General features: G+C 47.4%; 2 long non-coding RNA genes across 3 annotated transcripts; both read left to right on the top strand.

Moving 5' to 3' along the window:
* The first annotated feature begins 5,332 nt into the window (after positions 1–5,332).
* Positions 5,333–10,291, top strand: LOC109283729 (uncharacterized). Its single transcript, XR_009461353.1, has 3 exons — positions 5,333–5,440; positions 7,349–7,500; positions 10,191–10,291. It is a non-coding gene; the product is annotated as an uncharacterized LOC109283729 (long non-coding RNA).
* A 20,585-nt stretch (positions 10,292–30,876) lies between these two features.
* LOC109283728 (uncharacterized) lies at positions 30,877–49,548 on the top strand. Of its 2 annotated transcripts, none has more exons than XR_002090999.2 (4): positions 30,877–32,520; positions 32,744–32,918; positions 33,828–33,977; positions 46,990–49,548. It is a non-coding gene; the product is annotated as an uncharacterized LOC109283728 (long non-coding RNA). The 2 variants fall into 2 exon arrangements; XR_009461879.1 differs by lacking the exon at positions 46,990–49,548 and adding an exon at positions 40,246–43,224.
* Positions 49,549–72,089: the final 22,541 nt, after the last annotated feature.

Here is a 72,089-nt window from a genome sequence, read left to right as displayed (position 1 = left end):
TATTAGCACAGTTTTTGCCACGAGACACTACTGCGCAGTAATATTAGGCTACTGGACAGTCAGTGTCTTGTGTAGATTCGCCCACTGACATAAAGTTGCTCAACAAACCTGAGTGGTATACCAACAATGTACAGAACAAACTTGCACTGCCCCGATAGACTCTATAAATAAGGGACTGGTCTAGATTAGTGAAAGTGAATATATTACTGTAAGAATTAAAAGACTATGGAACTAATAGTGTTATTCCTACAATAGCCTAAACACATGTTCGTAGAGCAATAAACACTTTAGATTGCAGTTTTCTATATACTGGTTAGTGGGCATGTATACATGAGACACTATGTCACAATAGCAATGCACTATGGTAACGTAGTGTCGACAGGCACAAACTGTGATGACACTGCTACATTGCCTTAGTAACATGCTCCCTCGTTATAGTGCATTGGTATGGTGATGTAGCAGCTAAAAATAACTGTGTGCTGCTTGTATGGCGCAGCAATGGCTGTTACTGTGCCATCATTTAGTACTTCCAAAAAGAAGTACTAATGACAGTAACAACTGCACCATGGGGCCATATGTAGATGCGCCCAGTATCATTGAGTAGGAGAGAATCCAGGGGATCACATCATATGTTTAATTATTACCAATTTACTTTATGAAACAAAGAACTCAGAGACAGAAAAGACCTCCTAAACTACCTGCATGAATGCATTACAAGATTCTGTCATAGCCCTGTCGTGGTAAACACATGCAGCAAAATTTAGGTCAGCAGAAGCTTGGTTTATTAGAGAATGCATTCTGGACAGACTTATACACAATTGGAGAATTGTGAAGAGGTCTGACCCCATACAACAGGTGAGGCGAGTTTATATAGAAAATATGACATCATAAGTATAGCAACGACCTATACCAATCAGCATTTGCCATGACTTTGTTAGTAATGTGCATGTCTTCAATTTATTTTTGTTAGCATCAATTTAACTTTGTTAGCAGATTTTAAGGGTCTTCTGATTTGTAACCTCAGGGGTTACTTCCCTTTTTGGGCTGACTCAGCAGGCTGGTTTGTGGTTACTTTTGTGCTAAGTTTTTGTTTTTTACTAGACTAGGACAGGATGGTCTGTCTGTGTTAGTCTGGCAGTTTCGGGTCATGTCCTTTTGACTTTTTCATAGCCTAAGCTGAATATATGTTTTGCACTTTTACACATAATGGAGATTCAACTCCATTTTTCCCTTCTTCCACAGCCCTGACAAACTTTCAGTTTAATCAGTAAATAGCCAATGGTGTTTTACTGTAGCATCAACTGCTGTGACCCTCAGAGGCAACTAAACAGAATTTCATTTTATGTATACATTTAAACAGAGGGGAAATTAATGGAAAAGGAAGGTGGAATGGCAGAATAGTAAAATCAACCATTGCAGTGACCTCGTAGTTCTCACTTAGCAATATATTCCTTACAGACACGTTTTTTAATCAAACGACATCATCTATTACAATCCACTAGAACAAAGTCCACAGATTCAGCTCTCCAGAAATGAGTGGACAGGAAGTGATTTGTATGGACCCGAAACCTCAAAGTACATCAATGCAGCAGATGAGAGAAAAACCAAGGAACTCCCAGAGCAAAGGTACCCCATGGGTGTTAACAAGATGTTAAGTTTTACTCTTTTACTGCCGCCATTCAAAGCTCCTCCCCTAACTTTCTTTAGGATCTTTGAAAACTCTTGGCGCTCTGGTGTAGTGCCCAAAGACTGGAAGAAGGCCAATGTGGTGCCTATCTTCAAGAAAGGGAGGAAAGTGGATCCAGCTAACTATAGGCCCATTAGCCTGACTTCTATCCTGGGGAAGATCTTAGAAAAGTTTATTAAAGAGGCCATCCTTAATGGACTGGCCGATGCCAACATCTTAAGGGATAGCCAGCACGGGTTTGTTGTGGGTAGGTCTTGCTTGACCAATCTCATTTCCTTCTACGACCAGGTGACCTATCACCTGGACAAGGGAGATGAGATTGATGTCATATATCTTGACTTCAAAAAAGCTTTCGATCTGGTTTCCCATGATCACCTCTTGAAGAAACTGGCCAATTGTCGCCTTGGGTCCTCCACAATCCACTGGCTGGAAAATTGGCTCCGGGGTCGGACCTAGAGGGTAGTAACTGATGGAAGTCACTCATCGTGGTGTCCTGTGACCAGTGGGGTCCCCCAAGGCTCTGTCCTTGGACCCATACTGTTCAACATCTTCATTAATGATGTGGACACTGGAGTCAGAAGCAGACTGGCCAAGTTCGCTGATGATACCAAACTTTGGGGAAAAGCATCCACACCAGAAGACAGGCGGGTGATCCAGGCTGACCTGGACAGGCTCAGCAAGTGGGCAGAATAGAATCTGATGGTGTTCAACACCGATAAATGCAAGGTTCTCCGCCTTGGGAAGAAAAACCCACAGCATCCTTATAGGCTCGGCACTGCTATGTTGGCTAGCACTATGGAAGAAAGAGACTTGGGAGTCATCATTGACCACAAGATGAACATGAGCCTGCAGTGCGATGCTGCGGCTAGTAAAGCGACCAAAACGCTGGCTTGCATGCATAGATGCTTCTCAAGCAAATCCCGGGACGTCATTCTCCCCTTGTACTCGGCCTTGGTGAGGCCGCAGCTGGAGTACTGCGTCCAGTTTTGGGCTCCACAATTCAAAAAGAATGTGGAGAAGCTTGAGAGAGTCCAGAGAAGAGCCACGCGCATGATCAGAGGTCAGGGAAGCAGACCCTATGATGACAGGCTGAGAGCCCTGGGGCTCTTTAGCCTGGAAAAGCACAGGCTCAGGGGTGATCTGATGGCCACCTATAAGTTTATCACGGGTGACCACCAGCATCTGGGGGAACGTTTGTTCACCAGAGTGCCCCAAGGGATGACGACTAGGTCGAATGGTCATAAACTACGACAAGACCGTTTCAGGCTGGACATAAGGAAGAATTTCTTTACTGTCCGAGACCCCAAGGTCTTGAACAGCCTGCCACCGGAGGTGGTTCAAGCACCTACATTGAACACCTTCAAGAGCAAACTGGATGCTTATCTTGCTGGGATCCTATGACCCCAGCTGACTTCCTGCCCTTTGGGCAGGGGGCTGGACTCGATGATCTTCCCAGGTCCCTTCCAGCCCTAATGTCTATGAAATCTATGAAACTATTGACTCTGTTCAGATTTTTGGAGCAGAAAAATAAAGATGTTCATTCCCCTGCTATCTTGCTCAATGCTGCTGAGAAAGCAGCAGGGACCAAATCAGGATGGATAGTCATAGAAATTATAAAGAAGCAGACCTGAAAGGGACCTCCAGAGGTCATCTAGTCCAACCCTCTGCCTGAGGGTTCCAAACCATTCTATACACAGAGGTCTGAAAATAGGACTCAGCCCTAGTGGTCACACTCTCAGTTAGGTGCTGCCCAGAGAGACTCGGCTCTGACACAGATATTTTGCCCATCTCCGTGTTCATTTTCTTCTCCTTAGCATCTCCTGCACCACCTTCTCCCTGGAAGACCATTGCTGTGCTACTGGGGATCCTCTGCCTGCTTTTAGTGGGAGCTGCAAGGGCTTTGTCTGCCAAATGTAGGTATTGGAGGAGAGTCTCCAGAAGCCTGATTCTCCCAAACATTAATTTGGTTGTATATAATTTCAATCCACCATGTTCACAATCATGTAAAACTGGCATAAGTCAGCTACCTGACCATTGTGAGTCTTCTGAAATAACCACTCTTCTAAAAACTCCATTTCGTTTCACAGTATTGGTAGACCTATGTATACAGAGTATGCCATTGCTTGGCAATAGTATGTAATCTATCATTATAAATGGCCTCTGTGCCAGGGGACTGGCAGCTTGCCAATTTAACACCCATATTCAAAAAAGACTCCAAAAATGATCCTAGGAACTACAGACCAGGAAGTCTCTCTTCCATCCCCAGCAAGTTGGTAGACTCTATAATAAAGAACAGAATCAGTAGTCACATGGGCAAATATAATATGCTGATGAAGAGTCAACATAGTTTTTTTACAGAGAAATCCTGCTTTACCATACTGCTGAAGTTCTTTGAGGGTGTTAATAAGCGTGTGGAAAAGAGAGATCCACTTGACATAATATATTTGGACTTTCAAAAAGCTTTGACAAAATCCCTCACCACAGGCTTTTTTAAAAATGACGTTTTCATGGACTGAGATCTGGTTAAAAGATAGGAACCAAAGGACAGGGCTAAATGGTCACTTTTCAGGATGGAGGGCAGTCAAATTGGGCCAACAGAGATCTGTGCTTGGCTCTATTTTCATTAACCAATCAATCAATTTTCTGTGCTTGGCTCAATCTTTGCTTGCTTGGCTCACAACATTTTCATCAATGATCTAGATATATGTGTGCACAGTGAAATCTCTAAGTTTGTGAATGATACAAAATTATTCTGGGTAGTCAAATCCCAAGCTGACAGAAAAGAAATGCAGGAAGATATCACCAACCTAACTGATTGGGCAAAAAAATGCCAGATGAACATCAGCGTCAACAAGTGCAAGGTAATGCACCTGGGGAAAAGTAACCTTAACTATACATACATAATCCTGGATTCTGAACTAGCGGTTATGGCTCAGCAAAGAGGCCTTGGAGTCAGGTAGCACAGGAATCAGTCACAAGCAGGCTGCAGCATTAAGGGTGGGTGAGAGGGACACCCACCCCAGGCACCAACTTAGTAGGAGCATCGGAATAGTCTCCCTACCTCTGCAGGGACTGCGCACCAGCAGCTTACCCATGCCAAAAATTGCAAAACAGTCCCCAGCTGCTGCTGCTTTAAGAACAACAGTTGGGGCTGACGGAGTGTCCCACTCAGATTCTCCTGCTCCATCCTTTGCCTGGAAGCTCATTGCAGGAATTCTGGTGATCTTCTGCCTAATACTACTGGGAACAGCAGTAGTCTTAGTTTTCCTATGTGAGCATTCTGCAGGAATAAGAGTAAGGGCCCTTACCCATGTATGAATCCATTTTAGTGTCAATGTCCATTCACTAACATTGTACTAATGTACGGACGTGGTAAATCAGGCTATAACAATTTTATAACTTTTTTATAAATATTCCAGGAAGGTTTTTCCATTCAGATTAAGGAGTAAGAGTTAACATTTCTGAACTTGTGAAAGGAACACTGGAAAAATATAACAAAAGCAATCACTGTTAAAAATCAATTTTGCAAGGATATAGAGCAATACCATGATTCCAGCTCAGTTTTCTTCACGTGCAAAATGTATTTCAACTTGTTTTATTTTAATTGTCACAAACCACTGTCCTGTTATTTGTGAATACAAGTTTTCCAGGATTCCAACCCACATGGAAGCCAGGGAAACTGTACCCATCAGGAAAGCTCTACCTTGCACCAGAAAATAACTGGATATCAAAAAACATACACCACCACCAGAGGTAAATATTTTTGTGGAATTTGATGTCTCTCTTGCTTGACTCCCTCCTGGTTCTTTAAAAAAATTATATACAAAATTTCTAATAGCATCAGTGTATCTCATAATATTGCCAGCCGCATGCCGCCCGCCAGCCCAGCAGCAGTGGGGGCACAACTCGACAATGCTGCCACTCCCGGTGCTGCCAGGCAGGCAGGGAGTGCCTCTCCATGGTGTCATGGCATTCCCAGGGGGAGGGCAGCAGGGTGGGGAGCCCCAAGGCTGCAGCAGGCAATTTACATCCACCCCTGCCCCAAACACAGATTTGGGGAGGCATGTGCCCCCCCTACCCTTCTGGGGGTGCATGCAGTGCCGAGGAGCCACCCCCCTCATACCCTCTGGATGAGCCACCTGCACCTCCATCCTGCTCCATGCCCTGGCCCCATGCATCACCCTGGCTAGGCAGTGCTCCCAGCCCCTGCCCCACTCCCTTCCTCACAGTGGGGGCCTCAATCTGTCCCCCATTCCTCCCCCCCCCCCACAGACTTACCTGCAGGGAGTAGCTCTCAACGCTGCCCGGCTGTATTCCCGGCCATGTGCGTGTGTGCGGGCACACGTGCACATGGAGCTCCCTGCAGCCCCAAATAGCCCCTTGCAGACTGGAATGCTGTCAGCCTACAAGGGGAAACATGCCTTTTCTCTACTGATCTGTGCATGACTCTGCAAATCCAAGACAAATGCTGCCCCGGAGTCATGCAGCCCAGGACCAGGACTTGAGGTTCCAATTCTGGCACTGTCCCACCCAATTAGGTGGTCACCCTGCATCTGATCCTCTCTCACTTACTGCTTCCTCAAAGGTTTAAGCAAGAAAATATACAACCTTTGTTCATTTTACTCAGCTACTCTGCACCAAGTAGGAAAGGATGTATTAGAGCTCCCCACACCTGTCTTGTGCTGCTGCTTCTATGTGGGGACCAAGATGGGAAACAAATTAAAGAATAGCACATGGAGACCTTTACTTAGTGTCATCACATCACAATATTAGCTCAGAAGACAGGGATTTACCTGAAAGTCAGTGAATAGCCATGTTGCCCACCTCAGCAGGACAACTAAATAACAGCTGGATAAAATTCAAATAATAAAAAATACCATAGGGAGCAAAAATATAATTAACTAATTACAAATTTGCCTAACAGATACAAGGCCAGATTATTTTCTATGCATCAGGTATCTAAGTGGATTTAAGCACTAAGCACAATTCTGTTTCGCACTGTCCTTGTCCCTATAAGTCCTTGCAAGCATTTGCTTCTGTAACACACTGTTGTCTTACTCATAAGACTGCACAACAAAAAGACAGCAAGAAGGAGTGTGATCCAAGCTGTAGCGCAATTGGGGTGGGTGAGACAGACACCCAACCAAGGCACCAAGTTAGAAGGAGAACTGGAATTCCCCCCCTACCCCAGGAGGCTATGTACTCCAGCAGCTGACTCATGCCAGGAATTCCAAAACAGTCTTCAGCTGCTGCTTTAAGAGCAACAGCAGGGGCAGATAGAGTGCATGGCTGTGCCATAAGCAGCAGCTCAGCCAGAGACTGTTCAGGAGTTGCCAGCATGGGTAAGACTGGTGCTCCCTGCACCCATGCACCCTGCAGCTCTTGGAATCGCATGTGTCTTCCACCTCTCCACAATCTTGGAACCTGCACACGTTCCCTGGGTCTCGCTCATGGAACCATGCACCCCAACAGGGTTTGTCCCAGGCGTGAACTCTGCTTGTTGTGCACTGCAGGCGTGTCAAATTGTATACAATTTAACACATGGGACACATGTACAAGCCATGAAATAACACCTGTCCTAGCCATCTGGGATTCTGTTGCTCACATTAGCACAGAGAAATAAAATATCTCAAAATATGATACATGTGTTTTCTTTTCAAGGGGATAAAACCAGTTCATGTCCAGAGAAATGGGAACCACATGGACACTTCTGTTACCTCTTCACTAATGACTGGAAATCCTGGCAAGAGAGTAAAGATTATTGTACTTCTTTGGACTCCAAACTCCTTGACATCAAAAATAAGGAAGAACTGGTGAGCACTTTGCCTTTGCTCCCCAGAACTGGCCTCAGTTTGTGGCTGGGGCTGCAGTGCAAAGGTTTGGCAATGCCCTCTTTCAGGATGTAGCCAGATTCCACCCACCGTGGTGGCAGCAGATCAGGAATAGCTCACCCAAGGACTGGGAGTGGGTTAGCAGCGTGGTTCTTTGGGTGAATCCCAATAGCATAGATTCCTTTTCCATAGCCTGCATGTGAACATGGGGAAAAATCTTTATGTTTTTCCTTCCTAAGGTCTAAGGAAATCAGTTACTGGTTCCCTCCAAACCTACTGTTCAGTTTTCTGGGGTTTGGTACCCTCTATTGGTGGTTTCAAGGTTCTCTGGGAAGAAAACTACTATTAATAAAAGGGCCAAATATTGTCCCTTCTCTTATGGCTTTTCATACCACAGCAAACTTGGCAAGAAATTCTTCACCTAGGAATGGCCCAAAAAAGGATGTTCCTGCACATTAGAATAAATTAGCCAGGCTCTAAAGGGTAGCAAACTCTTTGCAACCAATTCACAAATGTAGTTCTCATGTTCAGCAGTAGAGATAGATCTGATGTCAGATTATTGCTTCATCAGTTCAAACCTTAAACTCCTCCTCATTACATTTTTCTGTTTAAATATCTGTCACTATGCTAAGAGGTTTCCTCTCAAAATAACAAAAAATATAGCACATACTGAATTTTAACATAAAAACTATATTAAGATTTCCAAATCAAGCATTCAAAAGTCAAGAAATACCAGAATGATGGTCTCAACAACCTTTATTCTCTGTTGCCTGAGAGTACACAGTATGGTACAGATGTTATCTCTATGATCACATTCCATTTTTTGCCAACTGCCCTCCTTCACTGTGCACAGTGAATGGCATTCATTTGATGAACAGCTATACAGTATTTGTTTTATCTTGAGTTATCAATAGATGGCATCATGTCTTCTTACTGGACACTGTTGAAACCCTGCTCTGAAGGTCAGTTTAAAAAATATAGTATGGCCACATATACCTGACCTCAGTTCATCAGAGCAACAATAAAATGCAGTCAGACACAAGCACATGGGTTAAGAGAGTGCATCTAAATCAGGCCAGGTTATTCAACATCGACAGGCTGACACCCTCATGTGCCTTGAACTCAGTTCATCCCTTACTTCAGCGGGACAATAATAAATGCAGTTAGACACACATACGCACACGCTAACAGAGTACGTCTGGGCAGGTTGGGTCCGATCAACGCTTTCAGTTGATACCCTCATCCACCTCAAAACTCGGCACGTCCCAATATCTTGTCACAATAGTCCTAGTAGTAACTCTCTTGATGAGCAGACCCCACCGGAGTTTTGGGCATTACACGGATCTTTGGCTTAGGTAAAAGAAGCGTCGCTGCAGGGCAAATGGGGAGGTCAAGGGGAAGGTTCAGAGAGAGAATATAGCAATCAGCTTGACCATAAAAGTTATTTATTGCCAGGTATATGAACTTATGATGATACCAGTAGTAACAGCCATCCAAGAGAGACAAATAAAACAGTTATATTATTACATAGTTTCAATTAGGTATTTGGGGAAGTCTAGCTCAAGTTTGATCAACAAGTCAGATTTAGAAAGCTGTGCCTGAAGTAAGAAAGCAAAAGTCAGGTTCCTGGAGTCAGAGAGAGAGTTGGGGTCTTGCCACTCAGTGAAGCTTGAACCAGTCGAAGTTCCCAGGTGTTTGCTGGAGCTTGCAGACAGACAGATTCCTACCACGGTTGACGAAGGGATTCCAGGCAGAAAAGGAGTGGAATTGGTGCAGCTTTTGGATCCAAGCACCAGGAAGGAAACTTGAGCTTGGGTAGGGGTTTTTGTAGAGAACTAGCAATTGCTCAAGGGAGAACATTAGGTTTGTTTATGGGTAAAGGATGGCTCATATGCTGGAAAATAGGAACTGATCACTCCTGGCCATGGGTGGCATTACTCTGAGGGAGCTCACAATACAGACAAGCAGATTCAGTATTTTGGGTACCAATAAATGAGTCATTACTAAAATTGGTCTGATAACTGCTGAGCTGGGTGTGTGCAGATGTGGGTTGATTAGCATTTGGAGCAGGGATCCCCCATCATGCAATGCTCCCCTGCTTCTCTGGTCCCAGAGTCAGTGTGGTTCTTGCCTTGGAATCTCTGTTCTCCATCCTGAATGCTAATGGAGGTGCTTTCCTGTCCCATCTCCCATGTAAATGAGTTGTCATCTGGTTCCATCTCTGATGCAAATAAGATCAAGGGAGTTGCTTCACTGTTATCATACTTGTCTGGAGGGGTTTAGGTGCATTTCCCACTGCATCTTCATTGTCTTTTGTAAGTCCTTCCTCTAATCAGTTCTTGTTCAGGCGGAGGGGAGTGAGGCTGCGTACTGTGCTAGGGTTCCCCAAGAACACAGAGATGACAGATAACAACCCAAGAAAGAATACCTCATATCTCTGGACAACAAATCCTGCCTCTCACTCAGAAGAAGCAGTGACAGGATCTGAAGGTAACCCCAGGCAGTGCCCTAATTTGGAAAGATGAGTTGAAGTTGAACTAAGAGGAGAAAAAAAACTAAGTTTCAACAGAAACACTCCTTAGCCACAGTGGGCTTCTAGATACACACACTAGTGGAAGAAAGGGTTCAAAGGGCAGGGTGAGCTGAACTGAATTGGCTTTATTCCCATTCAGGAGTTCTTCAAATCAGTATTACATGTTCCCCACTGGATTGGACTATCTCGTCAGGCAGGCAATGAGTCCTGGCTGTGGGAGGATGGCACAGCTCTCTTCAAAGACCTGTAAGTCCCTTGTGTCATGAGGAAGGATTTGCTTTTATTTGAGCTACTAGTGCACTTTCCACAAACAGTGGGTTGAATAATGGTGCTTCATGTCATAGCCCTCTGATGAGAAATGTGCAGATACATGGCCCTAAACAGCAATAGAGAGAGAGTCTACCACAGGGAAGAGATGGGCCAGGGAAGAGAGAGGATCCTTTCTATATACCCCAGTGGGGAAAGGCACATGAGATTTCCTCCAGCCAGGAGGCGCACTTTGCTGTATCTGGTGTCCCTCCCATAGTAGTTTTTAGTATTTTTCCTTCTATTATTCCTTAGTGCTAGACAAGGGAAGGAAAGTGCAATCTCTGGTCTGTGAAAGGGGGGGAGCAAGGCACATTGAGAGGGTTGTTGGGAAGGAGCCATGGGCAAGCAGAGCCAGGGGTTCTGCAGGTCACGAATGTTTTGTTGTAAATAGATGCTGGCAGAGCTGTGACAGAGATAGATGATCCACTCTCTCGAAGTGTTGCCAGCGCTTGAACCTAAGCTTCATGAACAATAGATTAATTCACAAACTGCTTTAGACATGACATACTGTATACTTCAAATGCCAGCCCAGCAGCTTATCCCATAAGGAGCACCACTGCTGAGGACTGGAGGTGGGACTGGCAGGCAATATATGTTTCTCTCCATCTTAGGTTTGTAGTGGTCCAAGAGAATACCTCAGGGTGCTGTGTGCTTCTCTCTAAAGTAGAAACCAAATGCGTTTCTTGTGAGGAACCGTACTCCTGGATTTGCAAGAAGGAGGCTGTGCATCCAGAACCTGCTGCTCTGGCAGAAGGAAGGAAGAAAAGCCACTAGAATATATTCCTGCTCCATTCCAAGTCCTGCCCACATACACAGCTTCAAGGTCCTCCCTGCCACCAGTTTAACCTTCACTGCTACTGCCAGTGCCAGTTGCTCCAAAATACTTAGCTGTGGCCATGGGAAAGACCGATTTCACATTTTGGCTGAAGCTGCACAGAAATTTATCTCTGCCACCCGCAGCAGTGTTGAGAGTGAACGGCTGTTCAGTGCAGCTTCACATGTTGTGGATGAAAAGAGGAACCCACTGATGTGCAGAACAGCAGAAATGTTGCTTTTTGTCAAGCTAAACCTTCCACTCACCCACTTGGTATGCCAAAGCTGTGAGTAAGAAATGAGGAGGCTGTGAATGTAAGTTTTTTTTTACTCTACCAATATGGTAAGTAAATTATTATTATTATTATTATTACAGTGGCTACTACAAACTGTACCTCAACATTTTTTGTTTTGTAATTTTTACATCTTGATCTGCATTTCACATGGGTTTATTTTGAAGCCAAAATTGTTATAATTATGCCATTTTTTCTGACTTTGTTGGGGTGATTTTTATAAAACAAATTGAATATTGAGTTTTTTAATGACTTTGCTGTCAAATGAATCATTATGTAAGTGTATAAAGTTTATACTGCAAACTACTCTTTTAAAAGTAAAAGTTTTAAAGTTAATATGTGTTTGTTTTTATCTTGCTACAAAATGTTTCTTGAAGCAGGAATGCAAAAAATCTTTATGTATGTGTGTGCACTATAAATGCAAAACAAGCAATACAAAAGTTTTATTTATGTCAGTACTTTAAAATGCTTTGCACTGTTACTAAATATCAGTTATCATATCGGCATCAGCCAATATGGTTGGTTAATCATCGGCTATCGGTATTGGCCAAGAAAATCTTTATCAGTGCACCCCTAGAGGCTGAGGCCAGAGCAGAGATTGCAAAAGGAAATGCTCGACCAGGTCATCTTGGAACAGTTTAAGTGACCTTGAGGATGGAACTCAAAATGGGGTGAAGGAGACACCAAACCACCACACTCAAGGAAGTGGTCCGGCTAGTGGACGTGTTTGCCCAGGCCAAAGAATGGCTCCACAGAGACCACAGCTCTTGAGGCTTACCAAGTTCTGGAAGCAGAGATGGAATTGAAGGATGAAGGTGAGCCCATGAAGGGGTCAGGCATAACAGGCTAACAGAAGTTTGTTACAATTGTGGGAGGCTGGGACAGTACACCACGGTGTGCTCAAAGGAAGTAAGGGAGTGGGCACCATCCCCAGAATACTGAAGGGAGAGAAAAGGGGTGAAGATTCAACAGTAGAATGAATGGATTGCAGCTATGGGAGAGAAGGCTTATGAGCCATAAGCAGTCTCCCTTCTCAATTAATATCTAATGGGAACTATACCACGTGGCAGGCACCAGACAGGAGGTGAACTTTGCACAAAACAAGCTCCAGGTCAGGAAGAAAGAGTAGGGTGGCACCTGTCCTGGGACAGTGCATTGGCCAGGAACCTCACTGAGGCCCTGCAGGAGTGAAGATACCCATGACAAGCCTGAGGAATGGGTCATGGGTATAGGGAGACCAAAGGTCCAGGAGGGGCCTTTGGAGGGACTGACAGGCATATAGACTCATGCCCGGCACAGGCACTCTCATCTCAGTGGAGAGGAAGTAAAAGAGTAAAGATTGAAAGAACCATGGCAGAGACAGAGACCATAGAGGGACTAAAGCATGAGGTGTTCAGCTGGCAGCTGTACTCAGATGAGGTGGGAAAAAGAGGGGGCCGACTCCAATGGGAGCGAAACATAGAAAAATTCAAATGTGAACAAATGTAGCTGCTCTGGTGCAACACCTGCAAGCCAAGAAGAAAGAAAGGAGATCTAAAGAAGTTAGAGGATTCATTGCAACGTTGTCAGAAAGACCTACAGCACTCAAGAAGCTCATCACCACTGAAGCAGAAAATAGGTGAGAATGGAAAAAGAAGCTGCACACACAGCAGAAAAAAATGATGGCCTTGACTTTGGGGTCAGTAGAGATTTGCATGGCACAGACAGCTGAGATGCTGGACCTTGTCCAACAGACAGAAGACCAGTGATGCACCATAGAGGTCTTAGAGAGGTGACTGGACTGTCAGGAGGTCCTTGCATGTAGAACTGGAGAATTAGCAACTCAAATATTTCCAACTGGAGGGGGAGGCATAAATGTGGCAATAGGAATTCACCAAGGCACAAGCCCGGTTAGAAGTGACGACAAAGATAATAATGGCAGAAATAGAAAAAGTAAATAAGCAGCAGCAAAGGATTAATGAGCTTTGGCACAAGATGCCCTCCCTGGAGAGAGAGGTGAAATGTAGGACAGAGAAGTGTGATGTGCTGAGGGCCAAACTGCAAAGTATGGAAGCCAAAAACATACAGCTCAAGAGATATAGTTCATGGAGACCCTTCAAGAAGCAGAAGAGGTAAGAGAGGCAGGTAAGTGTGTGGAAACAAACCAACTGCAGTGCCTCATCCAGAATAAGACAGATTAAGTCATGTTACTTGAAAGAAGGCAAGCGACTAAGAGACAGATTAGACCAACCAATCGTACAGACCACCAATGTCCATGAGAACAAGGTGTTACAGACACAGTGCAAACAATATCAAGCCCAGCTTGCAGAAACAAAACAGAGGCTGCAAAACTTACAGGGGAACATGGAAAAAGAAGAGCAGAGCAGGGAGACAAGGTTAGCCGTAGTCAAAGAAGAACTGCGAAAAGCACAAAGCGAGGTGTTGACACCTGGCTCCTGGTCTTGTCTCCTATGGTATGACCTACTGATAAAGATGCCACACATACATCTAGAGGTTTGAAAGCTCTGGAATCACTGAACTATCAAACTTAATGATGCCATGACCTACTTCTCTTGATAGAAGCACTGAATTTGTTAGTGTTACATAAAAACACTTCTTTGGCATGAAATGTTGCAGTGTATAACTCCACCCTTTTATAGTGAAGTGCCAAGTACCCTTTGTGGGGAAAGGTATAGAAATCTTCACTGGGGAGAATACAGGAAGCTAAAGAAGCAGCTCCACTGTGCTGTTGGCCCAGAGCTAGTAATTGACAGTCTGCCACCTTGTGGTGAGCACATATGAGAGAGTTCTGTTGTTTTCTATTATGTCTGTTATTCTATCCTATGAACGTATATAGTCCATTTGTAACTAGTTAATTGGTGTATTTATTGTTTCTGCCTTTTTAATATAGTCTGCTCACTGAATTATAATTGACACTGGCCTATTTATTTATATTGGCACTGTGGGTGGGGCTGGGCCGCAGGTCAATACCCAATGGTATCGAGCCTTACAAGTCCACAATTTTATTCCCCAGTTCGTTTTGAGGAGGCCTAACAACCCTCTGCTTTAATTAATATTGAAGACCCCTCCCAGGATTCTACAAAAGTACAGTCTCTGGAAGAAATGATAGAGACTCTGACACAGGAACTGTAATAGACAGGCCAACTAAATGGCAGTGATACCCCGTGGTGGCTATGTGGCCCCTGCCTGGCTTCATCACCAATGTAGCTCTCCCTTGATTGCTAGCCTGACACGCCTTGTTCTTACTGAGATTATGGAAGTGGGGCTGTGTGAAGGAGTGAAAGAGGGTCTGGAGGAAAGCTCAGTAATGACTGGAGACTTCCCCTCAACCTCACAGGGATGGCGACAATGACAGAGCAACAGGGAAGATGAGAGCCCTGTTTTGTGATATCTTGCTTCCTCTGGATTGGGGGACACTCTAGAGCTGGTCGGATATTCGGAGGTCCAGCGCGAGCGGTGAGAGAGAATGGAGTGGCACAGAATTGCCAGATGGAGGTGCGCTCCAGGGAGAACATGGTTAGCAACAACACCAGGGCTGGAAAGGAGAGGAGCTCATCAATCAGGGAGCTCGGAGGAGTGCCTGGCACCTCAGGCCACAGCATGGGGGAAATGGCAGCAACGGAGAGTCCAGAGATGCACGCGTGGAGCCAGGTAGCCTGCAGGACAATTTATCACTGAATGCACTGAAATAACCTTTTGTTGTCTTTTCTCTAGGCCAAGGGGAAGGGTTTTCCCGCTGCTGGGAGTGACCTGAGGGCTTCATTAGAAGGACTGATAGAGAAGTTAACAAGCCTTATTGATTTACTTTGAAGTTTCGACTGATTAGTGATTACCTTAACTGATTTGCTGAAATGACTCCTGGAGAGTGAATTGTCTTTTTAATTTTGCCTAAGGTACAGCTCCGGAGTTGATGAGCTTTAACTGGGTCACTTAAGAGAACAAAGGAAGAACAAATTGATGTGATTGATGTATGGAGTTGGGCTGTTGGAGACACCCACTTTTGGGGAACTTATTGACACTACTGCTGGGTTGCTTGTAGGAGGACTGCCCAAATTTGTTAGGCACATTTTATTTATTTGAGGAACTCACTGATAACTGATTATTTGCTAGACTGCCTGGAGCTCATGGGCAGTGGATTTACCTGGTGAACTGTCAAAGAACCAAGGCTACCAGGAAGTACTCAGATTGATTCATTGATGGACTACCAGGGAAATTGAGCGAGTTTCTATGTGCCCCTGAGAAGCCAGTGGGCTGAACCAGCTTGAATTAATTTAAGATGATTGGGGTATACCTGGGTAAAGCACTGATTGTGGAAGCTGAGTTATTCCTGCTCTAGTTTTTCCCCATTATGCTAACTGCAGTGCACAGTGGTCTCCTGAGCAACAGACCATCCAGCAGCTATCAGAAAGAGTGGATGTGGTATGGGTGGGGTCAGAGGGAAAGGAGGAGGCCCACAAAGGGAAATTGGCCTGGGTGAGCACAGAGGATTATTGCTTGGCCTACAATCCAGCTCCCGATAAAAAAATGTTCATCAAGGCGTGGCAGGTGAGAACCGGACACCCCAGACAGAGTGATTATAAGACACTTCTGACTTCCTCACAGTTTATTCCTCCAAGGCTTCAGGCCAGCGGGGCCAATGGCTATACAGCATCCCCACTTGACAGGCTGGACACAGGATCTAGAGTGAGCCTAAGTCCAACCAAATCATCAATGGGTTCCTCCCAGACCCTGCTAATCTCAATCCAGTCCTTACACTCAGTGGGCCCTCTCAGCCTGTCTGTACCCTGCAGGGCACTTGCAGCCTTAAGGGCAAATTTTGTGGCTCTGTTCCTCCTTTACACAATGCCCCAAGTCTCATGGGTCTTAGCACTTTTGATGTTTCTTCCACCTGATACGCCTTTCCTTTAGCCCCTTTCAAGACTCTCGGACACTCTGGGTCACGCCGCCCTCTCCTCTGGGCCAGGGGTGGCCAACTGGTGGCTCTGGAGCCACATACGGCTCTTCAGAAATTAATATGCATCTCCTTGAATCTTTGCACAAGGACACAGTGACCAGCTTCCATAACCATTATGCCACATCATATGATGTGACTGCTTGCAGTGAGCACATTACTTAGTCTGGACTTGGAAGTGGGAAGGTAAACGGTTTGTGCTGCTGTAGAAATTTTTATCAAAAATTTTTTGATAACCATCTAACAATGGAAGGCAATTGCAATTGGAAATGAAAATACACAGATGAAAATTGAGGCTTCCAACAGAAGTGGGAGAATAAGTACTTTTTCGTTGAACGTAATGGTAAGGCCATGTGTTCTTTGCCAGACGTGTATCTCTCAGTTCAAATCTTCAAACTTGCAACATCATTTCACTTCGAGCCATGCACATATGGATCAAGAATTTCCACAAGGTTCTGAACTCTGCACTTTAACCTTCATACGTTCCTACCCCAGACACCTATTTTGTGCAGTATCTTAAGGTTAATTAATTCTAAAAAAAATTATTTTTAGGACATTGTCACTGGCACCACAGTGCACAATATCCTCAAAGAACAGCCAGTTTATATAAATGATTTGCTCTCTGTGGAAGAAAAACTGCCCAGGGTAACACGTTACCCCAGGTGTGAATGTATTTTTCCATACTGGGTAACAACTTACCCCAAGCCCATGTTAATGCATTGGGGTAACTTGTTACCCCAATTCAATTTCTGTATAAATGACAGGCCAAGACCTGTTTGGCCACTTTGGGTAGATGCATCTGAAAGCTCAGCATTCATTCATACTTCATTCATGTCCCCTTCAGGCATGGGCAACCGGTGCCTCCTGAATCGGGGGGGACACCAGATCACCCACGAGGGGAAGTGGGGAGGGGGAGGAGTCCCCCAGGCAGCTGACCGCTGAGCCAGCAGTGAAACTGGAAGTGCACTTCTGCTGGCACTTCCGATCTCGTGGCTGGTGCTTCCATGGGGCACACGGCCAATCTCAGGGGGTGCACGTGCACCTGTGTGCACCCCCTACGCGTCGCCAATGACTTCAGGTATCCATGGTAACTACTGGATGGCCATCCTCCACTCTGCTTTTGCAGAAGATGTGGTAATCCCTTTTGCTAACCACTTTGTTTGCAGGATACAAGGTCATCAAAACATCCTGCCCTTTGCCAAAAAACAAAACAAAAAAACCCTTTATTACACCCAGATCCACCTCTGCTCTCTTTTCTCATGGCAAATCTCTGCTTCACCTGCCCCTTTCATAACTTACAAACTAATTTGCCCTGACTTTGTTGGAAGTGACCACAAGGAGTAAAGGGACAGTAGAGAAGAAATAGAACAACATCATACTGCAATACAACATACACTATGGAGTTCCCTTCAATGGTAAGGGCTTGACACCCCCATGCCCCTTTTATCTGCTCTCAATAAGCCCCCGCATGTGTGGTTTCCAAACTGCATCCACCCATATTTGGCTTGCCTGCAAAGGGTAGTTGCTAGTTTCTGGTTTCTGTGTCCAGGAGGAGAGGGTGCTACCTGTGCTGCCATAGGGCAGGGCAGAATTGCTTCTGTGACAGCGTACGTGGACAGGCTTGTCTTTGATTTTTATTTATATGCATTCAGCAGTAATCAATTTCTTTCTGCAGTCCAAGATGAGAAGGCAGCACATATTCAGGGCTGAAGCCTATCTTGCACAGGTAACCGGGGATGACAGTGGTGAAATCTTTTCCCAAGGCAGTGAGGATGCTGACTTTGTTTCCAGACATAGGAGACTGTTCAGAGCAAGAAGACCATGTGTCTGTGGAAGCTTCCACCAGCTCAGATGATGAAGGTTGTTGCCGTAGGCAAAAATGATGCCAACACTTACAATGGGAAAGGGAAGTGGACCAGCCTGGGGCTGCCACAGAAGATCGAGGAGAGCTACAGCACCATGTAGAGCAGTAACACTGCCACCACCCCCAGAAAACATTGCAAATGGTGACAACTTTAGAGGAAGGAATGGCAGAGTGTGGGGAAAAAGTCCACAGCTAATATATCATCGGAGAACAGCGAAGGACAAAGTTCATGAAAGTGCTGGTTCAACAAGAGAAAGTAATAAAGACACAGTGGTGGAAACGTTCCACCTGTTTCTCTTACAAGATATCCTGACTGTTACCATAAGAGAAACAAACAGAGGGGCAGAAAGAAGATTCAGGGAGTGGAATGATAGCCATCCTGAAAATAGAAAGGAACGGAAAAAACTGGACAAAACAGAGCTGAAAGCCTACACTGGAGTTGTGGGAGCAACATGGTGGCATGGAAACAAGGACATCTGGTATGAGTTTAAAACGATTCTGTAAAATCACCAGCTACCTGAGATTTGACAACAAACTGACACACGAGGAAAGGAAAGCTTGCTGCCTTCAGAGATATTTGGACACAATTCGTGAAGCAGCTCGAGAAATGGTATATTCCAGAAATACACCTGACGGTTGATAAGCAGCTCATTGTGTTCAGGGGGTAGCTGTCCCTTCAGAGAGTGTATGCCCAGCAAGCCTGTCAAACACAGCTTGAATATTGGTGGTGCTGTGATGCAGCAACATCATTCCCCCTGTCTGGAGACATCTACTTGGGCAAGTAACCAGAAGCTCCACTCCAAGGTAATCTTGGTACCCAGGTTGTTGAACAGCTGGTTCATCCCTGTATGGCAGGGCACTGTTGGTGTCTGCCACTTTAAGGGCTGAGCCAGGCAGCCAGCAGATGCTTGATTGCAGCCGACATTTTAGATCTCTGGCCGCCTATATAAACAGAGCAGTTCGCTGCTGGCAGGCAGGCAGTAATATTGTCTGGCTGCAAGGCTGAATGCAACATCCTGGAGGTAAGGGCAGGAGCTTAAGGGGATGTTTTGGAGGCTCCTTGTCCTGGGAATGACCTAAAACTGCACCCTGATGGGGATGGGTGCCCTGGTGGAACTTTCAGTGGTGTGGGAGCCCCCAGGAAATGCCAGGTCAGTTACCACCCCAGTGAAAGGCGGGTTGGGGCACCTTAATAACTCCAGCTCCCGCAACCGGGTGGGTTACCCCATTGTAAGGCCAAGAAAGTGGACCCAGATTAGAGAATGGGTGCGATAGAGGCTCAAAGGCCTGACTTGGAACACCCTCGACTGGTCAATACTGGGGCCAGGGCCAGAATGGTCAAAAGGGTCAGGGGCCCACTGTGAGGAATGCCCAGAGCTGAGGACCTGAGGTTTCCGACTGGTCCTGGAGGTGAGGCCAGGGCCTGTGTGTCCAAAGGAACCGGGGGGACCATGCCCAAGAGGGGGAAGAGTTCAAGGAGCCAGGCAGCTCTGAATGAGGGCGGAGTAGGCTGCTTGACTGGAGGGATCCGGTTGGGGTCTGGATTGGAGGATTCTGGGGCCCAGTGTGGGGCCGGTGATGTTAAGAACTGTGGATGCCATCTATGCCTAATTAAGATCACAATTATATATCATCAAGGTATGGCAGAAGAGGAGGTGGGTGGTTGGCCCAGAAACAGATGGGCGGGCCATTGGTAGACGGCCCTGAGAAAGCCCCCTGTTACACCCTGGTACAAGATGGGAAGGAATATTGTGGTTGAAAATTTCATCACAAGTACTGACCTGGCAGAAAAACTGCTACAGCAAGACTTGACCTATGTGGTTATGATTTGGAAAAACAAGGCTGATATTCCAAACAAAATGCAAGCAAATCGAAGAAGGGAAACTTTTTCATCCATTTTTGCTTTTGATGGGGAACTCACCCTAGTTTCCTATGTTCCAAGGAAGTCCAAAGTTGTGCTGTTGCTGTCAAGCATGCACCACGACCTGTCAGTGGGTGGAGAGCAAAGAAAGCCTGACATCATCCATGACTACAATAAAAGCAAAGGTGAGGTCGATAACCTGGACCACTTAGTCCATATGACCACCTGCAGATGGAAAATCAACAGGTGGCCAATGATACTATTTTTCAATATGCTGGATGTGGCTGCTATTGCCAGCCTCATCATTCGGCTAGGCCACAATGCAAACTGTAAGCAAAGATCACATTTAAGAAGATGGCACTTTTTTGTTGCAGGAGCTTGGTGAACAGTTGATTGATGGACAAATAAAACAAAGAATGATGGATACATGTAATCTGTCTAAGTCTGTCAAGTCTGGTATGACTGCCCTAAATTACAAACTGCCACAATTCACCCCAGTAGAAACTACTGCAAGCATGAGTGGACCCACAGTCTCCTGCCCTCACCCCAGTGCCCCTCACTCCCAAGCCACAGTCCCCCAGCCCTGCTGCTGCCCCTCACTCCCAACCCACTGACTCCAGACCAGCCAGTGCTCTTCGCTCACCAAACTGCAGTACCACACTTACTTTGCTATGGAGGCAAGAAAGAGCTAGACTTCATTTAGTTCATATCAGAGTATCTCCTGATATGCAACAAGCAACTGGGAGCTGGCCTGCAAGGCTCTCTCTCCCACTCCTTGTTGGAGAAGAGCCCTGGCTCAAGATGCTGTTTGGAGGGTAAACTACTGTCAGAGGAACCTTTGAAACAGCTCAGATGGACCATTTCAACAGCAGACATCACTATTGCCATTGAAATCACTCCAAGCAATCTGATTCTTTTATCACCCAGGGATTCTTCCAGGGGTTCTGAAGTTGATGGTGCTTGTTGGTCCTGACCTGAGCATCCACACAAGGCAAAAGGCCAAAATTAGCTTCTTAAAACAGCCCCCAGATGTTGATATTTGTTGGGGTGTTTTGTGCAAGCAAATGAGTTAATTTCAGGCAGAAACAGGTCCCAGGCACATACAGTTAGTTTGTAGGTGTGTGCACATGGGTTGGCAAGTGGCTGTGGTGTGTTCGGGTTGGTTGGTGTCTACACACAGATAATAGTGTCAATTTTCACCCTGAGCAGGGGCATAGGGATGTGCTCATTTCTTGGGGTCGCCTTGAGGCAGCAGTGTCTAAATACTAGCCCCTTTAATGAAGGAATTTCTAAGATGGCAGCAAATTTCCAAACTGTTAGAGGGAGTGGTTTAGATTGTGCGGGCTGAATGGACAGAATGAGAAAGGGGCCCTTGTTCTTGTTATCTTCCCTGCAGGTGCTGGACATCCTAGGCACCATTTTTATCTGGATGCCAACAATCCAGCAAAGTTCTACAAGAGGTTTCCCGCTGGATAGTGTCTCTGTCCTTGCCTGCTTTCACCTAGAGGCAATGACCAGCAGGCTTCTCAGAAATCCTCTGCAGATGGACAGATACTTGCCACTCCCTACCTCTTGTCCTTGGTGACACACACAGATCCCACAGCCTGACAAAGCCTACAGAGCTTCAAGTCATCTAAAGATCCTTTTGGATGACTTGGTAATACTCAATGTCTGAGTGTGTTTGTGTGGGAAATGCCAGGCTTGTGCCTAACGATATTGGCAGAGGACATCACTGCAACCGAGCCCCATCCTAGACCAGCAGAGCCTTTGGCCTTTGCTTCAATATCCTAGGGCGCTTGTCCACGTTACTTTTCCTGTTGCCATGTTACACTTTTCCTGTGTCCATGTGACAAAGATCACCATTAAGCCACCAAACCATGTTTGGAGATCCAAGTTCTCAGCTGATTTTATCGTTTTTGTGGGGGGGGTGGGGTTTGTGGTAATTTAAAACACCTCCTACATGTTTTATTTTTAGCTCCTGAATTTCTTCCACAAGGGTTTATTGTTTTAAATTTCCGGTGTGTATCTGACTTATACCCAAAAACGTGATTTTCCCTGCTTTGCAATAATTTCAACAGCCGGTGCCACTGGGGTCACTCATAAATCAATGGAAATTCATCGAATTTCTCTTGCAATGATTCAGCTGCATGCCAGGTGCTAATCTTGCAAATTCTTACTGATTGTTTTACCAGTTATTTGAGATTAATGAAAAATTAAATTAAAAAAAAAAAGGTTCCACCTTTTTGCATGCACTTCGCTTCTGGCTGTCCTTTTCCCCGCTGCCACTGCCGCTTATCAGAGCTGGGCAGCCTCATCCTCTTCCATTCCAATCGGCACCCCCAACTTTTTATCCTGCTCCTGCCCAGAGTTGCGGGGACCCTGACTCCTGTTTTCCCCCCACCGCTTTGCCAGCGCCACTATCAGCTGGCTTATCTCCCCCCTCTGCCACTTATCATAGCCGGCCAGCCTCAGTCTCTGCCATTCCACCTGGCCCCACAACTTTTTATCCTGCTCCTGCCACCAACCCCAAGCCTCTTCCACCCCTCTTCACATTTTTTCAGTTCCTCCAAGCACATAGAAGCCCGTATTGTATAGATCCAAAAACTTTTAATAACGTAAGTTAACTTAAATTTTAGCAAACGGATACTTTAATTTAATTACATACTTTAGCTTTAAGAAACAAATAAAGGAAGAAAGAGTTAGCCCATTCAAAAATTCAACTCAAAATCACTGTCTTTTTCCAAGCTACCCCACCATCCGTGAACGTATCACTGTCCTGCACTCTTCTTTGTTCCTGAAGCACAGGTGTCTGCAGCATTTCCACTGGTGCCATTCTGGGAAGGTGGCTGTGCTGCAACATGTACACAGTAATGTGTACCACAATTTGGGGGTTGGGTAGGAAAGGACACTGAGTGGGTTCCTGTGCCTGATATAAACAGTGATGCATTGGGCAGTGCAAAGGCATCTTGGAGCTTTCTGGCTTCCTGCTGTGCCCTGTATGTAAATAATACTACATTATGTAGGGTGTTTCTCTTAATGTCTTTGTAAAGGGCCAATGGCTGGTGATCTACTTGATAAGTGCCCTCAGCCGCAAGACACTAGCCTTGGTCATGCTGGCCTCAAGCTGGCTGTCATCAGCTTTGGGATTCATATTATGGGGTGACTCCCTGTAATACCCCACCCAGCATCACAAAAGATTTTCACTGAGCTTCTTCCCTTCTCCCTTTGTGGCTCTCTTGTTCTTCAATAATGGTAGGTAAGGCTTAAAAAAAGTTAAAAATTCAAGTTTTGGCTGTGGTGCTCAACCCACCCTGCAAAGAGACATTTGTATCATTAAAGATCTTTAAAAGCCTCCTTCCTCTTTGTTTGTGTATATAATTCAGGACTGGGCACAGTGTATTATTGAAGATTTAGTCATGTGTGCTGTGTAATTCCCTTTGGTGTTAACCAGCTAGCTTTGTCAAGCACACTGTGCTGGGTTTGTGATGCCTTGTCATGGTGCAGCCATTGCGCTGCCTATCCGTGGCATGCAAGATTTGGGGAACTGTCTGGGTGCCTTGGTGGGAGAACGCACAGGCATTTCTGGTGTTAGAGCATGGGAGTTGGATTGCTACTGCAAATTTCGTACTCTTTGGAGTCTGTAACATAGTTTGATTTAAAGTGTAATTTCAACCTTTACTTGTATGGAAAATAAAAATACAGGACACTTTCCAAAGTCCTTTCTGATATTTTATTTCTATCACAGTTTTTAAAAAAATTCCTAAAGTAGATAGAGAAGACAGACAGACAGATTGTGAACCTAACCTGATTCACACAGCTCCCACCCACCCTGGTAGATTGAAGTGCAATCAGCTTTGAGAATACTGGGGTTGCAGTACATGAGGGAGAAGCACACCAATACAGGGGGTCATAGAGCATCCCATCACCCCTCTTGTATACACTCTTGCTTTAGTCACGAGAACCTGCTCCCCCTTCTTGCACCCTCCCCAGCTCACATCAGCATCCTCTTACTCATCATCCCTGAAGCGACTTGGGGCTCTCCTCTTGTTGCTAAAGGAAGCATGACTCTCCTTTGCAAGAAATTGGAGAGTTTTTGGGGTGGCCTATTGTCAGTGCTGCTCATAGTACTTCGGCAATTGTGAAACTCTCTTAGAACTCCTGTCTGAACCTTTGATCCATCCGCAAAATGAGATCAACTTAAATTCCTTGAATGACATCAACTTGAATTGAATTCCTTAAAACATTGCGCCATGTCATTATTTGTGCTTCTCATAACCTCCAAATTGGCTTCCTCACTCCTCTTTAACACATTGAACACATCTTTAATTTCGGATGTCATTTCTACACTGGATGTAGCTATGTTTTTGGACGCTTCTGTCAGTAGCTGAAGAATATTTTTCTTAGCTTCTCTTCGATTTTTTCAATAATTACACTGACTTTGAGCATTAATACCTGCTCTTGAAGATGAAGGATTGACTGTGCACAGATAAAAAGAAAGCTCTCATGAGGTCTTTGGCTACTATTAAGCATTTGTTTCTAAAGAACAATGAGTCATTCTTAAAATATTTTAACAGGACAGTCACTACAAGAATTGCAAATGACAGCTCACTATCTAGCACCCAACCATCTTATTAAGTCTGTACCCCAGAAATATTCTGCCTAGTCTCAAGACATCCAGTTCCCACCTGCCTGTACCTTACAGCCCTCCACCTGAAAAAAGACATAACACCATCTACCCACCAGGGAGTAGGTTAGATTCGTTTAAGGGGAACCATGTCCCCCACCCCTGCTCTTGTCCCGCACGCAGATCTGGGGGCATATGGAGCCCGGAAGAGCCCGGTTCAGCCCCTCAGCCCACATGGGGTGCATGTACAAGCAAGAACCGTGCCCCCCATGCTGCGGAACCCCAGGGGGGTATGGGGCACAGCACAGCTTGTCCCCATTGACCCCAGCCCCTGCTGCAGTGGCTCCGCTGGGGGTGAAAGCCTGGAGCTCTGCACCTCAGTGAAATGGCTCCTGCCCTGCAGGCCCGTGTGAACTGCCCAGGTGCAGCGCCCACCACAGAGAGCGGGACCGTGCTCTCCCTGCTGTACCTCCCCAGGGACAGCTCCCAGCCCACAGGGTGCAGCTGGCAGCTGTCTGTTCCAGAAACCTGTGAGCTAAAAACTGTGTGTGAATCAGTAAAAAAAGATGAACTTAAATAAAATAATCTGCAAATTTATAGTGAAAATTTGTAAAAACCTAAAATGCAGAACACTACCAATACCACTGCTGTTACTTACAAATCACCGTTAGCGAGGATTGCGTGGTCTCTGTCTCAGGACTCAGTTGTTGCCTCCCTGACACAGTACTCGCTTTGGAACCTGATGACTCCTGCAACACAAGGATGGTTGAGTCAGAGTCCTCTTCCTCATCATGAACGGGAGAGTTATTTCTGTCCTGCAGCTGCTAAACTTCTTGTGTGCCTGGTACCAAAACGTGTGGCTTAACCTGAGTAGAGGGGGAGCTCATTTTGTTGGTCTGTGACTGAGTTTCTTCTTGAGGAGCCTGATTGCGTGGAACTTGCAAAGTAGCTGTAGTTTGACAAGTACTTTGGCGCCGGGAAGTTTCTGGTTCCTTGTCATGCAAACTGCTTGTCCCTACTGGGTCACGCAAGCCTCTGAAGCGTCTCTTTTAATGATAATAGACAGCTCGTCATAAAATGGAATTGTTCTACATGAGGCACCGGACTGAGAATTATTGTCTGTTACATGATCGAAAGCCACACATTAAGGCCTTCATCTTACTGTGACACTGTTTCAGTCGCGTTTGATGCCAACTTGCTCTAATTTTTCAGCAATAGAGATGTACACAGGTTTATTCCTGTGGTTTTCCAGTTGTGTCAACACCTTCCCTTCACCCCAAATTTCAATCAGTGCCTCAGCTTCTGCATAAGTCCAGTTTGGTCCCTGTCCTTGCGAAAGATCCATCATGTCTTCAAAAATTTGACTTTTCTTGCTCCCCTCCATGGCCAACAAAATGTAAATCAGAGCAAATGATACACTCTAGATTCTGTTGCTAGGACCTGTTCTCTGGGTATGTCTGAGGACCTGAGATGTGTGAGCCTTTTATCAAGAGAGGCATAAAAGAAGTGTGATTTATGCAATCGCCAGACATTTGAGGCAGTTCTTCACTTTTGACAGTCTAGCCCATGGCATTCAGAAGCATACTCACACAACTATTGTGCAGGACATTCTTGAAACTGTTGGCTGATCACTTCAGGGGAGAAAGCGCAAAACTGTTAGAATGGATCAATGAAACACATTTCCTTTAGATGTGTGGGCAAAAACAAATCCTTTATGAGAAGTTTCTACAGGGTAATCAGGGTCCTTACTGTGGGGGGATGGAGGGGGTGGGGGCAGTGGACCATAAGTGCTTTTTTAGGCACAGAGTATAGAGATTGAATAGTCCATGTGCTTGAAGGGAAATTGTGGAATGGCATGGAAATAATTTTTCCAGGCAAAGACATTGGCAGGCTATACCTATCCATGACTTGATCTTGGGAACTGAGAAGCACTCTCTCATGTATGGGTCATGTATGGTTTGGTCTGGAGTGTTAAAGCACAGAGGCTATTATTTGTTCTAATGTGGTAACATTTCAGCTCTTTTCAAACAAAACAGGAAACCTGTGGTTGCAGGGAGCACTTGGTTTCTGTAGCTCTGGCTTGTCCAACATATGGCCCGTGGGCTGTGATGCGGCCCGCCAAGCCGTTTTTTGAGGCCCAAGGTGCTGCGATGGGAAATGAAAGTAAACACTGTTTACTTTCGTTCCCACCCCTTGTCCCTCCCCCAGCTCCTCAGCAGCTTCCTAACGGCTGCTGAAGGGCTAGGGAAGGGACAAGGTTCCCACACACAGCCCACAGAGAGCAGTGCCCCACAGTGGGGCCTGGGCACACATGCACTCCCTGGTGCCCGGATGACTTACCAGGCATCCTTGAAAGCAGGCAGAGGCAGTGGCGTGGGGCCAGGGCTCAGCAGTGGAGCCACGTGGAGCTGAGGCAGGAGAGGGGGGCGATGCAGGCATGGGCTGCCGCTGAGGCAGTGAGGCGGATGGCAGCAGAGCAGAGGGCACCTTTCCCATACATCCTGGGGAGGCTGAGGCCAGGAGGACGAGGAGGATGCTTGACTGGGGCTCCAGCACGTGGCAGCGGCTCTCTCCGCCCCGCTCCGCGTCTGGCTGCAGCTGTGGTCATCCCCAGCTGAGCCGCGCCGGGGTGAGGGTGTGCAGGAAGGAGCAAGCGTCTGGGCTGGAACAGAAGGCTACTGCCAGCTCTTGTCACCTGATTCCCAGGATGAGCAACCACTATGCAGTAAGGAAGTGGCAGCAGCAGCATGCAGGAGTTTTCTTTCCCCGTCAGCTCTGCCATACTTGATTCCTTGCCTGCACTGCGCTTCCCCCCTCTCCCCTTCCCCAGTCACCTGCTAGAGAGCTCCCTGCCGCCTGATTTACCTGCTGGCACATGCTCCTGTGTCCTCCGCGCGGACTTGAGAGAGAAGTGAGGGGGAGAGGGGGAGATTCACATCCCCAACCCCCCTGCTCATTCTCAGGAGGAATAAAAAAAAAAATAGCCACAGCAGCACTGGAAGTTCTTTGCATCATCAGCCCGGCTGGTGCTGCTGCTGTCTGCTCGCTACTGTTCCCAAGAAGCAGGGCAAGGGCACATGGGAGGGAGGCAGCTACACTTCTCCCCGCTAACCAGCAGGTAAAAATCTTTGTAAAAATACTGTCCAGTGTTTGGATTATGTTTGCTTCTGTTTCTCTTTGTGAGGGATTGGGGGGTTCAACTTGTTACTACTTGTTAAAGACGTGTTACTAACAAGTTATTAATGCAATAAAAGTAAATCTTGAAGATTATTCTTAAAAATGCCCATATTTTGTTGCTTTGATTAGTTTCCACTCTGGCTGATATCTTTTCCACATTTGATCTGTCGACTTGCATTATGCTTCTTTCATTCATTGAGAAGTGAGTAGAAGCGAAAGTATTTATTTTAGTCAAGTGTTTGGTATTATTTCATTGTTGCTTTCATATTGTTTTTATTTTTTATTTTAAGCCACATTTCCAGACCCATTTCATTTTCACTTCCTGCAACTTCATTGGTGTCAAAGGTCATAGAATCATAGAAGTAGGGTCAGAAGGGACCTTGTAGATCTTCAGGTCCAACCCCCTGCCTGGGCAGGAAGAAAACTGGGCTCAAGTGACCCCAGCCAGGTAGGCATCAAGCCTCTTCTTAAAGACCCCCAGGGTAGAAGCCAGCACCACTTCCCTTGGAAGTTGGTTCCAGATCCTAGCCGCCCTGACTGTGAAGTAGTTCTTACGGATGTCTAATCTAAACCTACTCTCCAACAACTTGTGGCTGTTATTCCTTCTTATCCCAGGGGGCACTATGGGAAACAAGGTCTCCACCAAACCCTTCTGGTCCCCCCTAGTGAGTTTATACACGGTCACCAGGTCCCCAAATACAATGGCCCCTTTCCACTGCATGACGACTTTCTCCTTGCTAGCTCACTCACTCTAAGTCACCCCAGCTGTGACTTGAACTCAGATCTCCTACATGGTAGGCAGAAACACTGCCACGCAGCCACCAGTGTTGAGATCATGTGACATCACTTCCTGATGTGATACCGCTTCCTGTGAGGTCTTTGAATATGGATCGCCGGCCGACTGGGTAACAAAATGTTCATGATCTGGCTCTGCATTCAAAAAGGTTGGACACCCCTGCTGTAGCTATTGACATGTAAATAACCTGAGTGGTTTCATGCTAATCTAGGGAAGTGACATTTGCAGGCTTTTGAGCAAGAGGTAACTCAACAAGACAAAATCTTGGCATGTCCTGCTTGCTAAAGACAATATCTTCCTTGAATCCTGAGGGACTCAGGAGAAAGCAGAGGTTAATCTTGAAGGCTGTCAAACATTCACATTGCATATGTATGGTTCTACTGAAGGGCTTCAGCAACCTGATGTACCTCTGGTCTGGTCTTTTAAAACTCCTGATGACCAACTTCACATGTTTGCCATGAAGAGGATGCTGTTAATTAAAGTGGGGATGCTGCTCTTGTGTGGTAACAAACAAAAAGTGTGGTTTCCAAGAGTATAGCTGCTTCCTGGCCATACATTAACAGCAAGCCTCATCAGATATGGGCACACGAAAGCAGCTCGGACTGGTAGGAAAGAGTAGTCATGTCAACATAGAATGATGACCAGTGGCTGAAAACATTTAGAATGAGCAAGGAGATGTTCTTCCACACTGTTAGCTTGCTGAAACCACACATCCAGCATCAGAGAACTATCAACAGAAGCCCATCAGCCCAGAGAACCGTGTTGCCATGGCCAGGATGAAACTGGCCACTCCAACAAGCCTGCGCCATGTTGCAAATCAGTTCGGCATAGCTCCCTGCACTGCTGGGAAGGCAATTGGTGAAGTATGCCACCCACTACAGGAGTTGGCAGCAAACAAATTCATATGCTTAAGTAACCGCCGCGAGGTGGGGAAGGATAATGGAAAATGGGCTTCCTGAACTGTGTGGGAGCACTTGACTGCACACACATTCCCATCCTAAACAGGTCCCAAGACAACCATTCTTTCATAAACAAAAAGGGGCTTCCTTCTGTGATTCTGTAAGCCGTTGTGCACCACCAACACAGATTTACAAACATTTACGCAGGATGGGCAGGAAGTGCCCACAATGCTTATGTTTTGAAACTCACCACTTCCTGGGATAATGGACAAATGCCAATATGCCCCAGGACTGGAGAAGGTTGTCATATGGGGTGTTTCAGTGGCCCCCATACTTGCTGACATGGCTTACTCGCTCCTGCCCTGGCTCATGAAGCTGTATGCGGTCAAGTGAGTAACCCACAGAAATTCCTGTTTAACAAGCAGCTAAGCAAGTACCACATGAATGCGGAGTGTGCATTTGCGTGCTTGAAGCCCGCTGGAGATCACTCAACTACAGGCTAAAGTTGATGCTGATAACTTTACCCCTTTCATAGTGGCAGCATGAATCTTGCGTAATATCTGTGAACCACCCACGTTGGTTCCCAGCTTTGCAAAAATTCCTTACTGTTTGACACGATACAAATGAAAGAAGACATGGGATTCTTTCTGTTATACATACAAATTTATGTAGTACTGCTTCCATTGAGGCTTTAGATATACCATGAGTGAGTTATATTTTTATAAGTCCAAGCACTGACAGTTACGTTTTTTACGTACATTTTTTTTACATAAACTGTTGGAAAGAGACATCAGCTCAATAAAGCAGCAGCAATGAGTACATAGTACATAGGAGCTAGAAAAGAGTGTGGGAAGAGGATAGATGAAGGTGACTCCTTCTTCAACCTATATTTCAGAAGTAAGGTACAATTGCAGCCTAGCAAGTAGAGGGCAAGCAAGCCAGACATTCCTGGTGGGAGAGAGATAAGTGTGAGCCAGCTGAAAAACTTTTTTTTATTTGTGAAGAGAATAATATTGTATCACAAAGTTTATTTCAAAACTGTTCAATCCTGTATGTAATTTTGGTTTTGATTTTTAGGGAAGCCCTTTTTTTGGATTTAACACACACACAAAAAAAGCTGCTCTCTGCAGTGAGAACTGAACATTTTTAGCACCCACTTTTTCCCAGCATGAAGCAGGCTGCTCTGTGTGTGGGAGGGTGGGTGGGTTAAAAGGGAATGTCTCATAATGTGAGGAATTTGAACCTGATCCCGGGGGGAGGGTTCGGATCAAGATGGAGGAACCCCGTGCTGTGGTATCATTAAAGGTCTGTTCTATTCCTTGTTCATAGTTGTCGTTGTTCATTGCAGAACCTAAACTACTGGTGTAAGAAATGGTGAATGGGGAAGATTGGATTGATCTGCTTGAAGATAAGGAAAGCGAAAGGTTTCAGAAATGTCTCCATGAAGATAAAAACCTTGTTCATGTTGCCCATGACCTGATCCAGAAACTCTCCCCAAACACCAGCAATGTCCATGCCATATTCTTCAAAAACTGTCTTCAAAGACAAGCAAGTTCTCCATGCGGGGTCAAACAGATGTTGCAAAAGAGGGACAACTCAGTGGCTCTGCTGTAGCTCACATGGAAATCAAAGGGTGCAGCACTTGAGCATCCACATCACAGCAGGATGGGTTGAGGTGCAGGTGAACTCTCGTGAGGAGTTACTTTCAAGGGCAGTAAAGTAGTCATGTCAGAGCCTCCAAAGAGGAATACTACAGCAAATTCATAAGGGGCACTTAGGTATTGAGAAATGCAAGAAGTGAGCAAGAGAGGTGATGTATTGGCCAAGGATCAATCAGGACATTGGTAACAGAGTTAAAACCTGTTTCACCTGCTTGAAATTCAGACCGTACCAGCAGGCCAAAGCACTAAAGCCTCACCCTGTTCCACACAGGGCCTATGAGAAAGTGGGCACTGATCTATTTATGCGGAACTCCAGAGTGTATTTACTAGTTACTGATTATTACTCCTTGTATCCGGAAATCTGTACACTGCAATGTACCAGCCGACACTCAGCGATAGCTTGCTTGAAGGCCATATTTGCAAGGCATGGAATTCTAGATGAAGTATTCAGCAATAATGGGCCCCAGTTCTCCAGTGCAGTTTAGGCAATTTGCCATGGACTTGGATTTTTGTCACAGCAAGTCAAGTCCAAATTATCCCCAATCAAATGACATTGCAGAATGATCACTTCAGATGGTGAAAAACCTAATGAAAAAAGCATTGGACAGTGGAGGTGATTTATATAAAGCACTACTGGCTTATAGTAGCACACCTACCTGTAAGAGGTCGGTGGTGTGCTGCCTGGAGCCAAGTTGTCTCTCTGCTGGAATAGTAGCGTTCTGTCCCTTCGAAAGATCGCCTAACATGCCGTGTTAGAGAGAGAGGTGCCAAAACACTTTTGGGAAACAAAAAGGGTCGGTTAAAGGCTTAAGAGGTCGGCTTATCTTCATAGGGCTCCACCATCCCCATCCCCTGCCCTAACCACACCAGATGTTCCGGGTGTGTTGTTGCTCACCTGTAGTACTGAGGATCCGGTCTCACTCATATGGACCCCTTTGCCAAGGATCCCCCTCTGAAGTTAGCTGCTTTCCCCGTTCTTCCCTGTACAGGTCCCAAGACAGCCACTTCTTAGTTCTAATCCCACCCATATCTTCAGGCTCAGGATGGATTTACCCCCTCCTTGGGTGTAATCTCATATGTGTCTCTGTTCTCCTCTAGGTTCCTGAAGCGGTTACCTTCAACCCTCAGGACTGGAATCACTGACAGAGCAGTCTTCTCCATCTCTTCACTGGCTCTCGCCAACAGAGCAGCCTCTTCTATCTCTTTGCTGGCTTTCATCAGGTAACACAGGGGGCAGGGGTTTTCCTCCAAGCCCCAGGGTTGGTTCCCTTTCTCCTTGGTCCTCACAGTCTTCTTTCTCTTCACCTTGTCGCCCCCTTCTCCGGTCCAACCCCAGATGCTCCCTCAGTGTCCCCTTTAATTTCTTTCCTGGCTGGCTGGGTCCCCCATGGCAGCGTCCAATTTTCTGCTTTCCTGACTTAGCTGTTTTCCTTTAACTTTTCAGCGCAGCTTTTTTTCTCTTTTTTGGCCACGCCGTTCTCCCGATCTGAAGCTTGAACCCTAGCAGCTGGGTTTGCTGCGACAACCTTTGATCTGCCGCAGCCCAGCTGGTTCCCTAATTAGTCAGCGCGTGGCGTCTTTCTTGCCCTGTCTCATCATGGTTTCCTCGGCGTCTCTAGGTAAGTTTCTTTCCTTTACTTTATTCTTCGCGTTCTTGTGGCAGGGTGCTTCAGCCACCTTGTCACAACACCTCTGGACAACGGCTGGTCTCCAGCATGGTTGTTAATGGCGCGGCGAATACAGTCAAATTTTCACATTATTAATACCTTATTGGAAAATCCTAACACTGTAGCCATAAGGAGAATCAGAAAAAGAAACAGAAATGCTACTTTGATACAAGAGGTCGTGAGCTTTCACTCCTGAAGCCAGGTGATAGAGTTTGTCTAAAGAATTACTTGTCAAGAGCATGGGACCAGCAGGGTATGGTGAAACTGGTAGTGTACCCATCGTTTTATCCAATTCAGACAGATCAACGGGGCATGCTTCGACATAATCGATGATGTTAGGCCCCAGCTCAAGTCTGGGTTCGTGCCCGGTATGCAAAGGCCAATAAAGATACCAGGGGTGAAAGTATAAAAAAGATTTATTGCTAGCAATAAAAGGTGCAAGCGGAATAATTTCACAAGACAAGCACAAGCACATTCAATACTGAGCCCCTTATATACCAGAGGTTGAATCTTCATAAGCATCCTTGTTTGCTAATTGGTTATAAAGGAGTGACGCAAGGAGTTCTTTACTGAGCATGTCTCTATACCTGTGTTTTAGCTATGTATCTCATTAACGTACATATGTGTTCCATTAGCATATATCTTCCCCGCCTTGGGGTGTGATTTTTAGTATTATAATGAGCCCTTTGTTCCAGTACCTCTGATTCTGTTTTTTTGTTTTCAAGCTTCCTCTATCTAAGACTGTCTGCTCCTTATCATTGCAGATGGGCATTCGACACATAACATTCACTTTTGCTTCGGCTTTGCATAGTAGTTTCTAGGTCAAACCTTACAATGAGACCTAATTGTGCTTCCACTTAGCTCTCGGACATCAGCAGAAGATATGGTCTTGGATCAGTCTCAGTTAACTGTTCCTCCTCATCATCCTCAGAAGGTGAAGATACTAATGATGCAACAGAGAGCCCCCAAAACCCTAATGAGGAGCAGATACCCCAGGGATCCAGGAGACAGGTGAATGATATGCCTGGTTCTAACCAGACAAGCCTTCCCATGTCCAACTGTAAGCCACTGTCTTTTTGACCTATGGGTGACCCTGTGGCCTGTGGACAGTAAAATGACAGTGGGCTGTGTGATATAATAGTGGGCTGTGTAGAATAATAGTGCGCCGTGTAAAAACCAGAGTGCCATGCACAGAATCACCTAAGTGCCATGTGCAGACCAGATATAAAAATGAATTTTCGCCTCTGAAGCGGTGAGTGCCTGGGAGGGAGTGAGAGGGTGTGGATGCATGTTTCTGGTTGACCTAGTGTGCCTGAAAAGTAGAGAAAGGGAGAGAAAAGATTGAATGGAGAGAGTTGGGTGTGTGCAACTTCCAAACTTCACGACCATTTCCCTGTCATCCGACACTGAGCTCGTTTTCTCACTTCATCTCAAAAGACTAAATTATCCACACACTGTGTCAGTAGATTCCTTGAGCTTGGTCTTGGAATTGTTTTATCTTGTCCCCAGTAGTACCAGTTCACAGTCCCCGAGGTAAATATAGCCCCTCCTTCCCTTTTATTGTTACATGTTTGTGTGTGTCTTAATGTACCTTTGTAGTTAATAGTGTAAATAGTAAGAAGTAGGGTATTGTTTTAGAATAGTAAGTTGTTCAAATAGTACATTAGATTTTACAGTTCACCAGTTGTTCTATTGTTATACTTATAAAAAAAGTTATTGTTCATTTCATTTTCAATTTGTTGTGGAAACACACGCAGCATACTTTTGGGTCAGGTCAGCAGAAGCTTTTATTCAAATGAAACTACAGCTGTAGGGGGGACTCTAAAGTGACATGGATTTCCTAAGCACTTGGAAGGGGTTTCCCCCCAAGAGCAAAATCAGGAGGCTTATATACTTTTTAACAGTCGCTTACAACTTACATGATCATATAGTGGAGTTTGCTAGGAAAAGCAGTTACAAACAAACATTAGCTCATACTGCTTTGCTGTTATCAGGATGGGAACCATGGGGGAGGCGAGGTTAGTTAACAAACCTCCTTTTTGCACCTGGAAATCAGAGTTGTACATACTTTTTGCTATCTTTAAGGCCGCGGTGAGCAAAGCAGTTGCAGAGGAGTTACAAAGAACAAACACTTTCCCTTATCTGTTCTACTATACAGAGCCAGCAATTCTCCACAAAGTGGTTATGTCATCTTATAACTCGTATGATCAAAGTTGAAGGCATTTATTTTTTCTGATTCTACAAATTCATGTTTGAGGGGTTTGTTGAGTAGTTATATCTGGTTTCCTCACAGAGTAATCTGGGCATCTTGATGATAGATGCTGGAAGCTTGGATTACACTCTTTAGTCCTCACTCACTGTATCCCTTAACTGGCTGGTGGGACATATTTGCATAAATTATCGCTGTCTCTGATTACCTGCTGTGTTCCAGCCAACACAACAGGAGAGCACCACATGCTGAGGCTTTTCCTTGCAGTGTTCTGCAGGATTCTGCTGTGGCAGTGGTTACTTTACTGCTGCAGGGCTGGCTGGTGGGAAGGACCGCATTGGATCTCATAGACACACTGATTTATTTTAGTTGATGTGTGACCTTATCCTTGAGGAGCCAATGCTCCTGAAGTCAGTGCTTTATGTCCTACAATGAGACAGGGACTCCAACAACATATTTCACCAGGTGGCAGCCAGAGCACTGTGCAAAATGGTGTATGGTGCACCTTAGCAGGTAAGGTTGAAATGCACCTGCACTCTCTAGAATGCAGCTCAACTGTAGAAACCAAACAACGAGGCAGGGCAGAAAGGGTGTGCAAGATCCTGCAGTATATCCAGTTTTGCTCTCTCACCCCCCTTGTGGTGTTTCTGTAGGCAGTGGGGTGTGATTAGCGTAACCGTGGTGCACAAGTGGGTGTCTTGTGCCTCACGGGCATATGGGGAATGTAGTCAGGGGGGTTGATCAGATGAAGTCCTGAATGGGTCTGTGAATGGGAAAGCCTAGAGGTGAGAAGCATAAGCGCTGATCAGTGTGTAACATCTTCTGTTAGTACAGCTGAAAAAACACTGGAAAGTGCTCCTGGACATACTGTTTCCAGTATCATGTATGCCTTCCAATCACCAGCTCATGCTGGAGGGCATGAACGCATTGGCCCAAGTCCTGAATTGCCTGAGGAAAGATGGTCTTCAATGTGAGCACGCAAGTCAGGGCATTCTTTGACCGTGGGAGTGAACAGAACTCCCCGCCCCCGATTCCAATGCTTTTCATCCAGCAAGGTGGGAGATACATTTGCTTCCTTTGTTCCAGTCCAAACTGGAAGATTTTAAGTTATGCAAAAGAGATGGTTTTCAAAAGGAAAAGTGAATGAAAAGAATAGGATGACAGATGGCCCCCTGGAGACAAGGAGGGACTCTCAGGAGACCAGGTGAGGCTGCAGCTGGGGTCATGGGGCTCTGTAGGATTCTAGAGCTGTTCTCAGCTGCTTTGATTCTCCCGAATCAGAAGCGGAGCTGGCAGAGACAAGTAATCACTGTGGATGGGGGATTTGGTTGAGTTTGGATTCAGAATCAGAGCCCCCAGTGAGACTGTGTTCAGGGAACGAGGCCTGCTGTTGTTCCCTAAGTTATGCTGAGTGACCTGAGTCCCAGGCAGCCCACTTGGAGCAGGAACCATCAGAGGCCAGCTCCTTGGCAGACCACTTGGGAGGCTGGAAACCAAAAGCTCCTGTGATGAGCTGTACCTGGTCCATGAGAGAGAGGTTTGCTCATGACCACACTGAGGTTTCATGGCCACAGGAGGATGATGCTCTTCAGTCATTGGTTTCCTCCTTCTTTGGCATTCTGAAGGGCTCTGTCAAGAGAAGTTGAAAAAGCTGTTTCAGGATCCAGGTGAGGCAGAGCTGGGCAACACTGCTGCTTCATCTGTAGGACCCTAATGCTCAGGTTGCCAAAGTAAGAACCAGTGACACTGATTTCCTCAGCCCCATCAGGTCTCCTCAGTCCAGCCCCTGCAGCAACCATCCCCTTCCTGCTGAGGCTACTGCATCCAGGCACCTCATTCAGCTCAGGGCTACCTCCCAGGTCCAGGGCAGGTTGTGCATCTGATCTCCTGCACATCCAGGGAATCTCCCTGCATGGCCTTTCTGAGGGGGAGAAGGATGCTGCCTGCAGCAGGTGCCATATGCAAAGCAGAAGCCCTCCTTTTGCCTACAGCCACTCCTCTTTATCCAGTGCCAGTCACCTCCTGGCCAGGCTCTCCTGTTCCTGGGCTGGAAAGCAGCCCTGGATCAAGAGGCAGCTCTTGGCCTCTGCACTGGAGTCAGCAAGGAATACAGGCCTGGCATGCCCCTGTTCTTCAGGAGTGCAGAACCTTGGGACTCTGTTCACCTTACACAGGCCTAAATAGGGTGCAGGCAGCCCTAAATTGGCATCTTCATGGATCAGGATGGCTGAACCTAGACCAGCTGTTCAGAGACCTCTGCAGGAACTTGAGTGAGTTTGAGTGGCAGGAGGTGATAGAGCACAAGGCTCTTTATAGGACGAAGGGAAGGAACTGGGAGATAGTGTAAATAACTGGAAAGGTCTGATCCAGGACCATGAGGCATGGGACAAACCAAGATTGCTCCTTCTAATCCCCTGGTGCTCCCATTTCCTCCTGATCAGTACCAGCATGTGGTATGTCTCACCAGAGAACCTACATACCCTTGGGTCCCTCCAGGCCAAAGAAAGACCTGCCCTCTTGGAAGGTCTTTGCTATGCAGCTGGGAGCTACTTGGGCAGAGAACCAGATGGTGGTTGCCAAGTTCATCAGTGAGAGAGGATGCCTGGTGCCCTTTTCATCCTTCCCCTAAGAGAAATGACAAAATCTTGCTGAAAAGGATCAGGCCATTAATCAACCTTGCCTCAGGTTCCCCAGAGAGGATCTGGAAAACATGATGTTTTCAACTTTGTAAAGCTGGTGTTGAGAGGGATTCAACCGCTGGATAGTGCAGCTGGGGATCCTGACAGGGAAGCTGTGTGCTGTGATTCAATTGTCCTGAGCAATGGAGACATGGCTGGGATGTGATCACCCAGCACGGCTCAGGATTGTTTAGTGTTACTGCATGAGAAAGTCAGATGGGAAAGGGCAGGGGCTTCCTGGGGCTCTGAGTGAAACACCCTGGTCATGTGAACAGCACTGTCAGAGTTCCCTGCACCAACTTATCAAGCCCATCTCAAAACTCCTTGGGCTTCTCTTCCTCTTGGGAATGAGGCTGGACCTCCCCTGCATGTGGCACCTACTGCTGGAGTTCCTGCCACCCCAGTTTGTCAGGGAAGGCAAGGTCGCTGTTCTGCTTGCCCCTGAGCTCAGGGTGCAGAGAGGATCCCAGTGTCCTCTGTGTCCTAGTCCAGCTCAGGAAGAGAGACAGGTTTCTGCGATTTACCAGAGATCTTTGGATCTGCCTGTCTGTAGACTGCCCTTTTCTTCCTGGCTCCCAGCCCTTTACGCAGACTATGAGACCAGATTGAGAACATGTCAACCATAACCACCTGTGATGGCAAATGCAGCACAGGGAAGACAAAGACCTGCCTCTGGGCTGGGTTCTTGTGGCCTAACCATGGGAAACTGATCTGTTCTCCCTATTGCGTGTTTAAGCATCACTGTGGAATATGCCAACTCAGGGAGCACTAAATGGATGAATGTTGTCCACCTGCTCAGCTGTAAGTCAGGAATCCAACCCCTGCATTTCCCTTCTGGAGTTTCATAGTTGGTAGGGTAGGAAGGGACCTAAGCAGATCATCAGGTCTGATCCCCTGCCATGGGCAGAAAAGGATGCTGGGGTCAAATGACCCTAGCTAGCTGTCTATCTAGCTTCCTTTTGAAGACCCCCAGGGTAGGGGCGAGCACCACTTCCCTTGAAAGTTGATTCTAGCTCCTAGCGGCCCTGACTGAAGTAGCGCCTCCTGACTAGTCTAAATCTACCCTCTGCCAGCTTGTGACCGTTATTTCTAGTCACTCCTGGTAGTGCTCGGGGGAACAGGGACTCCCCCAACGCCTGCTGGTCCCCCCTGACTAGTTTGTAATAGGCCACTAGACCTCCCCTCAGTCTTCTCTTGTGAAGGCTGAACAGGTTCAGGTCCCTTAGCCTCTCTTTGTAGGGCCTGCCTTGCTGCCCTCTGATCATGTGGGTGGCCCTCCTCTGGAGCCTCTCAATGCTGTCCACATCCCTCCTGAAGTGCAGTGCCCAGATCTGGACGCAGTACTCCAACTGCGGCCTGACCAGTGTCTCATAGAGGGGGAGGATCACCTCCTTGGACCTTCTTGAGATGCATCTGTGGATGCATAATAAAGTGCGGTTGGCCTTCCTGACCGTGTCCCCACACTGTCGGCCCATGTTCATTTTGGCATCAATAATGATTCCAAGATCCTTTTCTACTTCTGCACTGACAAGAAAGGAGTTCCCCAGCCTGTAGGTATGCTGCTGGTTCTTCCTCCCTTTTTTGAAAATGGGGACCACATTGGCAAAAGGACTTGAGCTGAGAAGCTGCAGAGACTGACCCCTTCTCATTCTCCAGAGCCCAGTTCACCAACTCTGACCTGAGAATTGTCTAAGAGAACCTTGCCTGGGAGTAAGCAGCTCACATTCCCCATGAGCAGCTAGGTGCAGAAGGGAGGAGCTGAATCCGTGTATCTTCTGCCTGTCCTTCCCAGGCCAGCCCCAGCCACAGCTGCCCAGGTTCTGGCCTCCCTTGGCTTTCTGTGGACCTTCAGGTTGAGTAAAGTTGTAGCCACTGGGTGCCTCTTCAAGCTCCTCTTGAGCAGCCTGTTGTCTGTTAGGTCTCCTTCATCAGGTGCAAACCACCATGAGCCAGGCCTTTTCCACACCAGATCTGAGTGCCCAGTCACGTCCCCTTGGCAATGTCAGTTCTTATGCTTGTTTCCTGGTGAGGAAGGCAGAATCTTGTCACCGGAAGCTGTTGAGAATCTCAACCAGAGAATGAGGCCCAGGTGTGAAGCGAAGGTGGGCAGTGCACAACAGATGCTCCCATCATCTTGTCACCCGTGTCTCAAACAACCACAGACTTGTGGTGTCTCTGGGTCCCAAGCTGCAGAAACTCTCCCACAGACATGGCTGTGGCTCCTCCACTTCCTGCATTCCTAGCTGAGGGGAAATGCTGATTCTGCTGGGCACTAGCCATCTTTGCTGCTCATGGAGGCAGGATGACCTAGTTCTGGTGTTGCCAGCCTGTGAGACCAGTGGCCCCTAAGGTGGGAGTGTCTATTCATTAATGCCTCCCTTTCTCCTTCCAGCTCTGCAGATGCAGGACCTGTATCTGGCTGTGCAGCTCATGGCCACTCAAGTCACTAAGGATATTTCAACAAGCCTTGGGGAAGCCATTGTAGAAAGGAGATGACAGCTGCAGGTGTACCCTGTCCCCTATTCTTTCTGCATTTTGTGTTGGGTGCCTGAGGCTGTGCACAACGAGAGAGAGAGAGAGAGAGAGAGAGAATAAACCATGTTCTGTGCTCCTCTGGTTGCTGTTGCGTCTCTCCTCCCAAAAGCAGCAGAGAGGAGGGTGAAGTGTGCATCTGCTTGGTTTGGACTTTATAGTCAGGTTTGGGTATCTTGTGTTTTGGTGGGGTGTGTGGGCGCTGCTACAGAGGGGACAGGTTTTACCACATGTTAACCAGGAAGTGGGCCTCTCCCAGGCACACAGGCTAAGACAATCAGGCTAGGTACAAGGGCACTGACAGAAGTGATGTTTTGTTGTGCAACTGGCCACTGAAAGCAGTCTAAAGCCATGCACTGACAGCAGTGCACAGCCGCAGACTCTTTAAAAAGGGTCCGATTGTGTGACATACGAACACAAGAAAGTGAAATACAACGTCCTAGGTTCCTGGGAGCTTCTCAAGTCAAAGCACTACAGACACAGGCCATTTCTTGAAAGTTTTGCTGTCAGTGCCTGTCAGCTTTCACCTGTTAATACTACTATGTTACTTAAGCATATGCACACTTCCCCGCTTCTCTGGTACCCACATTCTCATTTTAAGCAGTTGTATCAGTGGAAGATGATGATCATGGGTGGGTTTCTAGCTGCTGCCATTTCTATGTTGCTGGACCACATCCATGTTGGCACTTTGCTAGTGACATATGGTGGCTGAGGACTTGTGTCTCTTAGGGAAGCGGATTTATTAAAGCAACAGAAAGGCTGCGCTTTGCCAGGCTATGCCAAATGTGCATGCACTGATGCATGTAAATTGGTGGAGAAGAAAAGGCAGCTTCTGTTGCCAAAACTTTGTAGAACAAGCCCTGAAAAAGTAAGCTTTGCATCTCATTTTCACATAGCAGTGAAGTGCATTCTGTGTAATCTCATATCATATGAGGTTACTCATTGCTGCATGCTGACTTGAAGTTCTGCGTTTCTTGGCCAATCAGAATCAAATCAAGCAGAAGAAGCAGAACTGAGACCCCAGGGACGGCCATGACACCCCCTCGGTGGCCAAGTGCCTGTTGTCCCACTCTGGCTCCTTGGGGTACCCTCCCATTTTACTGTGCCTGCCAAAGCTTGATGTAACTAATAATACTTAGGGAGACTGCCTCAGGGCCCCAAAGTGAGCCTTAGTCTCTCAGCTATTTATTGTCTCAAGTGCCTAGCTGGCATCCATCTTACTCCTCCGACTCGTGGCCCTTTGGCCCTATCTGCCTTAGGGCACAAGCCACCTTAGGGCCCATAATTATTGCCTTTGTCCTCCCCTGCAACCACCCCATGCCTTGCAGATGTTATTCTGACCACATTCTGGACCTTCCTGTAGGAGCCTTTGCCTTCCTGGCTTTAGGCCACTGTTATTCTGGCTGCAAGCCCACCTGTTCCAGTTTAATTTTTTTGGCCTCAGCCCTCTCTGTATCTCGGTCTGGCCTCATTCTGCTCCAACTCTCAGTCTCTGGGCCCTTAGCTCAGGCAAGGCTGTTCTCAGGTTAACTCAGACCCCTGACAACCCTGGTCCACGGCAGGGCTGCTCATAGCCTAACCCAGGCCTCTGGCATCCCCAACCTCAGGCAAGGCTGCTCCCACTTTGCTGGCCCCTGGCACTTTAACTGGGCTCTGCCCCCTCAGTCTCTGACTCTCTGGGGCTGCTATCTCCAGCCTCTGGCCCCATGCTGTCACAGTGACACCGCTACTGGTGTCTCCATGGAAGCTGGCCACAGTGACACAGGCAGGGGCTGCTGGCAATTAGAGTCTAGCCACCAGCCAGATCCACCATTTTGCCCACCCTTGCTCCAAACACTAGGTTTATATGCCTCTAAGCACTGCTCCTTCTAGTCAGGTGGCTCCTCAGTTACCTGCAGGTTTTTCTCCTTTGCTTAATGGCCAGCCCACCCTCTGCTGCAGCCCAAATAGGGTTGCCAACTCTGTCTGAATCTCTTCTGAAATGTTTCATCACATGATGCAGTGACATTAATGACTGATCTGCTGTACTGTACTCAGGAAGGCAAAAGCACATTGCTATTAGATTTTAAAAACACACTGTCCTACTGTATAAACTGGATTCAACATTTAATATTTATGTTAATGAATGCCCTATCATTTAGCTCCCGGGTGACTCTCGGTAGTCTCCTGGAGAGTATATCTAACTCCTGGAGACTCCAGGGCAATCCTGGAGGGTTGGCAACCCTCAGCCCCACACAGCAAGCTTGCTGCAGTGCAGCTAGCTTTTTGCTCAGCTGCCTGCCTATCCAGGAAGGCTAGCCCCAGGGGCCATTGGCTCCCCGTTCCAGTAGACCACTTGTTTTGGCTTTTTTTTGGGTGATGGCGAGGGATTGGTATTTTCTCTGGGCATGCTATGCAAGGCAGTTATGTTTCAGACCCAGGCCTTGGTGATTCCATATGAATAATGTATGTTAGGGGTATCAAAGATACAGCCCAATGCTGCCACTGAGTCTGGCTCTGGCCTGCCAAAAGTCCCAGTCTGGATCTGACCCAGAGAGCTTGATGAATTTGATACTCCTGTTTATACAAGTACTACAGATGGTCTTTGTGCTAAATGGTAAAAATAAAGGTAGTTGGGAAGTTGCTTTTATTTCCATTACATAAACAAACAAAAAAGTTGTGTTGCTGTCATTTTTTCTCTCTTCCCAAATTTTAGGGGTTTCATTAGAGAAAGATCTGAAAACTCAAGGTTGTTAATGATTTAAAAGTTACTTTTGTTTTTTTCAGCCAAAAAAGTTACTGGGGAAAAGTAAGGCAAGTGGTATACCTCTGGCAACTGAGAGTTCCTGGGATCAAAGTGCATATACTCTATTAATTTTGGTGACTAAGATGAATATAGCTTGTTCTTGCAGCCACACGGCTGAGGGCAAGTGAAACTCAGAGGCAACCGAACCCTAAGCATCTGGGCTTGGGCCTGCATATAGGATGCCTGCCAAAGGATCTGGAAGCATCTGAAGCCCCAGGAGTAGGTGGAGGTTGCTTGCTGGTAGTACGGCCATACGATTCTTGAATGACTGATGGATTTGGAATTGATTTGGCTGATTTGACTTGGGGACATGAAAACATTTCCTTAAAAAAAAATCAAAAAAAAATCCACCCAGCACCAACTAATCTCCCTAATCTTCTCCCAGTACTCAGTGGGTTTCCTACAAAACCTGGGATATATTTTCTAAGTTTTCTACTTCAGCTGTTCAGAATGCTGATCAGAAATACAACAGGGATGGCCCCTGCACATGCAGGCACCGATCGTCTATATTTTCTGCCACCAGCCTGATAGTAAACTAGATATCCTAAATCCATGCAGACTTTCTTATTGCATCTCTTAATTCCTTTGTTCATGACTAATTCAGTCTTTCTTTACAGAGGTGTAGGCTGGAGTGGTGTTGGTGTCAGGACACAGGCAGACAAGGCACACTTGGGTAAATCCAGTATCTTTTATTAGACCAACTCAGATAGTTAGAAAAAAATCTTCTTAGCAAGCATTTGGGTTTAAATACCCTTGGTCAGGCTGAGGAAGCACTGCAGTTGGATTGGGTGGAAGGAATAGTGAAGACCTAGAGGCTGGCACGAAAGCCATTTGGTGAAGATGGAAATTGAGGAATCAGCAGGCAAGAGACAGGCTGGTGGGGAAGATTTTAGGAATATCCTTTGTTTAGGAACATGAAGGCATCCTAGAGGAACTAAATGAGAAAACACAAGACTGGAGGTCTGGAAGGGACTGACTGCTGAGGCCCCCTATTAAATATGGCTGACTTCTTAGAAGAAATATTTGCTTTGCCTACCAAGCCAAAAAAGAAAAAAAGAAGGTATGTTAGGCTTTCCCCTTGCTGTCCAGTAATCCATTTCAAGTTTGAAGCCAGCAGGAAGTCCCTAACCTGTGCCAGCCTGACATCACACCCACGGAAGTCCCCACGCGCCCACACACTTGCGGGCGGGCTCCAAGCCCCGCCCCCTCCACTCGCGTTTGCACTCGGCACTCCTGCGCGCCCCCAGACGCAGAGAGCCCGGCGCCTCAGGACAGCGGAGGCCGCGCAGGCGCAGTGCGAGCGGCGTCCCGCAGCCCTGCCCGCCTGCGACCATCCAAGCGCTTGGGGAATGAAGCAGACCCGTCCCGGGACGCTACAGCCTCCGGGGCACGAGCGCAAACCCGGCAGTCCGAGACCCGAGCTACAGTAACTAAAGCGCCGGTAGTGCCTTATGCAGGCAACGCCGCACTTCAAAATAGCGCTGAGACACTCATCCCCCGCTTGGCGCCGGCGTTGCCGCCATTTTGTAGCGCTGGGGCTTCGGGACTGGCCGGTGTGGCGGCAGCATGCGCGGGGCTGCCCTGACTCCTGAAGAGAAAACATGACCTTGCGTGGGTGCCGTAGAGGCGGTATCGGAGTCACGCTCAGCTCGGAAGAGCTTGCGGGCAGTCGGCGTCGCTCCGGATCCAGGCTGCGGGGTATCGTTTAGCTCCCGCCGCAGAAGGGAGTTTCAGCCCCTTTTGGGCTTGTCCCAGAAGAGTGCATTATTCTTTTCATTTCACATTTGACGGTCTACTCTGGCACTAGTTCTTAATTGTAAAAGGTAGTGGTGATGGCTTCTGCATAACGGAGATTGCAGGAGCTTCAGTCAGATTCGGGGCTGGAAGGGACCTCAAAAGAGTCCAACCCCCTGGGCTGGGCAGGAACCCTGCTGAGATCAAATGATCCCAGCAAGGTGTCTGTCCTGTCTCCTCTTGAAGACTGCCAGGGTTGGGGACTGCCCCAGCTTCCAGATGCTGGTCACATTGCAGTTCACTGTTAAAAGGAAACATCAGGATAGCTTGACTGAGATGGGAAGAGGTATGAAAACGTCTGCAAACTAGCATTTAGGGAAGGGAGTTAGGGAGTGAAATGGTTACTTGCAATTAGATTTTTTTTTCCTGACTTTGATCTGAGTTAACTTGCTCAATCACAACTTTTGTTGACCAAAATTCATCCATTAAAGAAAAGGAACTGAAGAAATAGGTGAAGTAGTGCTGTAGCTCAGCACCTAGAAAGCCAGTCACTGGATGGTTTTTAATAATCCAAAAGTGAAAGGTGCGTTACACTGCAGCGCTCTCACACAGTTTTAACTTTTATCCTCCATTAGAACAGAGTTTCCAGAGAGGCGAGTTGGCTAGAACTGCACTGCAATATTTAGATAATAAACTGCTACTATTAGGTCAGTAAGAATGTAAGAACATGTAAGTGTCTCAGAGGAGACTATATGCTGCCAAGAATCACAGAGAAGTAAAGCTGGAAGGGACCTCAAGAGATCATCTAGTCCAGGGGTGTTCAACCTTTTTGAATGTGGGGCCTGATCACGAACTTTTTATCACCCAGTGGGCCGGCGAGCCATATTCAAATACTTCACAGGAAGTGGTATTGCATCAGGAAGTGATGCCACGTGACCTTTGGCACCAATAAAGTTGCAGGAAGTGACAATGAAATGCGTCTGGAAGTGTGGTTTAAAATCCAAAATAAAAACAATATAAAAGCAACAATGAAATAATACCAAACACTTGACTAAAATAAACACGTTCGCTTCTACTCACTTCTCAGTGAATGAAAGAAGCATAATGTAAGTAGAAAGATCAAATGTGGAAAAGATAGCCAGACTGGAAACTAATCAAAGCAACAAAATATAGGCATTTTTGAGAATCTTCAAGAAGATTTACTTTTATTGAATTAATAGCTTGTTAGTATGTTAGGGCTCCCTTCCTTCCCAAAAGGGGGGAAGGTGAGTAACCCACAAGTCACATGCCAGGGTAAAACCCAGTTACAACTTTTATTGGAAGATAATCAATACAGATCTCATTAAATCAGTGCAAAACAAAAGCTTTAAGTTTGCAAGCGGGTCGGGTTGGAGGAAAGACACTCCCCACCCTACCCCTAAGCTATTACCTGATGAGTCTTGGGAACCCCACCCTGCACAGGGTCCAGGGTGGCGAGACTGTCTCCTTTATCAGGTCCTCGGCCTTGCCCTCCCCCGAAGTAGTTCTGTCCAAGGCTTTGTTCTTATGATTTTTATACCTTTCTGTCTCCCATCCCTATGGGATCCTCCAATCAAACAAAGCTTTTAGCCTTATCACCTTTTACGGGTTAGAGCAAGCCTCATTGCATGCTGCAAAGCCGGGGGGTCACCTCGGGCCTTGCCACAGTTCCCCCTTTTCTGAATGGCAGGCAGAGTTACTTAGGCAGTGCTGCAGTTCCTCTTTCCAGAGCTGCTACTGTGGGTACTTTTCCATTACTTATGTGCAGTTCCTTTTTCTTAATTTTAGCAGAATCAGCAGATGACCCGCCCCCCCCTTTCGGGGTGTCAATTTGGCCTCCTTCCAGAAACCTCTTGGGGACAGGCCTCACATAGTAACACATGGTTAACAAGTAGTAACAAGTTGAACCCCCCCCAATCCCTCACAAAGAGAAACAGAAGCAAACACAATCCAAACACCAGACAGTATTTTTAAATACAATGTTCAAGCTGGATGCCAAGGAGATGGAGACTAAGTGTCCATTCAGTGCATCATGACTAGCTCTTGAGCCTTCTCTCTCTTGTGCAGAACTCCAAAAGCTTTTCCAGCCAGGATGCTGAAGAGGAATAGCACATCCAAGCCACCTGCATGAAGAGCCTGGACAATCTGGATGTCTCAATTAGTGGCATGAGCCACACAGGTGACCAGTTGCTGTCCTCTGTATTAGCAATGCGTTCCTTTCCGTCCCTTGTACCTCTTTACTGGGCAGTTCTCTGCATTGGCAGTTAGACCATTCTGGCCATGAATTATGGAACAAGTTGCTGCCATTTAAGGAATGGCATACAGTAACGGAACTGGAAGGAATCCCTGTACTCAGATCACTTCCTCATTCTTTCTCCTTGCTCTGCTCAGTCCCCTCTGAAATTGAGACTTGTTTGGCCTGTGTTAGAACAGGGTTTCCAAAGAGCAGCTATTCCTGAGAAAGACATGAGGTCATGGGTGGGGGAAGGACCCTCAAGTAGGTGGGTCATTGGTAAAAAAGAAGAAACTGCCCACCAGGACTGGATTAAGAGAGCTGGGTGCAGGAGTAATAAGTAGCTGAGTCTGAGCTGTTTGGCTCTTTTCTCCAGGTCTTATGAATGCTGGAGTACATAGTGCCAACTCTGTACACCTGCACTCTGACCACCCTGTACCAATGCCTTGGGGACCTCACTAAGCAAAAGCAGTGGGAGAGAGAAGAAGCAACTTGCATGGACCCCAGCAAAGGAGGTTTGGAATCCAGATTCTTCTTTGTCTCCAGCCTCTTATCCACAATGAGAAGGCCCAAAGGCAGGAGGGACAGTTCAGTTGGGTCATTACAACCTGGGATGGGGAGCCAGGTAATATAGGCTCCCTCAACACCCTATGCTACCCTAGATTTATGCTCTGCCCTGCAGTTATCCCAGGGCCTTTCTGCCTCTGCATCCCCACTCATCCAATGATGACTGAGTTGCACCTGCCTTACAGAGGAGCTGGGAGTGAAATTCCACCTCTGCTTGTAAAGCTCCTTGTGATCTACACATAGAATGTGCCTTAAAAGTACCAGTCCTTACCAGCTACCAGACTGTGCATGGGTGGGCACATTGGGAATGGAAAGGCTTGTAGCAGCATCAGAACTTTTCCAAAGTAGTCACACATTGCCATCTTCTATTTTTTTTCCCCAGCCAAACTTCTTACTACCCAGGGGCTGTTGGCTTGACTCCTGGTGAGTTGCCCTGGAAAGGTTCCTGCCAGAGGTGTGGGGAGGGTTCAGTGGTGTTGGTGTTACGTCTCAGTTCTGTGTTCTTGGGCAACCCTGGCACAGGACACAGCCTGTCTGACTCACAAAGGACCCCCCCCCACATAAACAAAACTGATTAAGATGCAGTGGAAGACTCACCTAAAACCCTCCAGATAAGGATGACAAGAGTGAAACAACTGCCCTAGGTCTCATTTGCATCCAAGATGGAACCAGATGACCATTCATTTACAGGGCAGATGGAGAACAGAATGCCTGAAGCAGAGACTGCAGTGAATTCTGGGACCAGAGAAGCAGGGGAGCACTGCATGATGGGGAATCTGTGCTCCAAATGCTAATCAACCCATGTTTACACACACCCAGCTCAGCATTTGTCGGACCAGTTCTAATCTGGATTTACAAAAGACTTTTTCCCCCACCAGACACACACACACCTCTAAGTTTAATAGGCATCTTGGGCCGTACATTCCCCAGTCCCACTATGGGAGGCCTATTTAAACTTGATTGACTAAAACTTGGTTGCCAGGTTAGGGAATGCTGAGGCAAGAGACTGAGTCAGAGGGTATGGGCAACATTTGAACAATGGTAAAGGATTCATCACAGCGTCCAGCCTGTTGGAGACCTGACCACAAGTGTCATACTTTTCCCGAGATTACTGGTGGAAGTCCTCTCCACAAAAGGTTACGAACACCCCAATAATTGCCTTAAGTCTGTTAAAAGACTATATTAAGATCTGGAAAAGTCAGGCTAAGCTGAGGCTTGTTCACAACAAGTAAAAATCCAAAACCCTGATGCTGCAAGCTATGTATTGTTTCTGAAGAAACCATGAGATATCCCATCAGTATATCTGCTATCCATAGGAATTTCAAGCTGGCTCCCAAGTATCTGGTAACTCCCTAACCTTATGTGTTTCCTGATTATCAATCAGTTTCTTGAGATGTTCCAAACCAGATATCCCCTTGTCAATAGAAAAGACAATGATTTACACTATTAATGCTTTGAAGAAGCTGAACTAAGGGTATAAAAATCTGTAAAAAAGCAGCATGTGTGTGCTTCAAGAAGAAAAAAATCTCTCTGATACCATCCGCTGTTCTTCTGGAGAGGCTGAAGGAAACATATTGTCTCCCTTCAAGGATTGTGCTATGAACTTTACATGTCAGCTTTGCAACCTGAGTACCTTGGACTGGTAAGATCCCAACGTGCTCTCTCTCTTTTCTCTCTAGGCATACATTTTTTAACCTGAACTGTACTAGTTAAGCCTGAGCTAAGTTTCCCCAAATACTTAGTGAAACCATGGTAGTATTGGAATTGTTTGTGTTTGTTTTCCTTTGCATGTCTATTACTATTAGTATCGTTATATACTTCATATACTTAGCAATAAATAACTTTTATAGTCAAACTGGTAGTAACTGGGTACATTTTTCCTTCTCTACTTCTTCCTCACTTGCTCTGCAGCAACGCTTCTTTTACCTAAGCTGAAGATCCCTGTGAAGCCCAAAAATACTGTGGAGTGTGCTCATCAAGGGGCTAAAGATTGGGATGTGCTGAGTTTGAAACACATAAGGGGATCAGTTTGTACAGGCTGATTGACCCAGTTTGGCTCAGGTGTGTCCTAATGAACTGAATGCTGGCCCATGAGGGTGTCAGCTGGACACCCGGCCAGATTCAGAGGTATTCTGTTCACCTGTGTGCTTGTGTCTGACTGCAGTTTATTGTTGCACTGATGAACTGATTCTTGGCATATGAGGGTGTCAGCCTGTCCATGCTGATCAACCCGGCTGGGTCAGGCATGTCACGTTAATTTGTCTGTGTTTGTGTGCGTACATCTGATTTTGTGACTGGAGGAACCCAGCTCCATTGAAATGGAGTCCTGCAAGATAGCTCTATTGGGGGTGAGGACTTGCAAAAGAGTGAGATAACAGCTCTGTATAGAAACACAAGTAACACAAGCAGCACATTGATAGAATTACCAAGACCCTAGAAACGTGTCCCTAATAAATGAGCACACCCCAAAGTAATGGGCAAATCTGGTAACACTGGAGACAGAAGTCTGTAGCCTTAGCTGGAGGAACATACTCTCTCTCCCCACAGTCAGAGCTGCCCTTTGCTGGCAGAGTGCCCTTCTCTTTGCAGAGCACAGCCCGGCTTCTGCCTCTGCCTCACCGCCTGCAGAGGGGCCTGCAGGATCCAGCACATCAGCCTGTGTCTAATTGCTGAACACTGTTTATGTGTGGTGTAGGCCAGTGTCCCTACTAAAGAAGCCCTGTGGAGCCCTGCTGCCAGAGTTGGGGCTCTGTTTCTCTCTCACTGTCAGGTGGTAACCTCAGCCCTGGCTGACAGCAGCTATTACATTCTGCCCTGCTGGGGCTGGGGGCTCTCCACCCTATAATCCACCCTGCTGTGAGGGAGCAGTGGAGGATCAAGATCCCCATCCTGGTCATGATCATTGAAGGTAATGAGCCAGGAAGGAGCATAGCAGTCTCTGCAGAATGGAAGGGAAGGGGGTGGGATGCAGCCTCTTGCAGCCCCCTGTGGTACCATTCTCCTTCTGCAGCATCACATAATTGAAAGCTTCTGCTCTTTGTCACGGGATACAGCACTGAGGGTGATGGGACCCAGGGCTGGATTTGCCCATGAAGGACTCCAGAATGACTATTCTCCTGTAGTTCCTTGCACGTGTTTGGGAGGTTTCTGTTGCCCAAGGCCAACTCTGTGCACTTTGCACTTCCGTGAAGCTCACCTCTGTACTGTGCTGTGCTGAGCACTTCTGCAAGGTGCTGAACATCCTCCATTCCCCTTATAGTCAGTTCTTCAGAGACTGCTTGTATAGAACTTCTGGAGATGTCAGCACAATACATAATAAGAGTCCTTCTGCTGGACCCGTACAGCATGTGGTGCAAGGCCTGTGACTTTGGGACCCCAAGAGGTGACAGGGTGGGGATGCAGGAGCTGGAAGATGCAGGGTGGGGATGCAGGATGCAGAAGAACCCCATCTGCCTCCCTGGAATCAAGTCAAAGACTTGATTCCAGGGAGGCAGATGGGGTTCTTCTTCAGTGTCAATAGCAATGACATCCTTCTTGTTTGCCTCCCACTTTACAAGAAATACAGACTCTTTCCAGGACAATGCATGGTGGGAGCATTTGCTGAGTAAGATACAGGATGCCTCTTGGAGCTGTTGTTACAGCCAGCCAAACTGGGTAGGCCTGTCTGGGAATGGAGAGTTCCCTCATGTCTCATGGAAATGAGATGATGACTGTCAATAATGCAGCAAGAGTCCAACTTGGAAGTTTTGCCAGTCTCCTTGAGTTTGAATTGATGTCCAGAGTTTTCCATTTGGGATCATCCAGCCTTTCCATACAGTCTTTGAGCTTAAGAAATGGAAGGAGATGAGGCCTGCTAGGGGGCTTCTGGAATTCCCAGGTCCTATCACAGTGCAAGCTTAACGCTACAAATCTCTGAAGTCCCTGGTTGTTGGAGGTGTCAGTCATGGAGCCTATGGCACCTTCTTGACTTGAGCCATCCTCCACATTCTACTCAATCTCTCCCTCGCTGGATGGGTTTCTTGGCACAATCTCCCTTTCCAAATTTTTGTCCACTAGTGTCAAGGGTTGTAAGGGATTCTCAGGCAGAGTTGAGGTGGGGAGAGCAAAAAGGAGAAAGTACCTAGGGTGTCTATCTGTCGAGTACTCCAAACAAGGCCTCTCCCTGTGAGACTTGGTGTTAGAAAGGGCACAGCAGAGGAGGAAGACACAGGCTTAGCTCACGCACCCAACCCTTGCTTCCCTTCACTTGTGCACTCGGTTCCTGAACATGACACTGAAGACTATTGATGGCAATGCCTGGTACAGTCAGCTGAGCCTGGAGCTATAGGAGCGGTTATTGCCTACCCCTCCCCAGAGAAGGTGCATGCTTTTGGCAATGGCTGGATTTCAGCATCCCATTTTATGGTGCTGTGGCAGGAAGGCTGTAGAGAGTTTCTTTCCAGAGTTTGTGGTTTTCTGTTCTATTTTCTTGATCAAAGGAATTGTCTCTGGTTCTCTGCTCTCTTCGCTGACCCAGAGGGAGCCGCTCAGAGGGTCTGTTTCTATGCCTTTAGTTGCCAGTTTCCCACAAAGAGTGGGACTAGTTGGTGGGTGCTGGGGCTGGACTCTCTCGGTCCTTCTTAGGGATGGGTGTGTTTCTGGGCTGTTCTTGCCCTGACAAGCAAGCTACTGTGTTCCCAGCTTTTTGATGATGTTAGTCTCCTTTCAGAGTTTCCTATATAAGTCACTTGGTACCACATTGGCCTTTTGTCAGGATGTTGTTGCATCCCTATGATGCTATAATGGGTCTTATACCAGGCATGGAGATTAAGACATGGTTGTCCTAAACTAAAAGTAATTTTATTTAACTCTAACCGATACAACTCTAATTAGAACTGAAGCAGTGTTAGCAGTTCATTTTAGGTTTGTAGCTAGTCAAAGCAGATGCTCACCACCCCATAATGTTGTGAACGCAACTTCGCTAGTTGATCAGGCTGTGTAGTCTTGTCTAGGGTTCCTGGTTCTTGCATCTGATGTTAAAACAGGATCTTGGATTAGTGACTCTTCAGGCTTTCTTCTGGAGTGTTCTGTGAAGGGTACACTCTCTCACCTCTCTTCATATACCATCTAGCTTGCATTTCTTAATACATATAGTTAGCTTAAGCCTTTCTCCTAATGTATATTAATAATCTTGCTTCTGTTTGCTAAATATGGTTACCTTTAACTGGAATTTTCTATTCTGAGGTAATTTTGAAGGAGGCCCCCCATGAGCTCACCCAATCTTAGTTGTGGTTAGGTTTTGCTCTGACTTCCTCTTTTGCCCAGGTTATATTTATTAATTTAGTTAGCCAATTTCCTGATTTGTTTTAAGTCAGGGACAGTATTTTTCCATCTTCTCCTTTCACTGGGTGCATGTCTCGACCACAGTCCAAGCTAAGCATGCAGCTTGAGCTAAATACAAAGGCAAACCCAGGCCTGAAGGCCTCTGGGTCCCAACAATGTTGCCCATGTAAAATCCCAACTCCAGAAATCTCTGAAGACCACAGATTACATGGATGCTTCTGAGAGCGAGATGAGGACCCTGTTCACTCCAGATGTGGCCAGGTACTCCCTGACTCCTCCTCACTTTGTTGCTCTGTGACTGAGGCTGGTTTGCTTCATGGCCTTCCCTTGCCCTTTCCCTCAGACAGTTCCCTTGTTTGTTCCAGGTTGGATGGACAGTTCTAATATCAGGGGAGATGGGGGAGGACTCTTGGGTCTTTCAGCCAGCAGGTCAGACTCACTTGCCAATGCATTTCTTAGGTTCCAGCAGATCCTGACTGTCCTGGCATCCTCAGCCACTGGCCACCTGGACCTACCCTGAGCATGCTGGAGGATTTTGGTGCTTCCATAAGTAAAGTACAGGTGTCTGGGATAGTCGGTCACCTGTAGGTAGTAGAGATTGTGGGGGGGGGTGTCTCAGACTTCCTCCTACAAAGCAATAACAATAACAGCTTGGCAGTGGCTACTCTTTTCAGTAACACCCTCTCTCAGGAGATGTGCTCCACATCAGGGCTCTAGTTAGACAGAGTTGAGCACATTTCTTGTGCTACTCACATTTTTCATGTCCCAGGTTAATGGGTTAGAGATCAAACTGTCCCTCTCAGGTCCTGAGGCAACCAGATGTATTGCTTACCCAGAGAAAGAGATTATGTATTTTTCATGTCTTTCAGTTAGCAGTGGGAGAGGAGACATGAGCCCTGTTGTCTAGATTCTAAGTGCATAATCCCCATGCACACCCACCTCCCTGGTCAGGTGCTGGAGAGTTTACAGGCACTTACATGTTTGCTGGAAAATGAGGCCTAAGGTTCTGTTCTAGGGCATACCCAGCCCAGCAGAGCAGAGTCACCACCATGGCTGAGCTGAATATCTCAGTACCCATACCTGCTTGGGCCCAGGCTCCATCCAGCAGAGTGTTCACAATGCCCCAAACACCTGTTAAGAGCTTCAGCTTTGCACAAAGCACAGTAGGCAGGGCTGCCTTCCTACACTGAGCGCTACAGGGGCACTCTTGATGCATTATGCCCAGGGACTTCTTATGATCCAATGCACATGGAGGCCCTGGTGCAGGGAACTGGAACCCAAGACTTCCCCCACCCTCCCAGAGGCCTGCTGTCCCAATTCCTGTCAGTCACAGCCCCCCCCCCCTCCCCCACCCCCGACTTCCATGGCACAGCGTGGCACTGCAGCTGTCTGTCTGAGTTACCCAGGCTGTAGGACAGAGATGATGAGGCCTTCCCAAGCTAGGGTGAACTTGAATCAAAGCACTGATAAGGGTGCTTTGAGAGCTGTGGGTCTCTCGTGACTGGCAGGGAGAGCTAGTATCACTGCTGGGGCAACTCCTTGGCCAGCAGTGAATCCTACTTGGGAGGCAGAGTGCATGGGAAGCCCTGATGTGGCTGACACGTCACCCCATGCAGGACTATCACCAGAGGAGAAGATCCAGGAGCCACCACATGCTGCCATGCACCTTGTCTGAGATGGGTGTAGGCAGGGGCCTGGGGCCTGTGGACATTTCTCAGGGATGCAAATGAGGATACTTTTTATTCCTGATCTTTGCCTTCTGGACCTTGGTTCTTCTCAGTTCTTCATCCCCATCTTCTTGTTATTCCCCATGGGATTCAAGACTCGAACTTAAAGCTGACCTTTGTCTGATCAGTCACTGAGATCAGCTGTGCCATCTAAGAAACTGAAGACTCCCAGAGCTTCCAGTTCACTTGCAAAGAGAAGCTCCTGGGGTACATGCTGGTGAGTGGTGCGGAGCTCTGGAAACCAGACTGCAGAGGACCTGGTGGGAACCTAACGGGACTGGTTTCAGAAAGGTTTGAATGTGTTTGGTCCATTTGGAGATTTGGACTTGAAAGACCTGGTAGTGATGGCTGTGGGACATCCAGGAGTGGTGGGGAGTGCAAGGAGCTGCTGAGCAGCCATGTCCAGTAGGGCTGTGTGAGTCTTTGGATCCGGACCCACTTTGGACGCTTCGGTGTCCAAAGCAGTACTTCTGGATCGAAGTGGAATCCCAGCAATGGTGTCCGGAGTGGGTCAGGGGCATCTGAAGCGCTTCAGATCTGCTGTGGATGCTTCGGACCTGCTTCAACCATTTTGAGGCAATTAGAAGAGGGGGTGGGGGGGGGGGGGGGAGACTGATGTCTGTAGGTAGCCAGTGAGAAGGATTTCTCCCTGGCTACTTTTCCACTGGCAGCATCTGTGGGGTGGAACTAAAAAAAGTATAAAAGCCCCTGTTTCCAGCCCTTCTCTGACTTTTGCAGCTCATTCCCTGGCAGCGACTGTATGAGAGAGGGATGCTGTGACTGAGACCTGCGTGCTGCTTTTTCATGTTATAAAGGAGTGGTTAGAATTTAGCTTAGCTTAGCTTAATTTAGCTGAGCTATTCTATTCAATTATTAGTAGTATTACAATTCAATTTATTTCTTTGAATTATTTTCTTGGAAACTTGTTTTGGAAGCTTTGCAAAAAGAAAGTTGTCTTTTCCCAGCCAGTGTTATCTATCACTGTGCAGGGAGGCACAGATTGCTTGCATGCACATACACAGAGACCCAGAATATAGAAAAAAAATCACAGCGGAAGAAGACAGACAGATATTTACAGAATAGCAAGACACAGATAATATATTGAGACACAGGAAGACACACAAATAATTTTATTCAGAGCACAAGATAGACAATATCATGAGACCCACAAAGAAGACACAAATAATTTCATTCACAGCACAAGATAGATATTCACAGGAGAACAAGACAGACATATACAAAAGGATTCACACAGAGAGAGAGACCTTTTGCAGCACAGGAAAGATCATTATGAAGCGTGCTGGAAAGGTGGGTGCCAGGTCTTCTGGCAGGGGAGGGAGAAGGGGTACAGGGAGAACTAGAGCTGCAAGCCCCACCCCTGTGTCCCAAACACAGATGCATTCTATTCCTGAGCAGCCATGACATTGGTGCTGCCAGTGGAAGCCAGGCGGTGGGAGCAGTGTCTGCACCTAATGTCCCTGCACCTGCATCACCTCCGCTCAGTCCAGAAGTGGGCACCAGCAGTGGAATCACTGCCTCTTCCACCCCAATGTCATCTCTCAGCGTGAGCCTCCCATGGCCAGAGGAGAAACTGGAGCTGGTACCAGGGATGCTGAGCGCGCTGGCTAAAGCAATTCTGGAGACTGAGAGGGAATCAGAGAAGGTGCTCCATACCCCTCAGGTTTCCCCTAGACCCAGGTCTCCTCCGAAAAGCAGCACCTCAGAGGAGGCTGAGGTTGTGGAGGCAAGTGGCTCAGCTGAGGCAGCTTCTGCTGTTCAGCCTCAGCCTGCTGAGAAGCAGGATCCTCACCTTCAACCCAGAAGCTGGGGAGTAGTGTAGTATGGAATCATTTTGAGGTGGCAGATGATCCCAGGTTTGCCATCTGCCAGCACTGCCGAAGGCACATGAGCCATGGCAAGGATGTGAGACACTTCACCACAGCCATGCTGCTGCATCTGAGGAGGCACCACCCCCTAGCCCTTCTTCCTGCTGCTCTGCCTGGCACCAGTGCAAGTGTGCCGAAAGGGAAGTCCACCTCTCACTCCAAAGCCCTCTTACCCCCACAGCAGAGGCAGGCCATCCTGGACCAGTGGGGGAAAGGTGCACAGAAAGCAGGGGGCGTTCCCAAGGTGCACGAGGTCACTTAAAGCAATGGGGAGATGCTTGCTCTGGATAGCCAGCCCTTCTCCCTAGTTCAGCAACCAGGGTTCAGGCAGTTCGTAGCACTTCTGGCCCCATTTTACAAAGTGCCCGCACGCACCACGTTTAGCAGGGTGGTGGTGCCTTCCCTGTATGAGGTATGCAAGGAGTACTTGAGGGAGGACCTGCGCAAGGCAGGGCCGCAGGGAGCCTTGCACTTCACCTCTGACTACTGGAGCAGCCAGGGTGGCGATCACACCTACCTCTCCCTCACGGGGCACTGGTGCGATCAGTTTGGCCGTCGGTGGGCTCTACTGCAAGCCGAGATGCTGGATGAGTCCCACACAGCAAGGAGATAATGGGGGCCATAAACCGCATCGTGCAGGGGTAGCTGGTTGGGCAGGCTGAGCTCACTCGCGAGTTCACTGTCACTGACAACGGGGCCGATATAGTGAAGGCTGTCCATGATGCCAACTTTGTTGGCATCCGCTGTGTGGTACACAGGCTGTACCTAGTAGTGAGGGATGCCTTAGAGGGGGACAGGGCTGCCGGTGATGGCGCCGCCACCAGTACTGCTACAAGCCAGCTGATTTCAAAGTGCAGGAAGGTGGCGGGCTACTTCCACCACAGCATCAAGGGGAGCAAGATGCTGTGGGAGAAACAGGCAGAGCTCAGCATCCTGCAGCACAGAATCATACAGGATGTGGAGACTCGGTGGAACTCCACATAGCTGATGCTCGAGAGGCTGGTGGAGCAACAAAAGGCCATCCATGAGATGGCCTTGCTTGGGGAGATAGGGATTAGCACCTTCCTGAACAGAGCTGAGTGGGGTACCATCTCCCAGATCTTGGTGGTCCTCAAAACCTTCCTCAAGGCCACTGAGACCCTTAGCACTGGCGATACCCTCATCAGCCAGGTGATCCCCATAGTGAGGGAACTGGAGAACCAAATGGAGAAGTTCCAGGGGATCAATGTTCCTGGCTGGGGTAGGCCACTGTCACCAGATGTGCAGGCATTGATGAGGCGGCTGAAGAAGGGCATCAGAAGACAGCTGGATCCCTTGCAGTCCAGCACGGTCCACATGTTGGCAGACATATGCGACCTGAGGGTGAAGGGGAGTATGTGCACTGGCAGCCCCAAAACCCTCCATCACTGGATGCAGGTGCTGGTGAACAAAGTTAGGGAGGCCAAAGTGCAGAGGCGAGGGGACGTGGAAGAGGGGGATCCACTTTCCCGTGCCAGCACTCCCAGCACCAGCACCAGCCAGTCTCCTCCACACCAGCCACTGCCAATGTGGGCCATGGGCATGTCTTCAATGCTGGGGTCCAAAAAACCAGACCCCAGCCTCGGGCAGGTAGCACTGCGGCTTCGGTGGCTACCTATCTCGCTGAGGATGTGGTGCCACTGGACTGCGACCCCTTGGCCTACTGGGCAAGCTGCAGCCAGCTGTGGCAGGATCTGGCCATGGTTGCCCAGCAATACCTGTCCTGTCCACTAACCAGTGTTCCAAGCAAGAGGGTGTTCAGCATTGCTGGGGATGTTATGACACCTCACTGCACCTGCTTGGATCCTATGTTGGTGGAGCAGCTGATGTTCCTAAAAGTAAACCTCCTGCTGCTAGGGTTCCCCAAGCTATACCTGCAGATGGACTAAGTGCCACCCTCCTCACTCCATCTACACCAATTTCTTTTTTTGAGGTTTTGAAAAGCCAAGTAATGCCCTGCTCTCAGCTGGAGGGGGCACTAAATGCATCACCAGCCAGCAGGGGAAGAACATGTCCTTGCTAAGCTCGTTCCTCTGCCAAGACAAACTTGGAGGTACGGGATTAGGGCTATGGGGAAGGAGGAGGCCCCAGGTCCTGGGCATGACCACTAAAACTGCACCCTGCTAGGGTAGGGAGGCCTGGTGGGACTGCTGGCAGCATGGCAGCCCCATAAATGTCAGGATCAATGATCCCCTGATGAAAGGCAGGTAGGAGGCGCCATAACCTTCAGCTATCGCACACATGCACAAAGTCCTGGCTGGGGAATGCCCAGACCTGTCACGTCTTTAACAGGCCTGATGCTTGCTGGTTACAGTGCAGCTGTGAGGCTCCTGGTGAGCTCAGCTTAGCTGCCCAGGATGCCAGCTTTAGGGTTGAAAACCCCTTTGTCAGGCTGAGGAAGTACCTGCAGATGGTTCTGGATGGAAGGAATAGTAAAGAAGCCAGAGGCTGGCCTGGCCTGCAAAGCAGGCAAGAAAACCAGTCAGTGAAAATGGAAATGGAGGTGTCAGGGGGTGAGGGACAGGCTGGGGTAGGGGGGAAAGGGGGATGTAGCAATGCAGGTAAAAGTACAGAGGTGCCTGGGGTGTCAGATGTCTGGCAGGTTGCAGTGTGCCAGAATTCCACTGTCTATATTGAGTCCATGAGTTTCTGTACCTACTGCCTAGGAGGCTGATGAAGTGCAGTTCATAGGCCCTACATAAATCATACAAAAAACAACAAAGTTATAGATCTTTCATTAATTCCCCATTATACTCTATGGCCAGATCTCCAAGACGGCTCCAAAACTTCAGAGCCACTTCGGTTGGATCGAGGTGGAAACCCGGTCCGGAGCTCCGGATCAGATCACTGCCAACTCACACAGCCCGAATGTCCAGGGGTGTTTGGATTTTGGGGTCTAGGTTTAGATCACATCTTACTACTAGTCCCGTTTTCCCTTGGGGCTGGCAGTTAGTCGGAGTTAAGGCTGTTCTTCCTCTCTTTCTTCTGCCAGCAAGGTGAAACCTTCACTGAGCCTGGATGAAAACTGGAACATCTTTGATGACTGCCTCAAGTGCCTGTTACCACTTCCAGCCATGCTCCAGCTGAGAGAGGAGGGTGAGGTTGGTTAGGACTCTTTGTACATACAGGTACACCTAAACAATTGTTGTCTGGCATCACTTGCTGGGACCTGTTCCCCAGCCTGCTCTGGGTCCTAGCAGACACCACTGGCCTCCCTAGAACGGTTCTGGGTTGTGTGAACACATTTCAGCTGGCCTTGAGCTTCCCTCTTCTAGCTCCTACGTGCGGTCACTACACAAGTTGTCCATGCAGGTCTTGGGTGAGCTAATGGGGGGCCTCCTTGAAGAAGACCCCACTGGGAGTTGGTTCATGGAGATGTTTACTTGAAAACCTGTATCAAATATCTTGCTATTAAGCACATGCGTCACATCTGTCATCTTCCTTGTTTAGTGGTGAACTTACTAATCTTGCTTTGAAGGGTAAAAATAACTAGCAATGAGGCCAGAGGTCTTCCTCAATCTTCATGTTTATTCAGACCCAGGGTTTTAGCTCAGACCTGCCAACAACATGCAATGCATGTTAAACAAAAGAGGAGCAGATCACAGAACCATGAACAGAAAACTCTTACGTCAGAAGAGCTGTGTTGATAGAAAGTCTTTAATTCAAACATCACTGATACTGATCTTTAAACAGAACAAACACAGACAACATTGCACATTCTGCTCTTTCCTGGTCATTTAAATGACTGTTTTTTTGGTTGTCTCCAGGGTATTTTCACACTTACATGCCCAGGGATATCTATGCTCAGATACATGCTCATGCGTATGTGGACAACCATGTACTTGTGCAGACTAATGACCTTTCCTAGCTGCCCTCCCCAGTAGGTGAGTTGCCATGGCACTCACTTAGAAATGTTTCCTTGTTCAGAGTGATTTTAATCAGTCTCTCTGACTTCCCACATCAAGTTTGCATACATACCACGTACATTCTACTTACAGTACTGTTCTAAATGACTTTAGTCATAAAAGATTCAGAAGTATTAGGGCACAAGAACTTGGCTTGTACCTGTAATTAATTAGGAAGAGATCAGAATGCTGTGATAGCCCTTTCTGTCCTGTGTCTGAAGTCCTCTGTGTCAGTCCCTAGGTAAAAAGTCTGACTGTCCCAGTAGAAGATGGCCAGTGCAAACCAAGAAGGAAGAATCATTCTATTTACAGTGATCCAGCTGAAACCACACAAGAAATTTAAGTTTCTAGTTTAAAAAGACATACTCAGACCCAGAGTATTCAGGTTAGAGCAGGGGCAGGGAACTTTTGGGCTGAAGGGCTGCTTAATGAGTTTTGGTGAGCTGTTGAGGGCCACAAGGGTATCCCCACCCCTTGACAAGTGCCCTGCCCCCTGGTCACCATCTTGGAACTGGAATTCCCACTGCTATCCCCTGACCTTTGCCCCCAGAAGTACTCTTTTGGGAGGGGAGAGCTGCTATCTTGCAACCAGAAAAAAAAATCATACTAAAAGTCGAACACCTACTATAACATATTTTAATTTTATTACAAAAAATCTTTTTGTCATGATTTGTGTTTGCGTAGTGCATATAAAGATGATTGCATAGTAACTCAAAAATAACATCTTACTCTTGTATATTGTGTGTGGGGGAATGTGTGGGGTGTGGTTGAGGTGGGTGGGTATGTATGGTGGGGTGTGTGGAGGAGTTGCAAGGGGGTGTGCCTCTACATGTGGAGGCATGTAGGGTATGTTGGGTGTATATGTGTGGGGGTTGTGGGGTGCGATGGAGGAGGCAGGGTTGGGTACCCCCTCATACACTCCCCCCCATGATGCAGAGCCTCCACCAATAGCAGCAGCAGGTGGCGGACACTCAGGGTGCTTGTGGTCTGTACAGGTGCTGTTGCCCAGCGTTGCACAGCTCCGGCCAGTGCTGCATGTGGTGGCAAGGAGTGCAGCCAGGCCACCCTGCTTCTGTTGCATGGGGCTAAACGCACTGCACATGCAACTCCTGGCTCTTGTGCGCCACCAGGAGGAAGCCCCACATGCTGGAGTCGGCTGCCTTCCCCACCCCTGCCATAGACATCCCTGACCCAAGGAGCTTCTTGTCTAAGTAACCTGATGATTTTCATCCTTAGCTATGGTCACGTTAAAAAAGAATTAGAAACATAATCTAATTAAACTAGTTGCCATGCCTGGATGAAAACAAAGAGTTCTCAGAGCTGGGATTTCCTTTTGGCTCCAAAGAATTGGAAAGTGGGGCCATAACTTAATTTTGGTAACATTTACCTTCAGGAGGAAAAAGCAGCATTATAGGCTAAGGGAAAATGCCTGACTTTCTCAGTGAATTAACAACAGGACTCACTCTCTCAGGCACTTTCTCCCTCCCACCTCCCTGTCATGTGGGTTCCAGTGGCTCCATGCAGGGGCCATTCAGCGACGAACAGCAGGCACAGCACAGGATGGCAGTGACAGGTCCTTGCTGTGTCAGGAATGAGCTCAGTTGTGCTACTTACAGCAAGAAGAGAGGCTGCCCTGCCCCTGCTTGGAGCAACGCAAAGAACCTGGACCTGGGTGAGTGCTATGCTTTCCCTCACCCTGATTGGCCCTCTTGTAATCCGGGGACAGAGCCTCCGAAGTGTGTAAAAGAATAGTGTGTTCAGCACATGGGGACGCTGCACTGAGGGATGAAGACAAGAGCAGGACTAAGAGTGTAATGTTAAGGGTTAGACTTTGGAGACAGTCCCTTACAAGGGAATGTCTTATCACGTGAGGAATTTGAACATGATCCCTGGAGAGTAAGGAGAAATCAAGATGGAGGCAGCCACACAGCTTGTGCTGGAGGAACCCCGTGCTGTTAATGGTCTGTTCTCTTACTCATTTCTAGTTGTCATTATTCACTGCGGGACCTAAATCATTACAAAGAGAAGCTGGGGAGAGCTGCCCAGCAGGATGGAGCAGTAGCTCTGAAGAGCCCAAAGACCTCCTCGCTGGATGGGAGCGGCAAGCTGTGTGGCCCACAGCCATACTGCTAAAAAGCGCGACAGCGGTGCATAGTTTGGTGCATGGAGTCAGACCCTAGGAGCTGTGTGAGGCCAGACGTACGGTGCACAAGCTGTGCACAGAGCAGGGACCCTGGGAGCTTCATGAGGCAGCTGGGTCCACAACCCCTGGCATGAGGCCAGAGGCTCCATGCAGGCGTTGCTGCCCAGTGCGTCCAAGAGGGCCCAGGACCATGAGAGCTGCATGAGGCAGCTCTGGTCCCCAACCCCTGGTAAGCGTCCAGGATCTTGGTACATGAACGGTGCCCAGTGCAGTACAAGTGGGACTGAGGCCCTGGAGCCATATGAAGCGGCTCAGGTCTCCAACCCCCAACACGAGGCCAAGAAGACTTGGTGCAGACAGCACTGCATGTGGGGTCCTGGAGCAAACTCAGGTCCCAGGAGCCACATGGGGCGGCTGGGGACTACCACCTCCCCACACACACACAAGCATGAAGCCAGGCACCCCTGGCATCTAAAGCTGTAGACTCACATGGAGGGCTGCGGTTGAAACCGAGACCCCGACACCATGCAAGGCAGCTTGGGGCCCCGACCCTGAGCAGAAGAGTATAGCCCTCAGTGCATACCACCATGCACAAGGCCACCAGAGACAACTGGAGCCTCAGCAGGAGAGGCAGCAACTTGCTGGGAGAGAGATGAGGATCCTCCACCCAGCTGCCCAGAGTTGTGAGTTCCCAGGAAAGGGGATTCCCACAAAGGAGGGGGAATCCACCTGGGTCGGGGAACCCGACCACTGAAGGAGGAAGCCCGAAGGACAGGGATCCCGAAGTTTCAAGTTTTATTTTAGGTTAAAGGATATTTTGGCTGGGCTGGGGAAAGCCTGAAGGGTACCTGGGAATCTTTCCCCTTCCTGCTCATTGGGGCACCACCAAGGCTCCAGAATAGCCTGTGCCTTGGGGTTTCTAGAAGAGTTAATTATATTCAAGGGTGTCGCGCCTTATATTTTGTGAGTGGGCACCGTGTATTGTGTGGTTTATAGTTCATGTTTTATAAGTGTAAATTGATAAAGTCTAAATTTATTAAGTTATATAGAAATCTTTAATCTGATATTATGAGACTAAATATTTGATAGAGTATATATATTAGTAGATATATATTTAATATCTGAGTAGATTTAAATTTTGATAAGTTTAAGTTTATAAAATATCTTTTGAAACTTAGGTTAGAATTTTATTCTATTACTTAACTGTATCCCAAGAGAGGTATAGAACTGTAAATATTGCCTATAATCCTTATTATTGTAAATGTTTTGTGTGTGTGTGTATTCTTTTAATCTTTTTCTTATTTATATTGTAATATTAATAAACTTGTATATAGTTAAGTTATAGAGTGTGTTAGTTTGGCTCTCTATAGGGTAAAGAGGAAAACTGGACTGCAACCTCCCATGTCGCTCACTAGTGCATTTAGCTCTTACTGGCTTTTTGGGCACCGCCGTTTCCTTAATAGTTGACAGCTTGTTCTTCACTCAAATGTTTTGGACGGTCCCCAGGAGTTCTCACCTGCCACATCTTGTTGGAATAAGTTTGTTATCAGGAGAATGATTTTAAGTCCTGCCTTTCCTGGGTCCCTTCTTCAATCTTCCCGTCCGGCTTTCCATTTCAGGTCTCTGCCTTCCCTACACCCCGTCTTATGCCAGCCAGATGTTAATTCCAGACTGCTACTAACACTCATCACGGTAAAGGTTTTCTTGTTTTGCCTTTTTAAGTCAGAAAAGTCCAGTTTGGACAGCGTACTGTCTGGCTTAAGCCGTATGTTAACTGGCCTGTAATTTTACCAGCCCCGGGTTACCGTGTTCCCCGGTACATTTCTGTCTCCCTCTGGCTTGGGTCCCTGGCAGCCCAAGGATCCTTCTCTCTCTTTCTCCTTAGTTTCGTTGCCATCCCTCTCCTGGCTGGCTGTATCTGGGATCCAGTGCACCTTTCTCAGATAAGGAGCTAGGCCCTCCTGGGCTTAGCTTATCCCTGCATGCCCCTTCTTGGGGCTGCCACCACATGCCCTCAGTGGGGCTGCAAAGAGCTCCAGGCCACTCTGGGCCCTCCAGAGGACTCAATTCTGGTCCTCCTTGATCCTTGTCCAGTGGGGTTTTTATGGTCCCTCCAGGGAGTCAGCCGGCGAATCAGAGTTGGCACGCCGCCATAAAGTGGATCCATGCCAGTGCTGGGCCTGGCTCTCCCCCAGCTCACTGCAGTTTTTCCTCTTATGTCTTCGGCGCAGGGTTTTTTTTCTCAACAGCCCCGTTCTGGCTGCACTTCCGGTCTCCAGCGGCATCCCGCTGGCTCCACACCTCTCCTCCCTCTGGTAAGTTTCTCTTTGTGGCGTGGACCCTGCCACATGCGCGCTGTGAGCAGTTTTCCTACACACCACACCTTCCCTGCTAGCATCTTTCTTTAATTGGAGAAGGGAGTACATAACCCGGTATGCCAGAGTTACATTTATTTCTTCTCATTCACTGTATGCGTGTATTATTGACCCCAATGATCGCTCCAAAACCAACTTAGGTTGGACTGTGTAGAAACTTGTCCTCCCTTTTCACATCCTCCAATAAAATTGCCTAAAGATTTTCTCTGATTTTTATCTGCAATAGCCCTGTGGTCTCTGTGTCAGAGCCAGTCACAGGTTGTAGTGCAGAAAACATGAGCCTAAATGCCTTACCAATAAAGTCTGCACTAGTGATTTCTGCCTAGATTCTGATTGTAGCCTGGTCTTTCACTTTTGGGGAAAACAGGAAAGGGAATATGTATTCAGGTGATAGTATCTGGTATATTCATCAGTTACCATGTGCCTGAACTCAGCATATACAGTCCTTTCTTTGAAGGAAGGCATTATATCTTCACGTCCCCTCCACAGTGAAAGGGCTCAGTTATACATTCACCACTGACATTACATTGAGAAAACGAGCAGGGAGAAATGTAATATGTTAGGGTGTTTGCTGGTATCACTGATATTTCTGAGTGAATTGTTATTAAAGAAAACAGGTTATAATTTTATAAGTCTAGGTGTCAAACATGTCCTGCAAGCTGGATCTAACCTGAAAGCTATATGATCCAGCCTGTTGGTCACTGGACTGGCCCCCATGTGCTGACCCTGGCCCTGCACACTGCAGGCAGCATTAGAAGTCTGTCTGGGATGCAACATGCAGCCCCAGTCCCCTGAGGACATGTGCAGCATTGAGTCTCGCCCAGGTGTCTCCTTGCATGTGCAAGTCCTATGACCACTATGTGGTGCAGGGGTTGCACCTGGCACTGTGGGCATTGCACAATTGATTAGCCCTGGTTTGGCCTGCAGATAGACCCAATAACCCTCATCCGGGCCATGGGGCTGGGTGTGTTTTACACCCCTGCTTTAATCCATAAATCTGAGTAAATAATTATCTTGAGGTAACTTGCCATTAGTCTGCAATCTCATTAAATAGGAATGGGAAAGGCAGTTATTTATTTTACAGTGTTTCTGACACAAAGAGCAGCCAGAAACTTTCTGTGTCAGAGGTGTGTTTTGAGAACTATATTAAGGAAGAGCACAGTGAAATCTCTCTGAGAGGGCACAGTGTAGAGTCCCTATGACAGCAGCAGTGTGAAGAAAGAAAGCCCACCTGTATGAGACGTGATAATTAGGAAATTGGCACAGGCAAGTGGTTTGCCACAAGTCCCCTAATTTACTCTGTCCCAGCAGGTTGCAAACGGGCAGCACTGGAGCGAGGGCATATGTGCTGAGACCTCTGCACATTGTGGAGGGCTGTTGGTGCCACTGCTTCTTGTGAATGAAGGAGAAGGGTGGGGTGTATGTGTGTGTCTGATTTTCTGGAAACAAAATGACTGCTGTCTGTTTGGGCTGTGGTTTTCAATCTTTCATTTGAAGACTGCATTAGAAATTTTGAATGGAGCTCTGGGCCTTTTTGATTTCTAAGTGTGGATACTCACATATTTTTGATTGAACATAGTTATCTTCTGTGGACCCCTTCGACCACACTTGTCCAACATATGGCCCACGGGCCACCATGCGGCCCGCCAAGGCATTTTCTGTAACTCGCGGTGCTGTGATGGGAAACGCCCCTTGTCCCTCCCCCAGCCCCTCAGATTCCTAATGGCTGCTGAAGGACTGGGGAAGCGACAAAGTTCCCACACGCACCGCGTCAGCTTGACATTGCCAACGCAGTGCGTGTGGGAAGAGGAGTGCAGACCCAGCCCACCTCCTCCCGTCCCCAGCACCACATGGGGAAGCCACTGCTTCCTGGCCCAAGCAACTCGCCGCTCCCCACCCGCAGGCAAGAGGCAGCCTGGCTTGGCCACCCAGCCCCGGGTCACTGGTGGAGGTGGAGCGGTGCAGGCAGGTGCCTCCTCCCACCGGGCTGTTGGCACTGGCTGCGCCACACGGGGCAGCCCCAGGCTCGGGCAGAGCTTGCGCTTGCTGCGCTCCAAGGTACCACCCGGTCCCGGCTCCAGCTCCCTGCAGCCTGGCACGGTGCGGCAATGCGGACCCATGGAGGCGGCGTGGTGGCTGGGCTCACCCTCGTCGTCTGCCTCTGCCGCCTCCTGCCCGGCTGGGGCGCCACAGGTGGGGCTGGGCCGGGGCCGGGGTCGGGGCGGGAAGATGGCACCTCCCCCAGGGCTGGGCCGGTGACTGTGGGCTCCCAGCACCTGTGTGTGTAGGGGGGGGTCCCTGCCTTTCACAGGGGAAGGAGGCTCAGGGCAAGGGTTGTGCCCTGTGTTGCTCTGCTCTGCCTCAAATAATTGCCCACCCTGATCTAGATCAGAGGTTCTTGTACCAGGACCCATTTGTAGACATAGATGGTCAGTCCCGACCCAGTGTCCCTCACTGCTCCTACCTCCAGACCCCAGTGCCCCAATGTGTGGGACATGGGGGTGCCCCAAGTAGCCCCTTGCAGGCTGAAACTCTGCCAGCCCACAAGAGAAAAGCCACAGTTACATGTTTTTCTCATTTAAAGGAGAACCCATTTTTAAAGTTTGCTCATGACCCTTTCATATATTCTTGAGACCTACTTTTCGGTCGCAACCCGTATTTTGAGAAACACTGGCCTAGATCATGCCCGACCAGTGCTGTCCAACATCTTTTTGAACACCTCTGATGATGGAGAGTCCACAGCTTCCCTAGGCAGTCTGTTCCACTCCCTCGCTGTTCTAACCTCTGTGAACAGAGGGCTGGTACTGGAAATACAGCGAGGTTTTCAGGCTCTGTTCTGTGCCTTTTCAGTTAACACATGGACAAAAAAAAAGGGGAAGAGGTTTTCTCTCTAATTTCTACCTCCTCCCATTGGCAAGAAGCTGTTGGAAATTTCTTCCCAAGGTCTTGTTTGATTGGTGGCAGGATGCCTGCTGCCTCATGGGGTCCAGGTCAGGTACTGTTTTTTTTTTGTTTTTATTTTCGATTTTAAACCACATTTCCAGACCCATTTCATTTGTCACTTCCCGCAACTTCATTGGTGTCAAAGGTCACGTGACATCACTTCCTGATGTAATACCACTTCCTGTGAGGTCTTTGAATATGTCTTGCTGGCCCACTGGGTGATAAAAAGTTTGTGATCTGGCCCCACATTCACAAAGGTTGGACACCCCGCCTTAGAGTCTCTCATGAACGACGTGTGTCCCCTGTGGCTGGGCAGCATGGTGGCAGTGTAAGCATGGTGGCCGTGGTGGGAGCACGGAAGCAGCGGTAAGCTGGGCATCTCCCGCAGACATCACTGGTGCTGTCAGTGGCAGGGGGTAAGGGTTGGTGGTGAGTGCCAACCAGAGGTCGGCGACCACCCACAGACGCCACCGGTGATGTCAGCAGCAGGGTGGCGAGCGGTGACCGCCCACAGGCACCATCAACTTTGTCTACAGCGCCTTTTTGAGGGGGTGCACCGCTACACTCAGGGTGCATGTGCATCCGCATGCACCCTCTACGCACCACCCCTAGAGTCTCTGGACCCCAGGAGTCTGTGGACCACAGGTTGAAAACCACTGTCTTAAGGCAAGCGGTCCTAGAAATGTTAAAGTGTATTGCAACAACAAAAAAGGCCTTCCGGTTTCATATAGCTAACCAAACTGCAGCTTGGGTATCCTAGAGCCAAGTGAGAAGGTTCAGACTGACCGTTCCCTGCTTCAATCAAGTGGTTTAAGACATGAAGGATAATAATCAAGTCCCATCTTCTTCTCTCCACTCATCAGCATTTCCCATGGCCACAGCTAAGCATTTGGAACAACTGGCACTGGCAGCAGCAGTGAATGTTAGACTGGTGGCAGGGACAACCTTGGAGCTGTGTATCTGGCCAGGACTTGGAATGGAGCAGGAATATATTCTAGTGGCTTTTCTTCTTTCCTTCTATCACAGCAGCAGGTTCTGGATGCACAGCCTCCTTCTTGCAAATCCAGGAGAACGGCTCCTCACAAGAAATGCATTTGGCTTCTATTTTAGAGAGAAGCACACAGCACCCTGGGATATTCTCTTGGGCTACTGCAAACCTAGGATGGAGAAATACATATTATTGCCTGCCAGTCCCACCTCCAGTCCTCAGCAGTGGTGCTCCTTATGAGATAAGCTGCTGGGCTGGCATTTAAAGTATATGTTATATCTAAAGGAATTTGTGAATAAGTCTATCCTTCATGAAGCTCATGTTCAAGAAGCTCTGGCAACACCTGGACAGAGTGTGTTAGCTTCCTGTCACAGCTCTGCCGGTATCCATAAACAACTTGCCATTCATGACTTGCAGAAGCCCTGGCTCTGCCTGCCCATGGCCCCTTCCCAACAACTCTCTCAATGTGCCTCACGCCTCCTCACAGAATAGAGATTGCACTTTCCTTCCCTTGGCCAGCGCTAACAATTAATTGGAGGGAAATACTAAAAAAATTGATGGGAAAGAGAGACACCAGGCACAGCAAAGTGCCCCTTCTGTCTGGAGGAAATCTCATATGCCTTCCCACATTGGGGTATACAGGGAGGGTCCCCTCCCTACCTGCCTACCTCTTCCCTATAACAGAATCTCTGTTGCTGTTTAGGGCCATGCACCCACACATTTCTCCTGGGAAGGCTGAGACACAAACACCATTATTCAACCCACAGTTTGTAGAAAATGTGCTATTAGCTCAAATGGGAGAAATATTTCCTCATGACACAAGGCACTTACAGGTCTTTGGAGAGATCTGTGCCATCCTCCCACAGCCAGGTCTCATTGCCTTCCTGACGAGATAGTCCAATCCAGTGGGGAACATGTGCTAGTGATTTGCAGAACTCCTGAATGGGAACAAAGCCAATTCAGTTCACCCTGGCCTACCTCTTTGTACCCTTTCTTCCACTGGTGTGCATATTTGGAAGGCCGCTGTGGCCGAGGTCTCTTGGAAAGACTCTATGCACTGAACTGCCTGCCTGCTGAGCAGTGTCCTTGAAAAAACTGCATCTCTATTTTTCTCCAGGTTAACTGACCCACCCATTTAATAAACAGTCCTATTTTTGTTGCAGTTTACTTCTTTTATCACTTCTTAGGGCAACCTCAGTTCAGTGACCATCTTTCCAAATAAGGGCACTGCCTGGGTTTACCTTCAGATCCTGTTACTGCTTCTCCTGAGAGGGGCAGAATTTGTTGTCCAGAGATGTAAGGTACTCTCTCTGGGGTACCTCATGGCCATTCTCCTTCGGAAGGCTCTGCTGGCTTGTGGTCTAATCTGGAGCCCAATGAGGTCAGTGCAAGACTTGTCATTGTTTTTGAATGGCTTTGGATCAGACTCTTGGGCCAAATAGCAGAGGAGTGGTATGATGCAACCCAGAGATCCTGCACAATGCTGAGCAGCACTGGCCCTTTTGCATTTCATTTAATTACATAAGTCAGGGTTAACACTGCTGCTCACACCTTATTCTAGCATGCAAATTCTGTCCAAAGATTATAGACAGGATGAAATGCTGCATATAAAATGTCCTGTTATAAAATCCTATTTTTCAGTTATTTTGTCAAACTTTTACTATGTGGGCTGAAGTTTTACAAGTTGGGTTTCTGTCTTTTTTCTTTCTTTTTAAATTGTGGCTAAAACTGTTCAGCTCTTTCATAAGACAAAACTAGCCAAAAATATATTATCTTGCCAATGTTTACAAGAATCCTGAGATTTTACTGTCTAGCTGATGTTGCCATTTATTAGACAACAGAGAGTTGAAATTTGGCAGAGGAGTGTTTCAGGTATATTTTGCCATGCTGTGTTTTTTAATCCTATCCTCAGAGCAGGATTTAAATTGTGTCCAGTAAAGAAGACGTGATGCCATCTATTGATAACTCAGGATAAAACAAATACGGTACAGTTGTTCAAATTAATGCAGTTTACCATGCACACTGAATATGGGCAGTTGTGGAATGCCATCATAGAGCTAAAGTCTGTACAATAATGTTACTCTTGAGAGACAGGGAATAAAGGTTGAGACAGCCATAAATCTGGTATTTCATGACTTTTGAGTGCTTGACCTGGACATAATAATACAGTTTTAATATAGAGTTTATGGGTAATATGTCAAAATTCAGCATGCGCCATATTTTTTGTTTTGTTAAAAGGAAATCTCATGGAGTAGTGATAGATATTTAAACAGAAAAATTGAATGAGGAGGAGTTTAAAGATTGAACTGATAATAATCTGACACCATCTCTATATCTACTGCTGAACATGAGAACTACATTTATGAATTGGTTGCAAAGAGTTCACTACCCTTCAGAGCCATGCAAATTTATTCCAACGTGCAGGGACATCCCTTTTGAGCCATTCCTATGTGAAGCATTTTTTGCCAAATCTGACTGTAGTACAAAAAGACATAATAGAAGGGACAGTATTTGGCCCTTTTAATTAGTAGTAGTTTTCTTTTTAGAGACCCTTGAAACCACCATCAGAGAGTACCAAGCCCCATAAGACTGAATGGTTTGGCGGGAACCAGTAACTGGGCTTAGGTTCTTAGGAAGGAAAAACATAGAGATCTGTCCCCCATGTACACACCCAGGCTATGGAAAAGGAGTCTATGATGTTGGGATGCACCTAAAGAACCATCCTGCTAACCCACCCCTAATCCTTGGGTAAACTATTCCTGATCTACTGCCACCATCGGGGACAGAGCCTGGCTACATCGTGAAAGAAAACATTGCCAAAAGTTTGCACTGCAGCCCCAGTCACAAATTCTGTGGCCAGAGCTGGGGAGGAAAGGCAAAGTGCTCACCAGTTCTTCCTTATTTTTGATGTTAAGGAGTTTGGAATCCAAAGAAGTACAATAATCTTTACTCTCTTGCCAGGATTTCCAGTCAGTAGTGAAGAGGTAGCAGACATGTCCATGATGGTTCCATTTCTTTGGACATGGATTGGTTTTATCCCCTTGAAAAGAAAACACCTTT

Source organism: Alligator mississippiensis, chromosome 4, assembly GCF_030867095.1.
Source record: "Alligator mississippiensis isolate rAllMis1 chromosome 4, rAllMis1, whole genome shotgun sequence".
NCBI lineage: Eukaryota > Metazoa > Chordata > Crocodylia > Alligatoridae > Alligator > Alligator mississippiensis.
Note: the sequence above shows the minus strand (reverse complement) of the source record. Positions and strands in the feature narration are given on the sequence as shown.